General features: G+C 36.7%; 5 protein-coding genes across 10 annotated transcripts; 1 reads left to right on the forward strand and 4 right to left on the reverse strand.

The window, feature by feature from the left end:
* Window positions 1-4,858: 4,858 nt before the first annotated feature.
* On the reverse strand, window positions 4,859-7,557 carry LOC120087901 (golgin subfamily A member 6-like protein 7). The gene is made up of 5 exons (XM_039044910.1): window positions 6,514-7,557; window positions 6,010-6,276; window positions 5,736-5,927; window positions 5,422-5,640; window positions 4,859-5,295 (listed from the first exon to the last, which is right to left on the reverse strand). Exons 1-5 carry the CDS (start codon window positions 6,937-6,939, stop codon window positions 5,011-5,013), a joined length of 1,389 nt encoding a protein of 462 aa, XP_038900838.1. The 5' UTR covers window positions 6,940-7,557; the 3' UTR covers window positions 4,859-5,010.
* An 8,444-nt stretch (window positions 7,558-16,001) lies between these two features.
* On the forward strand, window positions 16,002-16,568 carry LOC120088398 (photosystem II 5 kDa protein, chloroplastic). Its single transcript, XM_039045665.1, has one exon. It carries the CDS (start codon window positions 16,094-16,096, stop codon window positions 16,412-16,414), a length of 321 nt encoding a protein of 106 aa, XP_038901593.1. The 5' UTR covers window positions 16,002-16,093; the 3' UTR covers window positions 16,415-16,568.
* A 610-nt stretch (window positions 16,569-17,178) lies between these two features.
* Window positions 17,179-21,302, reverse strand: LOC120088394 (calcium-dependent protein kinase 8-like). Of its 2 annotated transcripts, XM_039045656.1 has the most exons (9): window positions 20,587-21,302; window positions 19,682-20,227; window positions 19,377-19,500; window positions 19,080-19,223; window positions 18,701-18,853; window positions 18,490-18,605; window positions 18,239-18,406; window positions 17,706-17,936; window positions 17,395-17,541 (listed from the first exon to the last, which is right to left on the reverse strand). In XM_039045656.1, the coding sequence occupies exons 2-9, from the start codon at window positions 20,192-20,194 to the stop codon at window positions 17,395-17,397; spliced, it is 1,596 nt and encodes a 531-aa protein (XP_038901584.1). In that variant the 5' UTR covers window positions 20,195-20,227; window positions 20,587-21,302. The 2 variants fall into 2 exon arrangements, with proteins under 2 accessions (XP_038901585.1, XP_038901584.1); XM_039045657.1 differs by lacking the exon at window positions 20,587-21,302 and having other exon boundaries at window positions 17,179-17,541; window positions 19,682-20,194.
* Window positions 21,303-21,583: 281 nt separating this feature from the next.
* Window positions 21,584-22,484, reverse strand: LOC120088397. Its single transcript, XM_039045664.1, has 2 exons — window positions 22,069-22,484; window positions 21,584-21,925 (listed from the first exon to the last, which is right to left on the reverse strand). Exons 1-2 carry the CDS (start codon window positions 22,358-22,360, stop codon window positions 21,663-21,665), a joined length of 555 nt encoding a protein of 184 aa, XP_038901592.1. The 5' UTR covers window positions 22,361-22,484; the 3' UTR covers window positions 21,584-21,662.
* Window positions 22,485-23,007: 523 nt separating this feature from the next.
* LOC120088395 (nuclear transcription factor Y subunit A-1-like) lies at window positions 23,008-28,178 on the reverse strand. Of its 5 annotated transcripts, none has more exons than XM_039045662.1 (6): window positions 27,984-28,178; window positions 26,026-26,283; window positions 25,756-25,853; window positions 25,492-25,560; window positions 24,823-24,987; window positions 23,008-23,810 (listed from the first exon to the last, which is right to left on the reverse strand). In XM_039045662.1, exons 2-6 carry the CDS (start codon window positions 26,276-26,278, stop codon window positions 23,388-23,390), a joined length of 1,008 nt encoding a protein of 335 aa, XP_038901590.1. In that variant the 5' UTR covers window positions 26,279-26,283; window positions 27,984-28,178; the 3' UTR covers window positions 23,008-23,387. The 5 variants fall into 5 exon arrangements, with proteins under 5 accessions (XP_038901590.1, XP_038901587.1, XP_038901586.1 ...); XM_039045659.1 differs by having other exon boundaries at window positions 25,741-25,853; window positions 26,026-26,280; window positions 27,984-28,176; XM_039045658.1 differs by having other exon boundaries at window positions 25,741-25,853; window positions 27,984-28,176.
* Window positions 28,179-72,089: the final 43,911 nt, after the last annotated feature.

The raw sequence follows: 72,089 nt of genomic DNA on the forward strand, positions 1-72,089 counted from the left end.
TGGAAAATGGACTTCAAGACTACCTTTCTGAATGGTAATCTTAAAGAGACCATTTATATAGTGTAGCCCAAGGGATTCATAGCCCAAGGTCAAGAGCAAAAGTTTGCAAACTGAATCGATCCATTTATGGGCTGAAACAGGCGTTTCAATCTTGGAACATTTGGTTTGATACTGCGATCAAATCGTACAGCTTTGACCAAAACTTTGATGAGTCTTGTGTCTACAAGAAAATCATCAACAGTTCAGTAGTTTTCTTAGTGTTGTATGTAGACGATATCCTACTCATTGAGAATGATGTAGGACTACTAACTGCAGTTAAGAACTGGCTAGCGACTCAAATTCAAATGAAAGATTTAGGAGAGGCTCAGTTTGTTCTTGGTATTCAAATATTTCGTGATCAGAAGAACAAAGTGATAGTGCTATCTCAGGCATCATACATTGACAAGATGTTGCTAAGTACTCGATGCAGAACTCCAAAACGGGCCTACTACCTTTCAGGCATGGAGTTACATTGTCTAAGAGAATTTGTCCTAAGATGTTTCAAGAGGTTGAGAAGATGAGACGGGTCCCATATGCATTTGTCGTTGGCAGTTTGAGGTACGTGATGCTCTGTACTAGACCAGATATCTCCTATGCTGTGGAGATAGTCAATAGGTATCAATCTAATCCAGGACAGGGTCACTAAACTGCAGTCAAAAACATCCTAAAGTATCTTCGGAGAACAGGGACTACATGCTCGTGTATGGAACTAAGGATTTGATCCTTACTAAATACACGGACTCTAACTTTCAGACTGATAAAGATTCTCGAAAATCTACTTCAAGGTCAGTGTTTACTCTTAATGGAGGAGTTGTAGCGTTGCGAAGCACTAAGCAGGGGTGCATCACCGACTCCACAATGGAGGCCGAGTATATAGCAGGTTGTGAAGCTGCAAAGGAAGCCGTTTGGCTCAGGAAGTTCCTAATTGATCTGGAAGTTGTTCCAGACATGTCTAGGCCCATCACCCTCTATTGTGACAATAATGGTGCTGTGGCAAACTCCAGGGAGCCCAAGAGTCACAAGCACGGCAAACATATAGAGTGGAAGTATCATCTCATCCGCGAGATAGTGCATCGAGGGGACGTGATAGTCACGAAGATTGCTTCAAAGCATAACGTTGCTGACCCATTTATGAAGGATCTCACGGCTATAGTTTTTTAGGGTCACCTTCAAAGCATGGGTCTACGGGACCACCCACGGCTGGACTAAGGCAAGTCAGAGATTTTTGTACTAGGTTTTAGTGCCCTAGTTTATTATTTTGTACTAGTTGTATTGTACACCCCACTCGCTTTAGGACAAGTGGAAGATTGTTGGGGATGATTCCCTAAACTCTCATTGGGTCCTGTAATTTGTAAATACTATATTGAACAAACGTTTGTGATGTAATAATATATGATATTTTCTTCACTGTTGTCTATGAAAATAGGATGTTTTATTTCTTTTACCACAAACCAATAAACTAAGATCCCTGGTTGGCGTTGTAACTTAAGCATGTATGTGGAGATAACCAAAATGGTCTGTAAAATATGGATATAGGAGGGAAACCTTATCCTGGTGACACTACGGATGCGGCCCGCTTTGTAAAAGAGTTACAAGTGTTGTGACTTGCTACAGATGGTCTGATCCTGATCATTTATCTGGAGACATGCAAACGAGAGCTTCCTATATAAAGGAGTTTGTATAAGACCGAACCACGAAGTGTTATAGTCTCGTATAACATCGTTCATGATAGAGACTTCACTTCATTAGGATGACCATAGGTAACATGATCTCAATCCTGAGTGAGTTAGGAACTTCTATCTTTGAGGGCAGTTCTTTAATTTTCATGGATGCGAGTGGCCAGATTGCCGACTCAAACCTACCCACTTTTGGGGATTCGTACTGATCTGGAGCTAGGAACTCAGCTAACATATAAATGGAATTTAGGATTCACTTCCTTTTCCCTGAAGCAGTGCTAGGTGCAGTAGATAGATTACTCCCTTAAGGGTTGATTCCCGGTTGAACGATGTGGTGCCAAACACACCTTCTCATGGTCTTGAGAGATGTCACACTAAATAGTAGGATCTATGTTTGTATGTTCATTAGAAGGGATCAGTGGTTACTTAAAAAGAGCTTAGATGTTTAACTACAAAGGAAAAACGGTAAATTGGATTAGATCTACACCTAAACGAGCTTCTCTGTAAGAGGGTTATCGTACTGTTGATTGGTTATATCCGATGGATACAAATATATCTGTGGTGAGAAGAGTGCAAGCTGCCGGTGTTTAGTGGAGTATCTGATGGTTAACGGATGGTGGATCTCGTGGCTAAAAGTTTAAGTCAACTATTCACATACCGTTGGAGCTTCAAGCCACAAGTCCATAAAGTCCCCTTGGTAGCTCAATGGATTCAAGTTGAGAATCATTTTTTGGGTCAGTTTGAAATGTTCAAATTGACAAGAGGAAGTTTGATTATATATGATATGATTAAACTGATCAATTATATATGATATAGTTAACATGATGTATGAGATACATTAATTGGAAGAAAAGGATATAAATATGATTTATATCTAGTGGAGGAGAAAAAGACTATGGTTTAAAATGTTGCATATGATGTGATATTAAAATTATAGGTTATAAATATAATAACTAAATATAATATGATAAGTTAGTTATTATATTTATTTATAATTAAACAATTATGAGATAATTTTTGGTGGTTTTCTCCATAACCGTACGTGAAAGTGGTCAGTTTTCATAACTGAAGGATAAAATGAAAATAGTTTTCATTTTGCAAAAATATCGAACAACAGTTTTAGATTTGTACACTGCTCATCGTATAGTTAACTAGAGCTACATGATAGCTTAAGTTTTGCCAAAACGATTGTGTACACGCACAGTCGACCTAAACGATCGTATAGCTTTTACTAAACAATCGCACGCAAGAGCGAGATTATCTAAACAATTGTCTAAACGATCATACCCGATTACCTAAACGATCGTGTACCTTTTTCTAAACGATCAAGCATCCGTCTATACGATAAACACAAAATCTCTCCCACTTGCTTGGTCGTTAAATACGACCATGTTTCCTCCTTTCCTCTACCAAATCCAACAGAGCCCACATCTCATGGATTCTCACTCCGAGAATACCAAGGTCACTAAGTGGTGGTGTCCTCCTTGCTGCTTGTTCGTGTAGAAGACCGTTCGGTGGTGAGCGACATCGAGATTTGATAGACGATTGGCTTGGCGTTGCAGCGACAGCGAGAGGTGTTATTTCTTGACGAGACCGAGAGAAAGACAGAAGAAATATTCTTCAAAGGTGAGTCTTTCGGTTCTTTGTATTTAAGTTTTCAAAGCATGCCATAATTTATTCTTAAGTGCATAACTTGTATGTATGTTTGTGAATACTTGTATTTCTGTCACAACGAATTTGGAACAATCTTGCTTTTGCTCATAGGTTCTCTTTGATAAGAGTTCTTTCAATACGAATGCGTTGAATCATTGCATTTGTATCAATTACTAAGTGGGTCATATTCATAGTGTTATCAGGATAAGGTACCCAACCTTTCCATATACTATAAACCCTTTAGGTTGTATCTTAAACATTGATCCCCAGATTTCTCCACATACAATTCCAGACCCATACATTAGTCTAGGATGTTAGTTTATTAGATTAGGGTCATTTAGGCAAGATAAATACAAGATAAGCAATAATAATTTGTTGTAATAAACATTAATAACGCTTTATTAATGATCGGTCCAATGTTATATTTACTATTTACGAGTTTTAGGGCATCAAACACAACACTTATGTCTATAATTGTGTTCTTTCAGGGACACTACTTATGAAATCGAGCCTTCGGGTTTGCTCCTTATGCTTATGTCTATGCTTATGCCTACGATGCATAATGTGCACTTGCGTGTCGATAGGAAGGCTAACCAATTCACCTAGTAGGTCCAATAGTAGGTCGCTTACTGGGTATATTTATATACTCATTCTTTTCTCTTCATGTTTTTCAGGTAAAGGTGAAGATAGATCGGCGAATGGCAAGAGGGATTAGTGACCCGATCACTAGGACATGACAATGCTTCCACACTCAGGTTAGAAGTCTAGCACTTAAAACTTGTTGTTAAATTGTTTATTCATTCGTTAATTTATTGGTTTACTCAATTTGTTCTAAATTAGAGTCAAGTGTGCCTCAACCAAAAAATTATTTATTTATTTATTTCATGTTTTAAAGCAAGTTTTTTCTTTTTTCCTTTTTCTTTTTTCTTTTTTTTTTCTTTTCTTTTCTTTTTTTTTTTGTTGGACACACTATAGAAGCAAGCTATCTCTTTCTATTTTTTGAATTTCAGCCTAAGTAGCAGGTTTATCTTATTTTTTATGTTAAGATATTTTGGTCATATTCCAAAAAAAAATGGAAATACTAAACTACGTCTATCCTTAGTAGAACTAATGTTTAAAATACCGAAATCTTAATTTCACGAAAAGTTTGATAGAAAAATTAATTAATTTTCGACTTCGATGGATATTTAAGAAAAATTATTAGAATAAAAATTCAAAAAACAAATTTAAATTAATAAATAAATATTTTATTATTTTAAAAAAGTTAATTTATCCATCATTAGTGATATTCAGGTTGCTTAATTATTATGTTATATGAACCTTTTTAAGATATAATAAAAATATTAATTCACATTCCAATCCATATTGAACTCCTAAAATGTAAAAATATAGATGAAAATATGAAATTTGAACAAATAGGAAATATTGGAAATAAGAGTAGAGGAGGATATATAAGTTGAAGTATGCTGAAATTGGACTAATATGGATACTTTTGTTATTTGCGCCATTTATAAATCCCGACTTTAGCTTAAAATAATAGTTCTCCTTAAGAAAAGGCTCATCAAGATATATGTACAAATTCGGAAAAAGGAAACAAACAAATGCATCAAAAAATAAGAACTAAGGGATAAGGACGTCTAATTCAATTATGATGACGGTTACCGATATCTCGAAAAGGTAATCGCTGACATTTCTCCATCGTTTTGATTTGCGAATGAATTTTTTGTTGTTGTTCTTGACCTTGTTGTTCATCAATGGAGATCTCTCTCCTCCTGCTTCGAACATCCCTTGCATGGAGGAGCAGGTTATGATTCTTCTCCTTCACTCGGCAAATCAACACATGCTTCTCCATTTCATCAGGTGGCGAACCTTGTCCTTTCTTCTTCAATCTCTCTATCGCCATCGCCTTCTCTTTCCATTCTTCAACCTACCGCCACAATCGCAATTTTTAATCCAATCGTCAGTTCATCACAGATGCTAAGGTAATTGAGTTTTTTTTTCTTGAGTATTTTGAAATTGAATTTTGAATATTAGGTTTAGAGATTGTTCTTACAGAGGATTGAAGAGATTGGATTTGTGATTCGGATTTTAGGGCTTGATCTTTCCAGAACTCACGAGAAACCTGTAACTCTTCCATTTCTTCCCTTACTTGATTCAACATCTCCTGCATTTGCGACCATTGATCTTTTTCAGCTTTAACTTGCTCCGTGATTCTTCGAATAATCGCCTTGCAATGCCCTGAGCATTGATTCTGTTCTTGTGCTGTTGAGTCCTGAACGATTAAAGAACACATAATCCTCATGTTACAGAGATTTTAATTCTATTCAAATTAGGTTAATCACGATCACTCGAGAAGAGAAATCTTACCAGATTCTGTAGGTGTTTCGGCATGGAAGAATCCGGATGTTCAGTTCTGATCTTAGAGGATGCGGCGGAGCAAGTGACGGAGCTGGTGGCTGAAGTGGAAAGCATGGACCTACATTCCTCCCTCATTCTCTCTAACAATGTTCCCTTCGACAGATCCTCCATTTTTCTCCTCAAAACCTCCACCTGAACATTCTTCAAGGTTTTAAGAAACAGTTAATTAGATACCATGAACAATTAGGATCAGAAAACAGATATTTCAACAGACCATTCTTACATTGAATTTGCCACTTGATATGAAGCTTTCCTGATCTCTACAATCCCCCTTCGTCTCTGTAACTATCAGTTCATCAGAGTCCTCTCCAATTTTCTCAAGCTTTCTCTGTAGCAATGACGCTTGCTTGTCAAAATTATTACACTTCCTAAATTCAATTAGTTTATTTCTTGATCCCCTGCGCAATCTCTCGAGTTTCTGAGCCAATTCGTTGATCTCATCCTCTAATACCATCTTCATATCCTTGCCCTCGTATATCTTGTTTCTCCCCTGCATCAAATTTGGTTTTTAGAATACGAATCCCGTACCAATCTTTCTCATAAACCCCGAAACCCAACTCAAAAGTTACTGCCCAAAATTTATTTTCTCAGCAACCAATCATAAGAAGTGTTGTTATTCTTATTGAGGATTGAGTTCTTTGATTTTGAAATTTTAAGTTCCTTTCTTGTTGGAAGGAAAAACAGAGAACAGAAATTGAAGGGAAAAAAGAGGATGGACAATACTCACAGAAACAAGAGCTTGAACAGCCGATTTCAGAGTTCTTTCCATTCGACTCTTCATCTTCTCCAATTTCTTGTTGGTAATCTCTCTTTCCATCCTCAACAAGTTACATTCCGCCCTCAACATCTCCGCCTGAAACCGCCACTTCTCCTCCGCCGCTGCTCTTCCGCGGTAACCGCCGCTCTCTCTCTCACGATCCATCAAAACAACCGGAAAATCCTCCTTCAAAAATTCCCGTTCCTGATCAAACAACGCCTCAAGCTTCCCTCTCCCACCGAAACCGGAAGTGGGTTTTGCAGGTAGACTCTTGGACGCCCGCCGCCGCGTCCTTGGCCTCCTCGGAAAGTGGAGAATCCTCGGAGTCGGCGGCGCCGGTTGTGGGTACTGCCATTTAGGCCTTCTAGTAGCCGTCACTGTCGCCAATGATGACATTGGAATCAAAATGAAATGAAAATGAACCTAAAAACCAAAAGCCCCCTTTGGTTTTCCCACTGGGTTTTGAAAACGAAAACCAGAGAGAGAAAGAAGAAGAAGAAGAAGAAGAAGAAGAAGAAGAAACAGACAGAGAGAAAGCTGGAGAAATGAAGGGGGAAAATCAAATTGGGAGAGAAGCTAAGCTAGGCGTGCAACCTCGTGAAGTGTAAGAGTACAGAGATTTCAAATGAAAGCTGTTTTGTGAATTGTAATGTGTGTTTCTTTTTTTTGCATGAGCCTAATTTATTTCCTTGGAGGATGAGAAGTGGAGTTTTTTTTAACTCAGCAGCCTATTTTGCCTATGAATGCATGAAAGCTAATCTTCTGTTTATGTCAGAGTACATCGTCGTATTTTATGACCATCGTGTTAAGACTACAACATAAGATACGGGAGTACACTCTGAAATAAGCAAAATGTTAGATTTCATGTGTTTGTGGGCTACGATCGTAGATGTAGTAATACACTCTTACACAATTAGATTCCGTACATTTGTGAGGAGCGGATCATCAATCGTAAAGCCACTTGTAAAAATGTCATTCGTACACAAATCTCAGGAGGCCTTGATTTTTTTTTATTTTTTATTTTTAATTAAGGGAGGATCTGAGATGAGGAAGGAAGGAATCGGATTTTGGGTAAAATGTTTGCAAAAACAAATACCTACCACTAATAAACAATGAAGTCAGCACAAACCACAACACTTGCATCAATTTAAACATAAACAAACAATAATATGTGGTTTTATTTAAATTAATTTAATGCACAACGGTCAAATCCCATCTAATTAATTAATAGTTTAATTTCACTTCCCTTGCTTTATTTTAGTTCTTCAAGTCCCAACATGCCACTTTAATGTAGTTATGTTTCAATTCCTATAATTTACTCGAGAAGCTAATCTTCAACTTAATGGTTACTTTTTATTATTTAGCATTTAAATAGAACTTAAAACATATTTAAAAACTTAGCATCTAACTTACTGTTTGTGCATTTGTTTATATAGATAATTATTAATCAAATGCTTAAGTTTAAGTTTCTAAACATTGTGCTATATGTGCATAGTTCTAGATGCCTATTTCTTTTATTGAGTGAGAGGTTTGAATCTTCACTCTATATTATTTTGGGGACAGTTACAAATATAGTAGTTAGACCCAAAATATTAGCAAATATAGGACAATGCAAATGAATTCACAAATATAACAAAATTTAGATCAAAGTTTTAGAGTCTATTTGTGATATATCACATCGCTAAGAGTCTACTAACGATAGAAACTATCATAATAGATATTGCTATAATTGCAATTCTTTAAAGTATTGTTATACACTAATTATTAACCTTAAAAGTGTTATCCATTGTAATACCCTAATATTTTTTTTATGTAAATAGATTTTATAGTAGCTACGCTCAAGTTGGCCTGTTTGAAAAAGATTTCAACTCATCCAACTTGATTTGCTATAACTTGAAATATTTGTATATGAAAACATTTATAAATCAAATAAATAAACAAAATATATTTTTCACATAAAATCTGATTTATTAAAGAAAAAATAATTCTAAGAATGCAATAGTTTTCCCCCCCTTTTTAGTACAAAGTAGAGTAACTAAATAAGTATTTGAATGTTTAAACAAATAAAATAGGTTTTAAAAAAAATGAAAAAAAATAAAATAGAGTTTTGAAAAGAAAAGGAAGACATTGTAAATATTTAAATGTTAATGAAAGGGAAAGAACAGACACAACAGTCACAGTTAACAAGGTGTTTGTTTGTCAGCCAAAAATTCATATAATTATATATGATTGGTGGTGGATATTTACCAATAAAAATATTGGTACGTGCCGTTTAAGGGTATTCTTTGTTGGAGCTTTGGACTTTCTCTTCTTTAAAAAAAAAATATTGTTTTAATTCTTCATTTTAATTTAAATTGCTTTTTTATGGGGTTTAAACTCTTCCACTGACAAAGTGAACAAATTACAATATTTTCATTCTTCTTGACAGAGTGTTAAAGACATTATTAGATTTGATTTGCATGAAAAATTTAGAATTAGACACTTGATTATTTCATTTCATTTCATTATACTTAAATCGTATTTTGTCCCTATTCTATTTTAATTTTTTTTTTTGTCAAACTCCTTTTTTTTTTATTGTGACATTATTATTATGTTGAGTTTTATATATATATGTGTGTGTGTTTTCTTTTTATTTTTATAAAATTGTAAGTGGCTTGATTTGATATTGGACTGAGACTTACAATTTGGTCACGCAATTTCATGAATTTTTACCGTTGTAAAATGTACCATGCATATTGTTATTATTTGAAAAACTAGTATACTACAAACTCTGTTAATTTAATTTACATCCAAATCTCAACTCCCTTTGGCAGGACATTTCTTGGCTTGCCCCAAGACCAAGTTGTTATTTGAGAAATGGGCTAAAACTTTGTTTATGTGACTTTTAAACTATGTTGTTTGTTAATTCAAAAGATTCGGGGCACAAGACCATATATATCTTATTATATTATGATATTGGTTTGATATTGTTCTTTTGGAGCATAAATAATAGAATAATACACATATATTTAGTGTAGAAAGTAATTACATAATCTAAATCAAATTCAATTTCAAATCCAAGGTTAAACACGATGAGAAATGTTTAAACTTATGCCATATTGGACTTTTTTCATCTTTTTCAAGTTATGATCACATCTTTTTTAAATTACATATTAATTTTTCCTTTGGAGTTAAATTTCTCTGTTATTGAGCTCCATTCAAAATAAATAATGAAAATAGTTAATGTCTCTTTTGATAACTATTTGAATTTTTTATTTTAGTTTTTGAAAATTAAGCCTTTAAATTTCTCTTGCACCTCTTTAATTTTAGGTTTTGAAAATTAAATTTTTTGTCTCCAAATTTTAAAAATAGGTGTGTTTGGCTCATGAGTTGTTAAATATACCTTTTTAGTCCCAAAAATTCTTAGAATAGATATATTTGGTCAATGAGTTTTTAAATTTTACTATTTTAGTCTACCAATTTTAAAGAATATATTTAAAAAGCTTTTGAAGTAATTCTTTTATTATTTTAAATAATTATATGACCTTTTGAATTAAAAAAAATAAGTTATTTTAGAGAGAAAAGATAATAATTTAAATTATTTCTCTAATTTAAAATCATTAAAAAAAATATATTGTGGATCTCCTAAACCTATATTTATTTTAGGAACTAAAAAATATATTTTAAAAACCTAAGGACTAATAAATATATATAATATATATATAATATATATTATATATTTAAAAACTCGAAGACTAAGAAGATATATTTTAAAAACTCAAGAATCAAATACACATATTTCTCAAATTTTAGGAATCAAGGTTGCGTTTTCCTCATGAGAAACGTAATAAATCAATGGTAATATGAAAAGCGAGCTCTATTTGATTACGTTTGGTGTTATTTACTCGTGTTCGTACTCGTATTAACGTCTTGGACTACTTCCAAATTTGTAATAAAAAACTGCAAACTGATTGATACGTGGATGATGCTCAATCCAATTGCGTTTGAAAATTATTCTGATATCGTCAATGTTATCATTATTGTTACTATTAGAGCATGAAAATTATGAATTAATCATATTTACATTTGATCCTAGACGGTAACTATAATAGTAAATATGACATATTTATAATTTTAAATAAATATGGTCATAAATAATCTAATTACATCTGTCATCATGACTCATTACGATTGATTTATTAATATAATTTTCATTATAAATTAATAGAAGTAGCCTATATATATTTGAAAAATTGAAAGAATAGTTGATGTAAAAGGGTGTGAAAATAAAAATAGTGGAGTGGCAGTATAATAGTATAGACTGTAGAGAGCGCATCAAACCAAACAAACTCACACGAATGATGTGACCGCTTTGTAAGTGCAATGCTATCCCTCTGACTTTCTTTATTGTCCACGTCATCCGCTATCCGCTCAAACTCTCACTCTCACTTCCCCACATTATTATTTTTATTCCCTTTCAAATATTATTTTGTTCGTTTATTTTCAAATTACAAAATTTATTCCCAAAGGATATCTCAAATTTTCTCGAATTTATAAAAATATTAAAATTAGATCTTCAAATTTATATAATTATAAAAATTTAAATAATTATATAATTTTAAGGGTTCAATTTTTATCATTTAAGAGTTCAATTTACTATTATAAATTTAAGAGTCCAATTTTAATATTTATATAAATTTCGGGATTCAATTTTTACAATTGAAAGTTGGAAGGTGTAATTACAACTATCCCTATATTTCTAGAGTGGTTTTTTTGCAAATTTTCCTGGTTTATTTAATTACTTTTAAATGTTTAATTTTAGTCTTTATATTTTTTAATAAATTTTAAATTTAATCTCTTATATTCAATTTTTTTATTGAAATTGATTAATTAATAATAATAATAATTTTCACTTAAGTAAGATAATATAATACTTGAATGTGTACAAAACTCGTAATAAATAATAAAAAAATTTTAAAAAAATAACTAGCAATATAACTAAATTCAAGTTTTATTGAAAGTATATTGATTAAAATCAAAGAACTTCCTAAATATAACGACCAAGATAGTATATTAACAATAAATATACAAATGATTTAGGAAAATTTTTAATTGATGTGATTTAGGAAAATTTTTAATTGATGCCTCTAAATCTTGGAGTTGTATAAATTAAAACTTTCAAATAAAAGTTATCCCAAATTAAATTATGAAATTTTGTATAGGCGTCAATTTATTGGTTTGGATGAATTTCACTTGAGACTTATATTTTATCAATTAAATCCAAAAATTTAATAAGTGAATCAATTTAGACTCTTAATTATTATTTAAAAAAAAATCATATTTGTATCAATTATAATAGTTTATTTTATTAATTTGATATTTTAAAAAAAATTACACACATGCAAGAATAGATGCATAGATAATTTCAAAAGATAATAGAATAAATATTCTAGATTGATTCGAATATAACTCTTACATTACACAATTTTTTTTCTTAACAAAGTCTAGAGAAAGTGTAATTTGATACATATATAAAAAGTAAATATTTAAATGGATATAATTATGAAAATTTTAATTGAAACATTTTAGGGCATGAATGGTTTTTTCCCCTTCACGAGTAATTTCACTATTTCTTTAATTTTGTCTTATCAACATACCCACACATATATTTTAAATTTTAATGCTCAACCAGTAGTTGCATAGTATTTGACTTGTTTGTCTCCATCTTAACAACCATTCAGCTCCCTTTCCAAAAAATAAAAAATAAAAAATAAATTAAGAAAGTAATAATAAATAGATTTATTAACTATTTTGTATTTAATTTTTTATTTTTAATATTAAACCTATTTTTCTCAATTTCTTATAATAATTTATCGCGAGTATATAAATAGAATGTAACCATACATGTCTCCAACTATATCTTCCAAATCGTCCACAATAACAATCCACCTTTCTCCGCATTTACATTGGTCCACAATAACCATACCCTATTAGTTAAGGTCTTTCGTAAAAGCACTATGGCCGGTGGTTCTGGTAATTGCCCTAGAGAAAGAGGGTCCAGACCAATGTAATGCAAAATTCCCAGAACCACTGTCCATAGTGCTTTTATGAAAGACCTTAACTAATAGGACTTTTTTTCTAGATGTTGAAGAGGTGAGGGCTAATACCTTTTTGATACCATAAACTAAATTCTAAAAATATAAACAAGTTTGTGATTTTTTTTTAAGTATCGATAAAAAGTAGATAACAAAATAAGAAATTTAGATATGAAAGTGGTCGGGGTAGAGCCACATGTGTGCCCCTGTTCAATTGGTTGGAATATTATATATATATGTAGTTTTATTCAATTTTTCACTTAGAGATTGTGTTGGCGGAGTGGTTGAATCGAGGAATCTGATTCCCCTGACAGGGAATTCCTGCCTCCGTCCTCGTCTTCAAATGGTGGGAGGTAAAGGTGAGAGTGGAATAAATACTCTACAGGGATGGAGACGGGAAATCCCTTTGATCTCGACCCTGTTGCCAATCCAATTACATATGGCATCTTCATAAAAAATTCTTGGCTCTGCCACTCGAAGTGGTGTTTATTCTAATGTAGTGGGAATAGAGGGTGGGATTAGAGCTAGTGATTGAGAGGAAGAACATGTGTTAGTTGACAAAAGTTGCAGGCTTTTGGGAAGGAGAGTAAATAAAAAAGGGGGAGCGAGCTCCATGGCCATGGGGGTTGAAGACAATGATGGAGAAGATGGAGTTGGGAGGGAGGCCACATCATTAAAAATAAATTATTATTATTACTATTATTATCATTATTACTATTTTGTCAAATCAGCTAGTTACCTTATCATTTAACGATCACATCATTTCCCCATTAGTCAACTAATGGTTCAAGAGGTATCGGGGACCATTTAGAATAATTTCTTAAACTTCAGGAACCAAAGTGTTCATTCTGGAAACTTCGAAGACCGAATAAACATCTACTTCAAACCTTGGGGATCAAAAGTATATTTTGCTCTAAAATTAACGAAAAATTCATCCACTACTTTCATACACTAGTAACATCTTGTCACTAAATTCGAGTAATCTTTCAGTGTTTATATTACGCTATATTTTTTTCTACCTACGTTAATGATATTTTCAGATAAAATAATTTTATTAAATGATCTTGAGATTCTTTCAAATGAGCAAAAATCAATATGAATAACTAGCAAATGATCTAAATGGATTTATTAACGAAAAACTTAGGGTTTAAATTGATAAAATTATTAGTTTGAAAATTTAATTGATACTAAAATTATATTTTTCTAATTTTTTTTAATGAAATAATTTCTCAAATAAAAAGGATAGGACAAAATGAATATTTACAAAATTAAATAAAATAAATAGAGGGGAACAGTGATGCATGAAATGTGGTTGGTTAATGAAGCGTAAGGCCCAAGTTAAGTGGCTCGGAAACCAAGGCCCAAAATTAACGGATTTTAGGCCCAACTGAATTTGGATTTCAGAATTTCAAATTTTGAAAATATTTGGATAAATTGGTAATTGCGAAAGCAGAACGACTCTCTGCTACACTCAGAACAGATAAACAGTCATACTGTCCAAGTACAATACCCTATTTATTTATTTATTAAAAAAGTATTCCAAATAGTAATTTAAATTATATAAAATACCTTTAAATTTTCTACTTTACTTGAAAAAATCTTGAACTTTCAAAACTTAAAAAATACCTTTAAATTTTAAAAAAATGTTAAAAAATATTCTTATTGTTAGTTTTGAATACAAATAGTTAGTGTTTTATTTAAAAATATCTACAACTTTTAAAAGTTTAAAAAACATACTTAAAAACTTATATACATGTCTATTGTTAGTATATGAAGACAAACCATCGATAGTCATTTCAAAAATAATTTTTAACTATCAAAAGTTGTATTAATATTCTTAATCTTATATATAAAAAAAATGCTCCTTTGGTAAGTATAATAATGAATTTATTTTAAGTGTTCTTGAGTTCGAAAAGAACCAATTTTAAAATAAATTATATAGATTTCTTTTTCTCATCTTTCATATAGATACTCTCATTTTCTTCCATTTGTCCAATTCTCACACCAATTTAACTTATAAAATGATAAATAGCTTAATATAAAAAAGGACATAATTGGTTATTAACAACACACACTCAATTACTAACGTACAACCTTGTTAAAACATCTAACTCTTAAGATCTCTTCGATTGCCGATGCCAAAATCCAGATAGAGAAAGACATTCACGTGACAACAACGATAAATTTGTAATTTAGGGAATGAGGTGACCTGTATGATGGAAAGATCTGCACACTGGTGTGGTATTTGACACATAGGCTTTGATGCTTAAGGTAGAAAGTGTATACGTGTAGCAAGTAGGGAGTTTGAGTATTAGAATGAACTTACTTCCTCTGAATTCATAATGATGTATTTATAGTGAAATTCTAATCCAGGATGTCCATATCAAAGTTTCTAAATCATATTAGGTAAACTCTTGAACCAAATGGGTGCACATTTAGCATGTCCCATTTATCAAATTTGGAGGCTCAGCCTTGACCTCATCCTTAGACAAAGTTGGGATCAAGGAGGTTGGTTGAGTCTTTTTACTCAAACTATCCTCTTTTCGAGACCAAAATAGACTGTAACATGCTCCATTCATCAAACGGGGAGGGTCGGCCTCAACCTCATCCTTGGCGGCCGAAACTGCTATCTTCTTAATTGGGCCCTAGGATGTAGTTTTCTCACCATTTTCTTGATCAGATAATTTGCAAACTCTATTATCTAGTCCAAATTCATCCACAACATTGGTGATTTCATTATATAAAGATTTAGTATACCATTTTATTTTAATTCTAGTACTTATACTTTTACTAAATTTTGAAATTAGTTCTTATTGTTAATTTGGTGTTAACTTTTATCAAATTTGGTAAAATAACAATAATAATTCTCACTCATGAAAAGGCACCATATAAATATATGTTCCAAAATTTATAAAGGAAGTGTTGATATAGATTTTTGAAAGAAAAAAAAAATCTTTTTGATCCTTAGGTTTTGGATCACCTTTCAATTTGGTTCTTAAGTTTTAAACAGTTACACTTTTAGTCATTAAATTTTGAATTTGATTTCAATTTAATCTTTAAATTTTAAAATATTATAAATTTATTCTTGAAATTAGAGTTTTGTTTTAATTTGATCACTACGTTTCAAGATTTATACTTTTAAGCACCATCTATTTTAGTAAATTCTTATGTTTAGCTTTATTAGCTAATTAAAAAGAATTATTCGAATTATAATTAATTAAGAAGTGATGTTGTGAATGTCATGTAAAGAAAAGTTGTAATGGCATAGAGATAAAGCAAGAACAAGTGGCAAGAAAGTAGTGGCTACAAAATCTATTGGGATAAGGAAGTGGATGATGCTTCAATGAAAGAATCAACATGAACCTTCAATCACTTGCCCACACTCCCAAACATAACTATATCCTCTTTCTTTCCCTCAACCACTCTCTCAACAACCAACAATCTCTCTTAACCCCAATTCCTCACATTTCCTAAAAATGGCATCCATGGCTATGACAGCCTCCTTCCTCCCTGCCACCGCTAACAAGCAACCCTCCACCGCCGCCCGCCGAGCACTCGTTGTCGCCAAAGCCTCCACCTCTAGCGATGCCTCCAATGTCAATTTGGAGATCAAGAATGTGAAGGTGGAAAACAGGCAAGGGCGGCGGGAGTTAGTAGCGGCCGCTGTCACGGTGGCAGCAGCAACCTTGGCGAAGGCAGCGATGGCCGATGAGCCGCCACGTGGCTCCCCTGAAGCCAAGCAGAAGTATGCTCCAATCTGTGTCACAATGCCCACTGCCCGTATTTGCCGCAAGTGATTTCAAGAGATGTTTTTCTCTGTTGTCTTTCTTTTTCTTCTTCTTGTCTATTAAACTCTTTCATTTGGTTTCAGACTTTGAAGTTTGATTGTAAAATCTGTAAAACAAAGCTATGAATTGCCATGAATCTCCCTCGTCATGACTTTTTCTTGTTTTTGCTTCCACAATCTCAAAGTTCATTTAAGTATTTTGTTTTTTCTTTTTACATTTTATCAATGTTGTTGATCACAATACCTCAACAAACACCACATTTGATAAGATCATAACTTCACTCTTGTTTGTACCAATATCTAGATCGAGACACTCACTCCTCTTGAAATCAGACACCCAAAACACGATCATTTCGTCTTTTCGATACGATAACATTGATGGGGTCCAGGACTTCACCAGATAACTTAACTTTAAACATATATAAGTTTAAAATTAAAAAGAAAAGTTCAACCAAACAAGTGAATCAACACGTATCTTTATCATTGTCTCACTTCAGAAATCCCTCTACACGAATGAATTCTTTTGTATACGTCATCCAGAAGCATTTCGATAACAAAGCGATGATTGCACAAAGGAGCATTATCTCTCTCTACAAGAATATGAATTTAAAAGTCATCATTAAGGGAGGTTGGCAAGAAAATCCCAGAAAGTGTTCTCTCTCTACTTCCACAAATGGAAGGCCAAAATGGTAAATTCTCATCAGCTCTACCTTGGCATTCAGCTTCTTCAAAAACACAAGCAAAGCTCTAAAAATACAGTTGGAAAGGTGTTCATTGTTCACAAACTTGAGACCTTGATCCTGATCCAATGGTTTCACTTGGAATAGATTTCAAATGATAATAATATTAATAATTATAGGCCATTGATCATAGCTCTTAACCATAAATGAATAGCCGAAAACCCAACATAAATATATTTGTATATTCCAAATTTTTGCATTCTTCAAACATCAGTTTGAATCATTTCATCTTTCAGATGGTTCATCTACCTTAACTTGTAAGTTTCAATGACCCTTCTCTGAACAACTTCAAGCTCAGACTGTTGAATCTTTCCCGTGAATATTGTCTTGACGCTTTTCTCCAATCAGTTCCTGCCTTCATCATGGCTGCAAACTCTTCATAGCTTATGCGCCCATCCTACAAAAGCAGAATAGAAGGGTTGGAAGAACTGGCCTATAAGTTTCCACATTTATATCAAATCAACATCTATGGCCAAGCAGGAAGTAGAATTATGAATCATTTCGAGGAATATCGAGTTAAACTGGACATGAGCTATATCTAAGCAGAAACACAATGCTGACCTTATCCGTGTCGACATCATGCATAATGGCACTGATGACATCCTCAATATTCGTTTCTTCATCGTCTAGCAGCACAGCTCGAAGCTCTTCAATCTCGATGAAACCACTCTGGTTCTGATCAAAGAATGCAAAAGCTTTATGCAGGTGCTCGTCATTTGCCATCCTTTTGAGGTGGATTGAAACTGCAACAAACTCTCCGTAGTTGAGAGTTCCATCATCCTGAACACCAGCCTGTAGAAAGCAAAATTTGAGTTGGTAATTGTGTCTAAAATTTTGATTACTACTTCACAAGACAAGCTGACAATTGCAAGTTTTCTTAAAATGGACTGGCTTTGAGTCAGTCAGACACCACAAATCCAAGTATCTAACTGTTCGTGCTTATTGCTTCCTTTTTTATTTTCTTTTTCGAGAACATTGGCCTCTATATCTACATTTATCGAAAAATCTAAATGAGTCCAAGAAAGAAGGTTGCAAATCCAAGGCACACACATTCGAGGATACAAAAGTACAACATAACAGATAATTGTACATACTGCTTCCATAAGTATCTGAAGATCTGTTTCTGGAATCTGTTGTCCAAGCTTTTGCAATCCACTTCTCAGCTCCTCGAGATTTATCTTCCCTCTCTTCTCAACGTCCATCATATCAAATGCCTCCTTTATGCCAGCTACTTCCTCCACCGACAAATGCTCAGCAATCACCTAAGGAAAATAATCAAATGAAGTGTCATCTATAGCTCAGGCAGTCTATTCTATAAAACACCTCAAATGACTTTTGTGATTACCCTTAGGGCTCGTTTCTTGAGCTTGTTCATCACAGAAAACTGCTTGAGTCTTGCTTTCACCGTCTCACCTAATGGAACATTCGGAGCCTTCTTAGCATTTTGTAACCATGGATGGTCTGCACAAAGTGATATTTCAGGTATTATGTGCAAATTCTAAACTATAAGAGCCAGATGTCAGAATGATGCACGTGAAAATCAGTAGACATGATACCTAGAACTTCCTGAGCAGTAAGGCGCCGCTTGGGATCAGGATTAAGCATTTTTCTTACAAGATCCTTTGCATTTTCAGAGACTCTTGGCCACGGGTCTCTCCTAAAATCAATAACCGAGCGAATAATTGCCTGTGCTACACCCTGTTCAGTTTCTACATGAAAATTGAAATGTAACTTATGAGGAGGAAATCTGAAAAAAGAACTACAAAAATTACACTTAGTGGGCTACTTGTGTGAGACTCTATCAACAAGAAATGAAAACTTATATTTTAACGAAATGATGTATAAGGATCCACTGTTCTTACAAGATATGACCAATACAGTTAAAAAAACAGTTTTAAAGACATGAACTGCCATGTAGGGAACAAAAATCCAAACCTGCCCAAAATGGTGGAATGCCACAGAGTAAAATATAGAGGATAACCCCAGCGCTCCAAACATCAACTTCTGGACCATAATTCCTTTTTAGGACCTCTGGGGCCATGTAATAAGGACTGCCTACTATTTCATTGAATTGTTCACCTAATCCAATAGAAACATTAATGCTTTGTAGGATTTTCTGAAGACATGAACAAATAGAAATGTGTGGCAAGTGTAACAAGACAATCAAAATAAAAATGCACAACAAAATGATAACATTATTCTCATATGTCAATTGAATACAAGCCGTAATACCTGGTTTAAAAGTGATAGACAGTCCAAAATCAATTGCTTTCAACGGGGATGATTCCTTCTTGTTTGCAAAAAGAAAATTCTCTGGTTTGAGATCACGATGCATCACTCCATGTTTATGACAAGCCTGTGACATGAAATGCATGTAAAAAAACAAGGTAACTCCTCAAGAACAAAAATGTCAAAATCATATGGCAAATACAATCAACATAAAAGTGCTAAAAGATTAAGACATGTTCCAACTAATCTGAAAATGCTAAAGATAAAACTATGTCATGTTTAAAAGTTAACCAACATTTTCTTTTCACCTGAACAACTTCAACAATTGTCCGCATAACAACAGCCGCTGCACGCTCTGTGTAATGCCCCCTTGCAACAATTCGGTCAAACAATTCCCCACCCTCGCACAGTTCCATCACAATGTGAACTGCCTGATCATCCTCATAAGTATCCTTCAGGGTAACAATATTCGGATGCTTGGGCAAATGCTTCATTATTTGAACCTCTCTTCGCACATCCTCAATATCAACAGCAGTCCTAAGTTTCTTCTTTGATATAGATTTACAAGCAAACTTTTCACCTGTATTTGTATCTGTGCATAAATATGTTACACCAAATTCACCTCGACCAAGCTCGCGACCAAGATCATAATGAGCCGAAATATCATGACCAGTTGGATCACTCAACACCTGAAGCTTATTATTACCAGAACCATTCACATTCTTCCCGCCATCTTTAGCAGAAAATGGTTTGGCCTTCTTCTTGTGTTTACCTTTAGGCTTAGCCGAAGGAGTGCCAGGAGTAGCACAACAATTACCCATGGGCAAGATCCAGAAATGTCAAAATGCTCCAACCTTTTGAGATATTTCAAAACCCATCAAGCAAATATATTAAGGGTCAGAAACATAGATACAAAATAGAAATTTATAAACAATGCTAAGATCCAGAGCTTTTTTTAATAAACAAAACCAACCCAGATGAGAATCTGAGATGTATAATCAATAGGATGATTCCCTCTAAACAAAATCCAAAAATTGCACAAGATATCACAATTTTTCAGAAAATAAAACAGGCACCTAATCCAAGGTATTCTAAACGAAAACAAAAAATTAACAGAGAGAAATATCCATTTCATGTTCATAACAATCCCACATACCCCAGAATTCTGTTTCCCCCATTAAGAGATTAAAACGCCATAAAAACAAAAACCCACCTGGGATTTTCAGTTGAAATTCAGGAATCACAACGACATTGGGAAGAATAGCCGGAGAAGTTAGCCGAGGGGAGAATTGAAAGGCTTTGAATCTGAAATCTGAAGGAGAAAGATGAATCTCAAGAATGTGAAAGGGGCATGGATTGATTGAGTTCCAGAATCTCTTTTCTTTCTCCTCCAAAAAAAAAAAAAAAAAATTCTTCCTCCCCTCTTGGATTCAACCAAGACGGAAGACAAACGAGACCCTCTTCCCCTCACCCCTTCCCTCTTTTTCAATCCACGAGGTCCATTTTTTATTTTCCCAATTTAATTTAAGAAATTATTACAATAATCATTGCATTTCAGAAAATAATATTTGTTGGATGTATGAGTCAAATAAATGACTCATTATCCAATACCATTCACAAAAAAAGTCAATTTAAAATCTTATTTTAGAGTGTATAATTCACGGTCTAATTTTAACCAACTTTATGACTGTCCTTGTAATTTAAGGTTAGTTTTTATTTTGCCAGTGGCTACTAATGAAATTACAATGATAGAAAATGATTACATTACAACAACTTAATCTGTTTAATTTAATGAAAATTGTTTAAGTTCAGTTCAATTATCAAAGTATCCTTTCAAGTTGAGTATGAAGAATGTACCTTCTCTATCAAAAAGGTGTGAAGAGAATTACAAATATTCCAAATTCGTACTTTTATTTATTTGAAAATCGTGTGTATTATAATTGGTATTTCAATTTTAAAAGTTCAATTTTTCTTGATAACATAAAAATTTAAATGATTTTTTTTTTTTGTTTTTTTGGGGAACATTACAGCCCCCAATAATAAGAAAGTACATACAGAAGAACATGCTTCCACAAGCTTTTGCCTAAAAATTTGAATCTTTAGTACGTGTATGTATATGTCAATCGAGTATAACTTAAGTTAATCGACAAGCTTTCTAATCTATGCTTTGTTCGGCGTACCATCAATATAATATACTGTAAACAAAGTGATTTTAATTACAATTTAGATAGCCATAGTTAAATTTCTGTAATATCTTCTTTTTATTATTATTATTATTATTATAAAGATTTAACTAAGAAGTGAGGGGGATATGAACACAGATGAAAGTGGAAGCTGCTGCAAAACTGGTGGCTCAGTAGATTCTTTCTCAAAGTCAGAACTGATTGAACTTGGTAATGGTCCATCAATGGAAGGTTTTATGACGGTATAAAACAGCACATTGTAGAAAATGGAGAAGATGAAGAGAACAACAGCTGAATTTGCTAAAACGGTCCCTGCAATCTCTGTCATTTCTCCTCTCATTTGACTTCTTGGAAGCTTCATATCTTGAACTGCAAAAGTTTTTCAAAACCAAAATTTTTTATCAACATAAGTAGAGATTTCTTCTACACACAACTAAGTTCAATCCAGTCGACCAAAGTTCCACAACTACAAATTTTAATCAGAATTAGGATTCAAAAGTTTGGGGGCTTACCTTTCTTCTTGGGAGAAGTGACTTGTTTCTTGGAGAAAGATTCAAGCTGCTGATCAAGCTCTTGAAGGGCCTGCCTGGCCTTATCTGGGTCAACCTCAAATTGTTGAGAATCTGTCTCTCTTGCACACAAAATGCAAAAACGAGACGCAGAATAATGCGATGGGTGAAAATTCCTTCTCCTCAAAACATCATCAGAGCATTTTTTGGTGGCTATCAAAGGCGGCCGCTGGTTTTGATTGAAGAGAGACTGAAGAGAAAGCATCTGGGAGCTGATAATTAACCACTGCCGCATGAAGTTGCCTTCAGGATAATGTTATGTAATCACCAAGAAGAAGCAGTGTGTTTGGCAACAAGTATTGGCACAATCTTATCCAGAATATGGCTGTCCTCACTGCCACCTGGGATAATAATATTCCTCCATATCAAACATCCAATAAGACAAGTAAACAGAAACATTGCTGCGTCCGAATATAAGGCAATTTAAAAAACAATTCTCTACAAATAAAATATCGGCAAAAGTATGTTTGAGAGAATAATTGTTGTTAAAGAAACTATTTTTCTATTATACTCCTCATTTCCACCAACATGGTCTTCGGCTTCCACGGAATCAAAAGAGCATTAAAAAAATAACTTGAGGATCACAAGGGAAAACAAAACAAGCCGCTGTGTTTGACTTTATTTCATTCACAGTTTTCGAAGTGAAATCAGTGTCCTTTCATTTCAAGAAGTGGGAATATACAGTTTCAAGGTTTAACCCCTTCACAACACAAATAAAGCCTAATGGAAGCTGCAATCAAATAAGAATCTGAAATGGTGTCCAAGTAATTTCATTTGGTTCAAACGACAGCTCAAATCAAATCAGAAACCTTGAATGAGCAACATCAAGTTTAGATCATTTTCCAGTATTCTCAGTGGATGCTGAAATCAGGATTCACACAGTAGAGCAAGAAATATATTTGGTACTGAGGAAACTTTGATGAAATTAGCAACCAAATTATGGATCAAAGTTCTAGACACACTCACGAGTACATGACAGTTATGCATTCGATTAAGCAAGGTGGTTTGGAAATTAAAAAGAGCACTGTTTGAAATCTATGGAGTCTGTTCTATACACAAGTTAAAAATGGGGGAGAGGTTGATGGAATGAAGCATCTAGAACTAGGGTCCAAATGGCCAACTTATATCATCCATCTCCTTTACGATTAAGAAACAAGCACCAGAACAAAGCCAAGAATGATTTGCCGCCTAGCAGAAAACTGCCAGGGAATGCAGCCCCAAAGATAACCTAGGGGCACCCCATATTTTTGCAACCAGGAGGTTCACTTGATGGCAAGACGCCTCTGTCCAGCCTGATTTTCTGAGATACTTCGCTGCTGTCCCGAGCAGTCTCCATCTTCACCTCTCTCACCAGACCGTAAACCGTATGAAGAAGCTTGGAAGCTACTGTAGTTGTGAAATTGGCTACCGTGGTTCACATAACTTCGAGCTTCATATGCCTCATGCAACTGGGTCCTTGCTTCTTGTTGTCCACTGGAAGAATTCCAGGTTTCAGCCAAGGCACAAGGCGCTGCTTCAGAACCAGATGAACCAGCAGAGTGCGATGAGATAGCTTGACCAGAAGCGGAGTCCTTGTCCTTCATTGTTGAACTCAAGGAATTAGCTTCATTTTTCTTGGCAAACCGTCCTCCACTACCCCTTGCCCGTCTCATGGCATGCTGGTGACGAGATTCATGAAGATATGGCTGGTAAAATAAAACATACTGAATATTAGATGAACTTCAGAATCATACATAACTGCAAATAAGCTATAGCAAAAGAATTGTTCAAATAGGGGGGAGGGGAGGGAAAAAAAGGGCGGAGTGTGAACAGTCATCACTCGGCAAACATTCACAACCAACAACCAACCCTATGACCATCCAACCCTCTATGACATTTGATTTTTCAAAACCATGACCAATCCACCCATCCATACATACATATATGTAACAGTATGCAGAAACTACTCTGAGTCAGCCAAGCCATCTTTGTCTCAATGACAATGAATTACCTATGAAGAATTAATGTAAATGAAGGCTCAGAAGACAAAATTTAAAACATAAATGCTTTGAACCCTGAATCAGTTGTGATTTTATATGGAGACAATTAATTATACTTTTACCTTCAGTTGACAACCTCTGGTCTTACATAACCATAATCACAATGCAACGTTACAACTTTTCTTTGAATCTTTTTATCAGTCTTGTAAGGTCTTGAAACAACGACTTGCCAATTCATATAGGCGTTTGATAATAACCATATTCATTTTAGCACTCAACAATCCTTATAGCAAGTTTAAGCTGAAATGTTAGGTTACTTCTCACGTGCACAGAATCTGATTATAAGAATAAAGCAAACCTTTTCAATGTGGGTATAGCTGGAATATAATAAATTTGGCAATAATGACATCCTAAGCATTCATGATATTCAGGGTAGAATAGGTACATAAATCAGGTTATATTCCTAGAAATATCACTGATGATAAGGAAATCTTATACCTATCTTTAAAAAGCCTACGTGAGTACATCCTCTCCACTGTCCAGCACAACAAAATAATTTCTTAGTTGCCCTTCACTCACATGTTTACGGTAATTAAACAATAGAAAACTACTCAGTAAAATACAATTAAAAAGGCATTTTTAGATTCCCAGCTACTTCAACATGTATGAGAGGCAAGATTTAGTACATGAAAGGTGATCATCTGAATAGCAGTTGTACCTTTCTAACTTTTATCAGTTTGTTTTCAACCTCTGCTTTAGCACGTGCTTGTCTTCGCCTTAGAATCCCTTGATATTGTTTGGCATTCACAAAAACAGGCTCTTGTGTCACCTCAAGGGGCAAAGCCATTCTAGCATGTGGCATCCCAAGAAAAGGAGGATAACCCTACCATAAGACGAACTTGTCAAGGGCACACTTCAATTTTTACGTATCAAGGAAAGGTTTCAATTCTTACGGATCAAGGAAAAGTGATAACATCCCACAATGATCTCAGACATCCTTGACATACGACCTCGTCATTGTGGCCAAGAAAAAAGAAAGAAATAATTCCAGGCCAAAATACCACAATTATCACACTACAACCTCTTCCAAGAAACTGAAATTCAGTTACTTCACTTGATATACTCATGTTATATTAATTCAAATAGTTTGAGAAAGTGAATCTGGACAAGGAACAACATTGAAGTTCCTGAATAATTGAAAAGGTAAAGCAAAAGAATAAAAGAATAAAAGTGAAAAAAGGGAAGGCAAAGAGCAAAATTACCCAGGGCTAATAATAATATATATACACCTAAAATGTTTGCGTATATGATGCAAAATCACAAGAAATATATACATATATATCTGTACATCTCATCACCTGATCTTCTATGATTTTAACCTACGTACCGGTTGATGCCCATAGGCAGCCATCACTCCAGCATAATAAGGATCCTGATATGGGTTTGATGCACATGCCTGAAAAAGATTTAACATAAATTAGTAGTCCCACGAATTCAAAAGAATATTAAATCTGACGTGTTGGGAAGGAAAAAAAAAAAAAAAAATGTTGTTCAATATTCAACCACTGGACTCCGTTACTCAGAAGGATGTCTCTAAAGTAAAAAAGAAATCAACCAGATTTGCAACTGAACTCACAATAGAGTGGCCTACAAGTTCAAGCTGAGGAGGTTGTGTGACACATCCACCATGCACTGTAGGCGCAGCAGAAACAGCAAGCTGACAGTTGTGCTGTACTTGCCCATAACTTGCTGGTGAATTTGACAATAACATGTTTGTTAACAATCAAATGGGGCTATATTGTCATTGTCCTCAAATGTACAATAATTCCAACTCATAACTAAAGAGGCTAAAAACAAGAAGTGCCTTTCTTTGAACTCTAACATGATTTAGCAAGCAAAAACGCCAAGTTGAGGGCCATACCATGTGAATCTTTTGTGGTGTCATCATCATCGTCTTCATTTAAATCATCATTTGACATTGACTGACCATCATTAGATTCTGAAGCACCATTAGTGCATTCCAGTGACGTTGAATTGGACAAATTTCCTCCTGCTGGCGGGGAGATATGATTGTACCCAATACTACGCCACCAAGGTTCAGTATAACCACTAGTCTGCTGCATATTTGGTGGTTCAGATTCTAGTTGATTCACGCTTTTAGACTTTGACTGCATACCTTCTTCACAAATGTATACGTTAGATAAAATACAAGGACAAAATCGACAGTAATACACAGACCATGCAGAACAAATGTTGGATAAACAGAGAAGGCATCAACCTATAATAAAAGCACTGAAAAGAAGGCATCAAAAGAAAAAGAAGAAAAATGAAGCATTGTTCATTTTGAAAACCTTGAAAATCATCCATGTCCGTTACACTTTTCTGAAGAGAAGGGAAAATAGTTTGGCTCCTTAGGTTTAAAATAACGCGCGTGAGAGAAGGAAATTAAAAAGAACATTCAACAGCCAGCTGAATCAATTTTCCTTACAGTCTTAAATTAAATGGTCTGAGATGAGGGCGCACACAATAATTTTCTGACAGATTTGAGGGTGGTTTAGTATTCACTATTCAGGAAGCAGGGAGAAAATATAGGGAAAGGCTAGGACATAATAACCAAGAAAAGCTTAACTCCAAGCAGAAGCCTCGACAATTAACTATGTTTTTTATTTCCTTCCAATTATGATTACATAATCTTTTCCCTGTGTATAATCCTTGTGCAGAGCATTGCTCATTTTTAGCTTCAATGAGGCTTATCACATCATTGGAAGTAAAATGGTCTACATCTTTAATTTCTTCAGGTCTTCCAAGCTGAGCTGGTTACTTATCCAGTTATCCATCAATTGAGTTCAAGATCAAAGACAGAAAACAAATCAGTTTCTATTTTGTGCTTGCAGAATTTTGGAATTGTAAATGCTTTATGGGCTCAGCTAAATCACCACTTGGAACTCCTAAAGTTTCAATTTTGAAGAGACAGAAGTGCAGCATAATCTTTAATTCAAAACGTAAACCAAATCCCGCGATGTCGAATGGAGCTCTATTTATTTCCATGCAAAATTTCAAAAACAACTTTCGTTATCTACTTCCACGTTGTATCTTATTTTGGTGCTCCATTTGTCTCCATGCTAGACTAGAAATTATCACAGGTGACCTTTTTCCATCACTCTTCCAACCGCAACTCAAGAAACATAAACAATGAAATGGGAATAAGTTGCAGGACAATATTGATGAATCCTCCTAAACGCTCCAGCCAAATATCAAATCATAGTTTAGTATCTTGCATTAAATAAGTTCACTTTGGCATCTAAGTTGAGCATACCAATGATCCACATGCAAGGGAAGAGGTGACTAATACCGTTCAATAGAAAACGTTCACTTCTACATTTGGCGACTGACGTTTCGACCTAAATTCAGCCATTAAGGATTGCACGAACCATAATCTCCACATGCAAGCAACAAACAGAACCCAATACCCAGAAAGTGGGATAGATTTCAATTAGAAGGAGCAAAACAGAATAGGACAGCACAGGTTCAATCTTAAAAAGCAAGAGCAAAAATCACCAGACTTGTGAGTTCTAAATTCCCATCAAGATCCCAATTCCACTCGATTCTCTAAACACAGAAACCCCACCAAGTGAAATTCTGCACTCTAGTGATTCAAAATCCCAAATTCTAGCCGCATGAAGCCAGAAACCCAAGCCATCACGATTCCATGCAAGGAGAACAATACCCGAACATAAACAAAACCCAAAAAAAGGGGAAGAGAAAGAACTGAATTGGGAAAACCCTAGAGTAACATTAGATAACACGAGCGAGAGATAGAGATAAGAAAAAAAAGGAAGCAGAATCTTGCAAAATCAAATTAGAGAGAGACGAACTCACTTGGATGGAAAATTCTGGAAATCCAAAGCCCTAGATTCAGGAAACACCCGCTGAGAATCTGGGAAAAAAGGAAAAACAGAAAGAGAAAGAGAAGAATTGAAGAGTCAATTCAGTTGTTGAGCGATTCTCATACTGAGAGAGCACAGTAATTGGAGAAAAGCAACGACCTTTTTGGTAACTCAAATTCAAGAGCTACGGCTACTGTTCCTTCACCCACTGCGGGACCCGATTTCAGTTCCAGCTACTCATCCACCGGCAACCTCTCCTTCCAGTTTCGGACTAAGAAATCCAAGTTTCGATGTCAATGATACTAGTCAACCGGCTAAAGCAGGTTCCCAGTTGACGTAGGTCGTGAGCTACTGAATCTCACGGGCGGGTGAGGTTATGCAAATTCGATTTTGAGGATAAAAGGCGGAAATTGGGATAATATATTTTGACCCACGTGACACGCACTTGACGAGCAAAGTCCGGGAAACGCTTGGCGCAAAAGTGGGGACCGCATCTTTAAAGTAGCGACAGCAGCGCATGCCACGTATCCCATGTCTTTTTAATGCAACTTTTCTTTCAAGACTTGTTACTGATATCTCAAATCTCTTATATCACCTTCAGGTAATTTTATCACTATAATGATAATCTCGATTTTTTTTCCTTACGATTATTGAATTCAAATAACAAATTGTTGAGAGTGGAGTTGCGAATATTTGACCTTTATAGATAAGATATTGATGTCTTAATATGGTAAATAATGTTTGGAATGCTTTTTATTTTCATCCCTTTTATTTTAGACTTTTTAAAATTTTCAATTTCCACTCACTAATTTTAATTTATTAGTTATGTGGATCATGATAATTAAATAAATGACAAAATGCACTAGTGATCTTTAAGATTTGGTGTTCATGTTTATTTAGTCCCTAAAGTTTTAAAACAGACACTTTTGTCTTCTAAGTTTGTAAAATGCTTTTAAATGGTCTCTAATTTAACTTTAAGTTAACAGAGTATTTATTAGACTGTTATGTGTTGACGTGGATGTTGATTGTACCAATTATGAGAAAGAAATTGTAGCTTTTAAAATATTTTTGAGTTGAGAATTTTCTCGGTCAAATTCACTCAATTGATAGAAGATTTTGTAGATGAAGACACTAACTTTACGGTCAATAGGAATAGATTGAATGAAGGTTTCAAAATTTCAGTGGAAAATAATCTTTTCTTTGCCAAGTTATTTTTGGAGCATACAATAGAAGGTCAGTTGAGGCAGACAACCCCTGCCGGCGATAGATGACTAGTTGCGACGATTATGGCATTCGACGGACCGCAAGGACAGGTTTACGAAAAGTTAATTTTGGAGTTTGTGAAAATGTAATATAGGGTACAAACCATTATTTTAACCTTTTTTAAGTTTTTCAAATTATTTTAATTTATTTTCCAATTAATTAAATGAAATTAACACATCATCGATACAATCAATATCCACGTCAATACATAATGATCTAATAAGCATTTTGTTAACTTAAAATTAAACATAGACATGAACCTTGAATTTCAGAAACCAAGAGTACATTTTGCCCTTAAATAAACTATAGCATTACTTTAAGGTTATAGTCTCTTTCTTGTCTATTGATCGTAAGAATTACTAAAATGATAAACCAATTAAAAGCATGAAAAATATTGGAAAATTTTAAAAGTATAGAGATAAACCTAACATAAAATAGAATATATAACTTAAATGCTTTACTAGGTTTAAAAAAATGATTTTGTTATTTCTTACTATAGTTTTCATTTGTTTTTTCAATAAGAAGATTTCATTTTTTTTATTTCCAAAAATAATAAATATGCATTTGAAAATTTTATGGATTAAAATTGTTATAGTTTAAAATAAAGTAGGAAGATTTGAACCTCGTATAAAATATATATTTTATATCTGTTGAAGTTATCTCGCTTTAATTATTTTATTTATATCATATGGTATGATTGAATATATTAAATCTCTTGCTTTTCCACTTTGCTACATTATGTGGCTTATGGGATTTTCAACTACCATAATGTATAACCTAAATTTATAAAATAATGTATACTTAAAATATTCAATAATGGTATAGATGGTGAGAGTGGGAAAAAAAATAATAATTGGTTGTACTAACTAGGATTATTGTAATTGGATGTATGAAACGTGGCATCATTTGAGTGGTTCAAGTTTATTGGGGTTCAGATAAGCATGCATTGATGTACCTAAAAATCATGATTGGGTTGCTCTAGCAAGTCTCCAAAGGCCTCAAGACAAGATCATGCCTAATTATTGGGAGTAGTCCAAAGGCCAACTTTGAATTATAATTAATTAATATTAATTTTACTTTTTTTTTTAATTATTAATCAAATCTCTAAGTTAATCTATATGCTCTAATTAAATCATATGGAATGTTGGTGTTATTTAGTTAAGTCAATAACATGTTGACTTCTCCTTAATGGAGTATTGTTTAGGGGAAAAAACAACCATTTGAATTTGATTATGTTAAGAAAATTGGAGTCCATGTTAAGACCCATTTTATGTGTTTTGCTTAACCCATAAGCAATTATTTCATTGGTCAATTTGAAGGTGAATAATAATGGGTGGAGGGTGGAAATTTTTTATAAAAAGCAAATAAGTAGAATCCTTTTTTTACAAGCAGTGCCTAGAGCTTCTAAAGCAAATAAAGAAGAAGAAAAAATGTTGTCGAATTGATTTCTTTGCGTTGTCTCACAGTGAGCGTTTTTCCTCCATTTGAGAGTTTTGTAAGCTTTGTAAGAATGATATGTGAGCAATTGTTTTGAGAGAAAAGTGAGAGGAATCATTCTTGAGCGTTGTAAACTCTTGTACTCTTTCTTCCGAACTATTTTAGTGGAACCTGTATCAGTAGCAAAGAACTAGACGTAGCCCACACTGGATGAACTAGTATAAACTGGGTGTCATCTCTCTTCCCTTAAACTTAATTTATTATCGTTCTTGTTGCTTGAAAGTTTAGGTTGGTTTATCTATTATTTTAAGTTATCGAGTTACAAATTGTTTATTCCGTATAATTTGGAACTCGAATTTAATATGGGATCGTTAGATAATTTATATTGTCTGAATTTGGTTGATTAATTTAGATTGATATATTATCATCCTCTATCAAGTGGTATCAGAGCTGATTGAACTGTAGAACGCTGTCAGAAAGAGATGAAAGATTGGTTATTTTTAATGGATCAAATTTTTTCTTTCTGGAAGTATGAGATATTAGATTACTTGCATTCCAAATAATTGGATTTGCCATTGGAAAGAAAACCTAATGACATGGGAGAAGCTGAATGGAAACAATTGGACAGAAAGGTGTTGGGGACTGTTTGCCCGACTTTGACAAAAAATGTGCAAAGTAGTGTAGCGAAGGAGACGGCCACAGAAGGACTGATAATGACTCTATCTAACATGTATGAAAATCCTTCAATAAACAACAAGGTGTATCTTGCAACCAAATTCTTTAATTTGAAAATGGCGGTAGGTACATATGTCACTACTCATTTAAATAAATTTGATTTATTGATAAACAAATTGACTGTTGTTGAATTATAATTTTTTAATGAAGTAAATGCAATATTGTTGTTGAGATCATTGGCTGATAGTTGGAAAACCATGAAAGCCGCACTTTTTAATTAATGTGATAAAGAGAAATTGTAGTTTTCACAGGTTAGAGATTCTGCACTCGTAGAAGAGATTTGCATAAAGGAAGTAGGTGTTGCTTCTACTTCTAGTTCAACATTGAATGTAGATAGAAGAATGAGTAACAACAAAAGTCGTGGCAACTGAGAAAATAATAATAATAATAATAGAAGCAAGTCCAAAAACAACATATTTGAATGTGGGAACTGTGATAAAACTGAACACTTGAAAAAGAATTGCAATAATCTAAAACAGAGTGGGGAGAATGAAGTTGGTGCAAATATTACAATAGATGAAATTTAGAATGCTCTGACTTTGGTAGTTGAGAGCACTCATGATACATGGGTGCTGGATTCAGGTGCGTCATTTTTACCACTGGTCAATGTCGTATTCTGGAAAATTATGTCACAAGAAATCATGGAAAGGTGTATCTTGTTGATGGAGAACCTTTGAACATCATTGGGATCGGTGTCGTGAATATAAAATTGGAAAATGGTTTGGTTTGGAAATTTTGCAAAGTACATCATGTTCAAAATATGATGAAAAACCTGATTTCTATAGGGTAGTTAAACAATGAAGGATGTGACGTGTTCTTTGGCAAAGGAAACTGGAAGGTTACAAAAGGTGCTATAGTAATCGCTCGAGGAAGCAAGTTATGAACTCTTTATGGCGACAACGGTGACAGGAATATGGTGGTCGTTGTTGATAGTTCGAGTCAGACTGATTTGTGGCACAACAGACTGGGGCATATGAGAAAAAGGTATGAAAATTCTTCATTTTGAAGGGAAGTTACAGGGACTAAAAGCAGTTAAACACGAGTTATGTGAAAGTTGTGTATTTAGGAAGCATAAACGTGTTAGTTTCTCAAAAATAGGAGCAACGCAAAAATCAACAAAGTTTGAGTTAGTTCACGCAGATGTGTGGGGGCCTTCTGAAGTATCTTCTCTTGGCAGTTCCAGATATTATGTGACCTTCATTGATTACTCAAGTAGAAAGGTATGAACTTATTTTCTCAAACATAATTCTAAAGTTTTTTCTATTTTCAAAACATGGAAGTCTATGGTTGAGAATAGACAAGTCTAAAGGTTAAAAACTTGAAGTCAGACAACGACGGTGAATATATTGATGGAGAATTCAAGAGGTATTATGCCGACAATGGAATTGTGATTGTAAAGACCATTCCAGGGACACCATAGTAGAATGATGTGGCTGAAAGAATGAACAGGACACTAAATAAACGTGTCAGAAGCATGAGATTACATGCAGAATTGCCTAAATAATTCTGGACAGAGGCAATCAATACGACGATCTATCTGATCAATAGGAGTTTGACCATATCTCTAGACTTGAAATTGCCTGAAGAATTTTGGAACGGTAAATAGGTAAACCTTTCTCATCTAAAGGTTTTTTGTTGTAAGCCTTACATTCACATTCATGCTGCAGACAGAAGTAAGTTAGATGTCAAATCCAAGAAATGTTATTTCATTGGATATGATGGTGCTGATATGGGGTATAAGTTTTAGGATGACCAAAACAGGAAAATACTCAGAAGTAGGAATGTGATCTTCAATGAGGAAATTTTGTACAAGCAAACAACAACAATTGATTTTGAAAAATCAAAAAGAGAAGACTCAGTATATAAGTCTTCCTGCGATTGAGACTAGATCGACAGAAAGTGAAGATAGGGTACAGTTACTCCTGAAGAACCAGTACAAGAGTTTGAGGAACTAGTTCTAGAACCTGAGCAACCAGTTGTGGTACCTAACGAACCAGTTGTTGAGCCTGATGAAGCTCAGAGAACACCACCTATAGCAGTTAGGAGGTCTAGTAGGACTATTAGACCACCACAGAGGTATTCTCCTTCTTTAATTATACATTATTGACTGACAGAGATGAACTTGAATGTTATACTGAAGCGGTTCAACTAGAAGATTCTGTCAAGCGGGAGTTGGCCATGAAAGACGAGATAGATTCTCTTATGGCGAATCAGACATGGCAACTGACTGAGTTACTAAGAGGTAAGAAAGCTTTGCAGAATGAATAGGTTTACAGAATGAAGCAAGAACCCGATGGTAGCAAAAGATACAAAGCAAGGCTTGTAGCTGGCTTTCAATATAAGGAAGGTATTGACTTTAATGAGATATTTTCTCTTGTAGTTAAAATAACTACTATTAGAATTGTATTATCGATAATGGCATAAGAGAATCTCTTCCTGGAACAAGTGAATGTAAAGACAACATTTCTTCATGGTGATTTGGAGGAAGAAATTTACATGGTACAACCACAGGGAGTCATATTATAGGGGCAGAAAAAAATGGTTGGCAAACTTCAGAGAAGCCTGTATGGTCTCAAACAGGCTCCCAGATAGTGATATAAGAAGTTTGATAGTTTTACAAGCAACAGTGGATATCAGAGGTGTCAGGTAAATCATTGTTGCTACATAAGATCTCAAGGTAACTCTTACATTACTTTACTGCTATATATTGATGATATATTGATAACAGTTGCAGACAATAGGAAATTCTGAAGATAAAAGTTGAGTTATCTAAAGAATTTGATATGAAATATTTGGGAGCTGCTAAACGAATCTTGGGGTTGAAGATCGAGAGAAATGATGGTACATTAACACTGTCATAAGAAGAATATGTGAAAAAGCTGTTGAATCGATTTCACATGGAAAATACAAAAACTGTGAGTACTCCTTTAGCTTGTCATTTTAAATTATCTAATGAGCACTCACCCACTACTGAGTAGGAAAGAGGTCACATGGCTAGAGTACCATATGCTTCAATTATAGGCAACTTGATACATGCCTTGGTTTACACAAGACCCAGACATTGCACATGCAGTGGGAGCTGTTAGTAGATACATGAGCAATCCAAGGCAGTAGCACTAGGAAGCTGTAAAGTGGATTTTCATATATCTAAGAAGGACAACTGATTATGCTCTGCATTTTGAGAAGTTAGATTTTAAACTGCAAAGTTATGTTGATGCAGATATGGCATGTGAGACAGATGGCAGAAAAAGTACTATCAGGCATGTTTTTACTTTGAGTAATACTTCTATTAGTTGGATTTCTAGATTGCAGAAGATATTAGCTCTTTCTACAATAAAAGTTAAGTATGCTGCAATCACTGAGGCAAGTAAGGAGATGATATGGCTTCAGTCTTTTTAGAAGAACTTGGCTTGAAATTAGGAAAGTAGACATTGCATTGTGACAGTCAGAGTGTTATTCATTTAGCAAAGAATCTAGTGCTTCATTCAATAACAAAAGACATACAGGTGAAGTACCATTTTATTCAATAAGTTTTGGAAGATGGAGCATTGGTACTTGAAAAGATTACAGGAAGTAAGAATCCAGTAGATATGTTTACTAAATCCGTTCCTGATGACAAACTGAAGTTGTGTGCCTTTAGTTGGACTTCTACACAAGTAGAAAGGGAAGTCGTTGTTGGGTTTTATGCCCCAAAACTCGTAGATAGTAAATGTTATTCAACCGTCAGTTATTAATTAACCGTCATCAATAATGAGTTATGGATGTTAATTCAATAAATATTATTGCTTGTATTCTTGTCTATTTTGTCTTAATAACCTTAAATCCAATAAACTAACATCCAAAGTTGTCTTATGAGTCTTGAATTGTATGTGGAGACATACATAGATCAATGTTCAAGATACAACCAAAAGAGTCTATGGTATAGGGATAAGACCGGGTATCTTATCCTGGTAACACTATGGATATGACTCACTTTATATTTGATACAAACATAATGATCCAACACGTCCATGTAGGTGACACGTGAGTGTGGGTATCATATGCAATGAGTTCGCATAAGATTGGACCGCAAAACAGTAACCTCTAGATGTAACACCGTTGACTAGTCGGGTTTCTATTTCAATAGGATGACTTAGGCGACTTAGTCTTAATCCTGAGTATATTATGAACTTCAGTTCACAAGGAATTGTCTTATGATTTGTATGGGTGAGAGGTGGCCAGATTACCGACCCAATATGCCTATCATTTTGGGGATAAGACCGAGTAGGGAGCTGGCAACATAATAATACAAGATGAAATTCACTCCTTCCCGCATTAAGAGTAAGTAGATGAGTGTTCCTTTAAGTGGTGTCTCTGGGACTTGAACAAAGGGCTCTACCCTCTTATTGGCCCGAGAGAGGTTTCTGTTTATTGGTTGAACCATAAACAAGTTGTTCATTAGAGGAGCACTGGTACTTAAGGAGTCAGAGGTAACTCAAGGGTAAAACAACAATTTGACCCAGTTGGAGTTACGAACACTCGTAAAGGACTAACTTGCTAGTATTGGTCTATATCCGTGGATGCAGAAATGTATATGTAGTGAGAATAGTGCAGTTGTGGGTCTTTAGTAGAGTGTACCCACAATTAACGAATATTGATTAATTTGGTTAATGAGTTTAGCCAGTTTAATCTCGTATCATTGGAGCTTCTGATCTACAGGTTCATCAGGTCCCCTCGTTAGCTCACTAGAGGATATTTAAGAGGGATAATTTGAATTGTTCAAATTAATTTGAAGAAATTATATATTAATGTGATTAATATATAATTACGGATATGATATATAATTAAATTGGAAAGTGATATTTGAATAAGATTCAAATTAATTAATTCAAATGAGTTAGATTACAAATAATTAATTAATAGAGAGATTTTACACATATGCATGGGATGTATATAATAATTAAATATATACATTAAATTGGGTTTAATGTATAAATATTTATTTAATTATTGTACAAATTAAAATTAAATATTTGTTATTTAATTGAACTAATTAATTAAATAAGTGTTATTTATTTAAATGGACTAATTATTTAAATAAATATTATTTAATTAATTATAAAAAAGGAAAATATTAGGAAAAGGGCTTGACCCCTTCTTTATATAAAGACCTCTTTATGGCCCTTTGGAAGGCACACATTCCCATCAAAGAGAAAGACTGACAATACACAACACCCTAGTGTTATTGTGCAAATTTTTCTCTAAGAGAATCCTCTCAATTCTCCAAAACCCTTTTCTTCTCTCTCTCCCAATAATTGGATACCACCTATCCCTCTATTAGAATCCCAGAGAATAACGAGGTTACTCTCATGGCAGTGTTCGAGATTGTTCAAGAAATTATTCGTGATCAAGATCATTGGAGATCCATTCGTTGGAACTAAGAGAGGAATGCTCGTGGCACTTGGAAATCTACTTTACATGCTACTTTACATGTTTATATTCTATTTTAATTCAATGATTATATTTATACAAAAAATTGGATTGCAGGATGCAAGGCATTCTACGCTTCTCCTGCAGGATTCGATCCCTTCAATTGGTATCAGAGGCAATTTCTTGCATCTTCGTTCTTCGTATTTTTTGAAACAAAATTGTTTAGAGGTGAGTTTTTATATTTTGCATTATGAATGTTTGAATGTTGGTTTGCATAATTGGATGTTTTTCAATTTTGGCACTAGATTACTTTTTAATTTGATTAAATTGTAAGGGCTCGTTGTATTTTTTAGGCAATTTATTTCTTGCTTCGAGTCTGTAAGTCCATGTCGATCGATAGAGCAATGATTGTTGAAGAGATCGGGAAGAAACGGAAGTGTTCAGGACAAGTTCGGAGTAGAAATCGTGCAGAACGGGAGTGTTTTGCCGATCAACATTGTGACGCTGCTATCACAACGTTGCCACGTTGAAAAGCAGAAGCATTGAGTTGTGGTTGCAGCATTGCAACGGTCCAAGTTTGGATGGAGCATAGGCGGCGCGCACGGGACGACTTCGGTTGCTGCTTTACCCTATTTTTCCTTTTGTATTTTAATTAATTAATTAATAAATTAATTTAAACTGTAAAAATTGACCGATTTTGGCAACCTAATGTAAAATTAATTGATTAAATTAATATAACTATTATATTAATTTAATCAATTAATATTACATTAGGGTGCCAAATCAGTCCAATTTTTGCTGTTTAATTTAATTATGCATTGAATGTATGTTTTAAATTTTTTTTGAATTCATATTTCATATTGTATGTCATATAGATTAAAAAATATCCACCTTAGGATAAACATGTACATGCATCATAATTAAATATAAATATTTATATTTTATAGATGCATGATTGAATTAGCATGCTAGTATTATGTTAGTGATGTATGATTAACCTAAGCATGTCTATGCATCATACTATATATTAAAATTGTTCTAATAAATAGTGGAATGATGTATGTGAATGCTTGAAGTTTTTATGGATTTAATAATTCATTGATTTATAAAGAGTTATAGTATTAATGAAATAGATTGAAATCTATAATCTAGATTGCATGCAAACATAGGTCTAAATTATTTTAAATTGTTTTAAATTGACTTATGTTATTTTTAATGGGATTAGGAATAGGTTAATCTTTTTAATTTGTTTTAATAGGATTAAAATGAATTTCAATAAAAGATTAAATTTATAAAATAATTGCCCATAAGGGACCTTTGTCTAAGGAAGGTTCTGTCTAGGAGGAGGTATTTAAGCTGACGGAAACGGAACGACTCCACTTGGAAACCGACCTGGAAGGTGAATTGGGCAAATATTTTATAAGAATGCAATAAATGATTGGTTTTATTAAAAGAGTTTAATAAATGAAATCAAGTATTGTTAAATTATTCAATATAAATGTTATATTGAGCAAATTTAAAGGACTTAGATAAATTCATTAGCCGGGTTTTAATTAAGTATAATAAAATCCCAATGAATATTTTAGTAGGAAGAAGTTAATATATATGATATATCAAAATTTCAGCTCTCATGTCCCCAAGAGTTCACATCGTGAGATTCATGCTTGGCTTTGTGTCGCCCTGGGTGCAGCTTTCCTTCGGAAAGTATTTGCAGGGTCAATAATAAGGTGAATGGGGAAAGTATCATAGTAAGTGGGAGAGGGACATATGTCAATGTATCCTACGGTCTCCTCCATTAGGTTACATCATGAGGTTCCTATGGTATGCCTGCGTGTCGTCCTAGAGCGACCATCCCTTTGGAGGGCCTGATCATAGGGGTCGAAATAACGCAAACTCCAGCAATGGATATGGTTTTTTAGGTTAATCTTCAACATTTTTCTTTCCCTTTGGTAGCTTGTTGAAGTGTACCTCTAGGATCTGAAAATGGGAGGGTGAAACGCATCCAAAAAGTATGTTTTCTGGGCTTAGAATTTAGTTAGTTTTATGCTTAGTTTGAAATCTTTAATGCTTTTACTGTTTGATTGTAGGAAATCGAGCAATTGAATGAGAACAAACAATTTTGGAAGATTAATGACCAAAATACTCCCAAGAAGGTCAACGTTGAATAGGGCATTGATCAATGGAGAAAAAGGAAAGAAATTCGAAAATCGGAGGCAGAAAAACATTGAACGAATGTTGCAACGCTGCCTCGTGATGCTACAAGGCAAAGAACTCATGGAAACAGGCCAGCGTTGCAACGTTGCTTGCAGCATTGCGATGCTACAATTAGTAATGTTGAAATTACCGTCAGTGTTGCAATGCTACATTGGAGTGTTGCAAGCATTGCAACGCTGCAACTACTGTTTATATAAGCAGTTTTTGGTCGATTTGATTCGAGGAGAGGCCAATGGAGGCACTTTTGGGGCTATTTTGAGTGCGTAAAGCAATATTTCGGTGAGGCCTCCTTGGGGAGTGTAATTTTGGACAGAGGTGGCATCTCGAAGCTTCAAAGGATTGAAGATTTGAAGAGATTGTCGGGTTGCGATTCCGGATTCGAGGATAAGAGTCAAGAACATGGCCTGCAATTTCTTCCCTCTTTTATTTTATGTTCCTTTGTGTTTGGAAACCTCATGAATGGTCTATGTTTGTGTTGTAACCATGAGTGACTGATTTTTATTTCTTGGGTGTTGATCTAGTTTTATGGATTGTGAAAACTAAATTAATTGCTTATTGGATTGAATTTATGCATAATTATTTTAGCAAGTTTTTTCTTAATGCTTTTGATTAACTGATCACTAATTGAATGTTCTTTACTTAATGTCTGTCTCGAGAGAGAAGGTGTTGAGTTGGATCTAACATGTTAAACTGTTAATCGAGCATGCACAAGAGTGATAGGAGATTAATAGAGATTGTTGACGGAGGAATTTAATGGTGTGGCTAGTCAAGCGATAGAAGATATTCGGGTTGATGGTTAGTCATTATAAAGGATTGAGCTCGAGAGAGGATACCTGGATAAAAGACTCCTAGATCTATAATTTGCATGAATCAATATAAGGTCAAAATAATTAATTTGGTTAATTCGTTTAACAAAATCATACCCTAAAACATGTCTTTGTCTAGTTTCACCCAGTTTTATCTTTTCTTGCTTTTTAGGATTAGACTAGTTAGGTTTTCATCACAATCCGGTCCCCTAAATAAAATTAAAAGAATATCTAAATAGCTGAAATAGTCAAACTAATTCCTCAAAGGATGATACTCTATCTCTTGACCGTTTTATCATATTATAATTTGACGTGTGTGCTTGCGCTAACACGGAGGGTCACACTTACGGGATGAATTAAATTAGTTAATGAATACTTGACCGAAACAATGGTAACTAAAAACAATAGGAATAAGAGTTATTCTGGTATTAGTGATTGACTGAGACTGTCTCAATTCAGAGGAGGAGTAGCTGATCACCTTTATGTGGCTGTTGATGGAACACGAGACATACGCAGTGGAAAAATGACCTAATTACACTCTAATTGTTTTTAATTAAAAGAAATTAGCATGCAATCTGAAGGAAAAAACAGTAAATTAAAATTACCTTTGAAGCTCCCGAAAACCACTTTTCCTCGCTGAATCTTGACTCGAACTCTTTCGGACCACCACTAGAGTTGACCTACTATCCTTTGGACTTAGAACCGGGTTGTGGGACCCGATGGATTAAGAAAATCGAGAGAGAGAAAGAGATGAAAAATAAGAATGAATTTGGGTTTGGGTTTTTTATTTTTCCAGCCCAATTTTGAAAATAATTTTGGAAAAATGGCAAAAAGTCTTTCATCCGTAATTGAAAGCCCAATTTATAGAAAAAAGTCATGCAACAATTGCATGAAACAAATCTATAAAAACCCAACACCTAGAATTCATTATCTAAGTGGGCTTAATGTCTCCACTATAAGCCAACATCTAGCCTACTATTTTGTTAGTGGAATTATCCAACAAAAGATTGGATTTTCCCACTAACTTTAGTCAAAGGGCAAAATAGTCATTTGGTCAAAGTCAAACTTTGACCAAAAAGTCAACATTTTGACTTTTTATGATTTTTCCGTGTTGACTAATTTTGACCTCTCGAGCATGAATCCGAATTCATTTTCTCGAAATTCAAATCACATTTGAATATAAGGTCGGTCAAAGTTTGACTTTTCAAAGTCAAAAGTCAACTCTTTGACTTTTTACATCTTTGACCATTTCCATTATTTCCAAGCTTATCAATGAACGTATTCATATTCTTGATATTTAAATCACATTTAAATATTAAAGTTGTATCTCTAAATTGAAAAACCGACCACTATATCACATACACTTGTCGGTTTCTCTCTCTTCACCTAATTCGAACAATTCGAATTATTCTATCACACTGTTCTAAGTTTATTCCATATGAGCTAGTAGGGGAACTAATAGACCTATAGATCATGGGCTCCAACGATCCGAGATTAGCTAGCTAAACTCTTTAGATGGAGCTAATCAAACAATATACTTAACTAACGGGTCATTCCACTATAGTCCCATAGTTGCACTCCCCTCACTATAAATATATTTGTGTCCATTTGATATAACCATGATTAGTAAGCTAATCCTTCACAGGTTTCTCGTAATCTCAGTTGGATCATAAAAATCGTTTTACCCTGAGACTACATCTTGTTCCTTAAATTCCACTGATTCTTTAATGAACAATTGGTTTAAGGTACAACCTATAAATTGAACTCCTCTCGGGCCAAGGAGAGGGTGGAACCCCTTGTTCAAGACCTAGATTCAGTACTAAAGGGAACAACCTATCTACTATCCCTATAACGGGTAGGAGTAAATTCCATCTTGCACCCTATGTTCCCAGCTATCGACCTGATCTTACCCTTAAAATGGGAGGCTTATTGGGCCAGCGATGATGAGTTGCCCTCACCTATGCATATCTAAGGATAATTCCAAGTGAACAGGAGTTCATAGTTAGCTCAGGATTAAGATTAAGTTACCTCGGTCATTAATTAACGAAATAGTCTGTTTTATACATAAAACGACATTTAGAACGTAAAAAGTGACTATTTCATGGTTCAATCTTATGCAAACTCATTGCATAGGATGCCCCCACTCACATTTCTCTATATGAACGATTCAGGATCACATCATTTGTACTAACTACAAAGTGGGCCGCATCCATAGTGTCCCCAAAATAAGGCGCCCAATCTTATTCATATACTATAGACCATTTTGATTATATATTTGAACTTGATCCACATTTATGTCACTACATAAAGTTCAAACTACATTAAATAGCCTCAGGACCTTAGTTTATTGGATTCAAGATTACAATTTCAATAAAAATTTTATCGAAAAACAAAATAGAATATGTTTATTAATTTACAAACTACGAGTTTTAGGACATAAAATCCAACAGCTGTTGCTCTAAACCTCTGAAGTATCGTTGCAAAAACTAAAATCAATAGTTTAATTAGGATTCTATAGTTACATGTGTTTTTGCAAAATTTATTGGATAATTAATTAATGGGTTATGGCAAAGATAATTAATAAGGTCAATTGATTGTTATATGTTTAAACATATCTTCCACAATCATATCTTTGTTTAAAAATGAGAAATTAACCGGTGAAAACTATGCAATGTGAAAATCTAACCTGAATACAATTCTTGTTGTTGATAATCTATGATTTGTTTTGACGAAGGAATGTCCTACAGTCCCTACTCGAAATGCATCACAAGTGTTGAAGGATGCTTATGATCGTTGGACAAAGGCCAATGACAAGGCCCAAGTCTACATCTTGGCAAGTCTGTCTAACATTCTTACTAAGAAACATGAGGCCATGATGACTGCATGTCAGATCATGGAGTTCCTTTAGAAGATGTTTGGACAACCGTCCGCTCAGATCTAGCACGAGGCTCTCGAGTACATTTACAACGTGTGCATGAAAGCAAGCCAATCAGTGAGACAACATGCTCTCGGCCTGATGGTTCATTTCAATGTCACCAAAATGAACGGTGCGGTCATAGACGAGCGAAGGAAATCAAACACGAGGATTTCCATGAGCAACGGAAGGGATCATTCCAAATTCCATTCGAATTGAACACAATCAATCATAATCATAAAACGAAGACTAACAGGTCATGCACAACTAGAAATTTCAGCATGCTAAATGATAACTTGTAAAAATACAAGTTATCTTTGCTCTTAAGTTAGAACAATTAGGGTTTTTAATGATAAATTCTCCTTATTTTTAATAGAAACGCATGTATTTACTTAAACAATAGCAATTTCATGTAAAAAGAAGTTTATCACTAAAAATCGCGGCGCTAACACACTACTTTGCAGGATTTCAACGCAAGAACTGACAATAATGCATTAGACAAGTGCCGCAAGAAAACGCACTAACGCATGAGCCATGCGTCGGAGGAAATTCAACGCATAGAAGATTCGTTGCTCCGGGCTGATTGTTTCACATATCCACTTGCAAGCATGGGCATCTGCAACAGGCGGCGTCTGAAAAGCTTCCAGAGATCAGGCGGCCAACCAGGACATAGAGTTTAATGCTGACCAGGGCATGGACTTAAATGCAGCCCATCCTCCAAGTGGACGAGACCAACGCCTATAAATACTTAAGACCCTCTAGAATTAAGAGTGTAGACAATTAGAAGCTCCATACTCTCTATAAATTTGTACACTTAGTTTTAGTTGTTACAAGTTGAGCCGAGGTGTAAGACGATCGAAGGAGCTGAGAACCACCACCATCGTCGGCCAGGGAGTGGAGAAAGTTATTCTTGAGAAAGATACTCTGTCCTCAGCTCTTTAAAGTGATTGTTCACAACAAGATTGAGCCAAAGAACTACAAGAGATTGTATTCTTTGGCTTGACTCATTTTCTCTCTTAATATCATTTCCATTTCATTGTGATTGAATATAGTTCTTTGTAAGTACTCATTGATCCTTTATAAAATTCATATATTTGATCATCACTTTTGCTATTGTTTATCTTCTGTTTATGTTGAAAGCATTAGTACTTCATGCATAATTCTGTTCCAATGCCTAAACCAACTTGACAACTTGGCGAAAGCTTCTTACTTAGTTGTTCGAAAGAATAGCTAAGCCGCATTAAGTAGAACGCCTAGTACAGCTAGAGATAGACTTACTGGTGTTTCTTGCATTCTAAGTTAGACGCATGCACCCTAGAGATAGGCTTGTATGTTATTCGCATTGAGAAGTGTTGAATGATGTTTAACGCATGAACAGAAGGATAAGCAACCCAACCCATTTCATCCACATTACATCAGTTGTGTGCAATTATTTTTAACCGGCGCGTCCACCTACTTAAATTCCATTTTCACATGATCCTTCATTTTCCACTCAACTCTTTTTTATTGTCTTGCACAGGCATAGCATGTTAGTGTAAATAATACATCTTTCACATTTATTTAGGAAAAACCTCCTACTGCATGTACAACGCTTATTCTGTGTTAGTGAAACTGAATCCCTGTGATCGACCCTGGACTTGCCAGGAACCTAGATTAAATTTATACTTGGGTTTAATCTAGGAAAACTTGAACGTTATTATAAGGAGTTGTGTGCCTTCTATGCATAATACTAACGCCCCAACGCGTTACATTCATTTAAACGCATCAAGGCAGGACGCAACACTTAGACTTTACTCTTCCAATCTGTTTTACTTTATACACTCCTAAAGCATCTCACGATAGCAAGTGAACAAGTTTTTGGCACCGTTGCCAGGGACTCAGCAACAAGAACTAACCAGAAATTCCATTTGTATTTGTTGTAGAGACACTTCAATTAAGGGAAGTATTACAAGCTACGTCTAGGCTTGTGAACGTGTATGAACAGGGAGAACACTCCTGAGTTCAGATACGACCCCGAGATTGAATGGACCTTCCGGTGTAGGAATCGATCCAACCGTCGTCGAAGGTTGAGGCAACAGTTACTCAGACAGTAAGAAAGGGAAAGAGCAATGGCAGAAGAACAACAAAATTAGCAACTGGCTCATGCTGCACAAAACCCAATCTTGATGGCAAACAACAACACGCGTCCTATGAGAGAATACGCGTCCTTTGTGCTATATGATTTCTCTCCAGGAATCATATATCCGACACCTGATGGAACCAGGTTTGAAATGAAATCTGTTATGCTCCAAATGCTCTAGACTGCTGGGCAATTTGGAGGTAGCCGTGGCAAAGATTCTCATGCCCATATGAAGCGTTTCCTGGAAACGTGCAATTCCTTTGTGATTCCTGGAATCACACCAGAGGCAATCAGGCTCTCCTTGTTTCTCTATTCTTTGCGAGATGACGCAAAGCAATGGGTGAGTTCATTAGAGCCTGGGAAAATCACCACATGGGAAAAGTTGGTGGAAAAGTTTATGCAGAAATACTTCCCACCTACCACCAACGCGAGGAGGCGTCGGGAAATCATGAACTTTGAACAGGAAGACACTGAGACCTTGAGCGCTGCATGGGAGTGTTTCAAGGGCTTGGTCAACTGGAATCCCTCTTTTTTCCGATCCAGTTCCTCCACCACCGTGAACCCCAGTTAGATTCAGGCATGATACACTTTTTAGTTATTGGGAGAACGTCACAGATGGTAGCAGACGCAGCAACAGTCGGAGAACTAATGGATAAATCCTATACTGAAGCTAAAGAAATATTAGACCGCATTGCCAAACATAACATGGAGTAGGTAGATGACACATACGATGGAAGAAATGACAGGAGAAGAAGATCTCAGAACATTAACTCTGTTGATGCCAACGCAATAGCCACGCTCTCCGCTCAAGTGGCTACCATGACTAACTTTCTACAGAATATAACGCTAGGTAATGCACCAAACCAGCAAAAGGTGAACCAAGTGGAGGCGTTTGGGCAACCCATGGTAACCTGTATGGGATGCGGAGATTTTCACTCATATGCTAAGTGTCCTCAAAACTTTCAGTCAGTATGTTTCATCAAGAATAACCCATTTTCTAATACTTATAACCTTGAATGGAAAAACCATCTGAATTTTTCTTGGACAGCAGGAAATCAACAAGAGCACCACCCAGGCACGAGCCATCAGCAAAGGAATGGACCGCCGCCTATCTTTCAACAAACGCATCAATAGCATCAACAACTCTTCAATAGAGATGGCCACGCATCGAGTTCTGGAACTCCACTGGAAAACCTATTGAAGGAATACATAGCCCAGAATGATGCAATGCTGAAGAGCCAGGCATCATCAATCAGAAACCTGGAACTTCAGATGGGGCAGATTGCAAGCGAGTTGAAAAGCAGGCAGCCAGGCATTCTACCTAGCAATACAGAGACATCTGGGAATAATAACGGGAAAGAGCAATTTCATGCAGTGACGTTGCAAAGTGGAAGAGCCCTTGCAGAAAGAAAGATGAATCCAAGAAACAATAGTCCTTTGAAAGAACGCATTACATGTTCAACGGATCAGGAAGAGAGAATGCCAAAAAATACAAGCCATTCGGAAGCCAGCATGTCTAACGTGGGAAAGCAGGAGGTGCCTCTGAACGCACCATTCCCCAGGTGTCTGATGAAGAAGAATGATGAACATCAGTTCATGCGCTTTCTCGAGCTCCTAAAGCAGCTGCACATTAACATCCCACTCATAGAAGCTTTAGAGTAGATGCCAACATACGTGAAGTTTTTTAAGGACATTTGGACGAAAAAGAGAAAAGTCAGTGAGAAAGAAGTAATAGCACTAACGCAGGAATGCAATGCGTTAGTAAGCAATAAGTTACCACAGAAGCAGAAGAACCAGGGAGCTTCACAGTTCCTTGTTCAATTAGAGGATTAGATGTGGGTCATGCGTTGTGCGACCTAGAAGTGACCATCAATCTCATGCCCCTTTCAGTTTTTAAGAAATTGAGGATTGGCGAGGCACAACCTACTTCTGTCACCCTTCAACTTCGTTATTTTAGTGAAGGTTGACAATCTCATATTCCCAACAGACTTCGTTATTTTAGATTATGAAGCAGATAGGGAGGTTCCAATCATCCTTGGACGCTCTCTCTTGGCTACTGGGAAAGTTCTGATTGATGTGCATAAGGATGAGCTAACCATGCGCGTGGATAATGAAGAGGTGAAATTTAATGTGCTCAACGCATTAAAATTCCCAGACAGTGATGATTGTCAGCTAAACAATATTGAATTGACTGAAGAAGAGACTCGAGTATGTGAAGTTCTCGCGTTGGAGGGAACCCTAAAGGAATCCGAGCCGCCAAGTCTGAGTGAGCGGCAGACAAAACCAATGCGTCCTTCACTCAAACAACCAGCTGAACTCAAATTAAAACAGTTATCCGGACATTTGAAATACGCTTTTCTTGGAACTAATAATACATCCCCTGTTATCATTTCCGCTAATCTCACAAAGCCCAATGAAGATTCACTTTTGCAGATGTTGAAGAAACATAAATGCGCAATAGGGTGGACGCTTGCAGATATTCGTGGAATAAGTCCATCCTATTGTATGCAAAAAATTAGGCTGAAGGAAGGGAAGATAGGACAATCGAGCCTCAAAGAAGGCTTAACCCCATTATGAAAAAAGTGGTCAAAAAGGAGATTCTGAAATGGTTGGACGCGGGAGTTATTTATCCGATATCTGACAGCAGGTGGGTTAGTCCAGTTCAATGCATTCCTAAGAAAGGGGGAACGACTGTGATAGTAAACAGCAACAATGAACTCATTCCTTCAAGAACTGTCACAGGCTGGCGAGTTTGTATGGATTATCGGAAACTCAACGTAGCAACTAAAAAGGACCACTTTCCTCTTCCTTTCATCGATCAGATGCTAGACTTGCAGGTAAAGAGTTTTATTGTTTTTTTTATGGTTATTCTAGTTACAACCAGATTTTAATAGATCTGGAAGATCAAGAGAAGACCACGTTCACTTTTCCCTTTGGCACTTTCGCATTCAGACGCATGCCCTTTGGGCTATGCAACACACCAGGGACATTTCAACACTGTATGATGTCCATTTTCTCTGACTTCCTGGAGAACCGTGGAAGTCTTCATGGATGACTTTTCAGTCTTTGGAGACTCATTCTAGTCATGCCTAGATAACTTAGAAGCCGTCCTCGCTCGGTGCGAGGAAATAAACTTAGTACTGAATTGGGAAAAATGTCACTTCATGGTGACAAAAGGAATTGTTTTGGGGCATAAAGGAATTGTTTTGGGGCATAAAGTATCCAAGGCTGGCTTGGAAGTAGATGGAGCCAAGATTGATGTAATAGCAAAACTTCCACCACCGGCGAATGTCAAAACACTAAGAAGTTTTTCTATTACACTAAGAAGTTCTACTACTACAGGAATTTGACATTGACATCTAAGATAGAAAGGGAACAAAAATTCAGGTGGCTGACCACCTGTCCAGGCTTGAAAATCAAGAAATGGAAGTCCAATAAAACAACATCAAGGACACATTCCTTGATGAGAGCCTGTTTAGAATTGAAGGCAGGGAACCTTGGTATGCTGATATAGTTAATTACTTGACTACCAAGCAGTTCCCTGAAAACTTCAATTCCCAGTAGAAGAAACGGCTAGTCCATGACAGTAAGTTTTATTTCTGGGACGAACTGTTTCTATACAAACAAGGCCCAGACACTATACTACATCGATGCATCCTAGAGGATGAGACACAACGCATCCTGGCTGAGTGTCATAATTATCCTTATGGTGGGCATTTTGGTAGGCAAAAGACCACGGTGAAAGTCCTTCAATGCGGTTACTTTTGGCCCTCCCTTTTTAAGGATGCACGAGAGTTTGTTTAAAATTGCGACCCCTGCCAACGCACAAGGAATATTTCTTCAAGGGATGCAATGCTCTCGGATAATATTCTTGAAGTGGAGTTGTTTGATGTCTGGGGCATAGCTTTTATGGGCCCATTCCTTCTGTTTTGTGGTCAACAATATATCCTATTGGCTGTAGTCTATGTTTCTAAGTGGGTAGGGGCAGTAGCATGTGCCAGAAACGACGCGTCTACTGTATCTAAATTTCTTATCAAGAATATTTTCACATGCTATGGAATGCTGAGAGCTCTGATAAGCGATGAAAGTACGCATTTTATCAATCGCATCATTTCAAAATTACTTGCAAAATATAATGTCAAGCACAAGATTGCTACCGCCTATCACCCTCAGACAAACAGTCAGGCAGAAATCTCAAATCGAGAAATCAAATCAATTCTGGAAAAAGTCGTCAGCACAACACGGAAAGATTAGGCACAGAGGCTGGATGAAGCACTCTAGGCCTACAGGACTGCATATAAAATGCCTATAGGTATGTCTCCTTACTCACTTGTATTTGGTAAAATATGTCATCTTCCTGTAGAGTTGAAGCATAAGGCATTTTGGGCAGTAAAGAAGTTGAACATGAATCTAGATGCGGCGGGCATTCAACGCAAGCCTTAGCTCAACAAGCTTGAAGAATGGCGAATGAACGCATATGAAAACAACAAGATCTACAAGGAAAAGACAAAGCGTTGGCACGACCAACACATCAGCAAGAAGGTAGTTGTTATTGGTCAGAAAGTTTTATTGTTCAACTCACGCTTGCGTCTGTTTCCAGGGAAATTGAAATCTAGATGGTTTGGGCCCTTCATAATTAAAACGATCTTTCCCTACAGTACTGTGGAATTAATGTGAGAAGATGGCACTGATGCATTCAAAGTAAACGGCCAAAGGGTTAAGTCGTACTTTGAAGACGAAGTGGAACACCAAAAGTCATCTTTTGTGCTACGCGAGACAAGTTGAAGCTCGTGTCGAGTTATCTCTGTGGTTATAACGCCATATCTTCCAGGGACGCCTCTCTCAACTTTATTCTTTTGCATTCTGTATTTTAAGTTATGTTTGAATTTTTTAGTTTAGTTATTTGAAGGTTTTAAGTTGATTGTTTTGCCTTTACAAAATTTGGAAATTTGATTGTTTTTCTTTTAGAAAAGTTGTGTATAATTAAAACTGAAACATTGGACGCGTTAGACACAAGTCTAACACAGGGGGCAGTGAAGGAACGCGTCTTGAAAAAACAAAACACTCGAGTGTTTTGGCTAAACGAGGCGACCCTTCCACTTTGCATTAATTACAGACGTCAGGCGCCGCCTGACATCAGCCACGATCACTCTCTCCCCTTACAAAAACCTCACTTGAACCAAACCGTTTCTTCTTCTCCTTCACTGTGCCTATGAACCTCCATTTCTTCAGAAACCCTAGAACCTCAGATCCATCAAACCTCCATTTTCCTCTCTCGCTCAGCATCTCTGGTGAACAATGTCGTCCGACTCAGATTCTTAGAACCAAAGCTACAGCCTAGGCAATGATTCGTCGAAAAGTTGCTTCTCCTCCTCTTCATTTTCGAGTTCACCACCACCTAACCCTAGGAAATCAACCTCCGTCCCTACCCAATCGAAAGCCTCTTACGGCGGCGTTACCTCTGCTCAGCGTCTGGCCGTCCCTACACCTTCTTCCACCGCCATGAAAGCTTTGGCCAAGAGCTCCAAGAAACCTGCAAACCCTCTGGCCAAAACTGTTTTACTTTATACACTTCTAAAGCATTTCACAATAGCAAACGAACACTAAACGATGATACAAGGAATAGAGGATGCATACCTTTGAAGAACCATTCTTCACGACTCCCTCGATCAGTCTACAAGTGTCCAAAAATAGCACACTCGAACGCAACGACCGGTACAACCAATGAACACAACGAACGACCAACAACTCATCAAACCCAATGGAGTCTAACTTGATCCACGAACTGAGTGAGGACACCACCACAATGGTTACCTTGGTATTCTCAATGTGAGAATCCCGAAGTTATGGGCTCTGTATGATCTTGTCTTGAGGAAGAGATTGGAAGTCTACGATCGAGTAGACGATCAAGCAAGTGGGAAATAAAACACTATCTACATATAGACGATGTGCTCGATCGTTTAGTAAACGAATCCTATCACATAAAATTTTACTACTCGATCGTATAGCAACGATCAAAAGGTCAACAATCGTATTGTCAACTCTTAAACGATCGTTTAGTCTCTTAATAGCTATCGTTTAGTGAAACTTCTTCACTTGATAGCTTATTCGTGAGTCCTTTTTTAATGAGGCAACTCTCTCAAATTAGGAAAATAATTTTCCTTTTATCTCACAGTTACCATAAAACCACCTATAACCTCCCACTCAATCGGTTATTAGAGAAAAAGAATTAATTATCAAATAATTAATATATTATAAATAAATATGATAACCAACTTACCATATTATATTTATAACCTATAGTTTTAATATTTCATCTCATGAAACATACAATATCCTAACTCTATATTGGTACTTAATGTAAATCATATTTACATTAATTCCTCCACTTGATTGTATCTCATACATCACACCAATTATATCATATATAATTGAATTTCCTCTTGTAAATATACTCTAAATTAACACCAAAATATATTCTAAACTTGAATTCATTGAGCTACCAAGGGGACCTTATGGAACTTATAGCTTGAAGTTCCAACGATACGTGAATAATTGACTAAATTCTTTAGTCACGGGATCCACCATCCGTTAACTCACAGGCCTCCACTAAAGACCGACAACTGCACTCGTTTCACTACATATATTTTTGTGTTCATATCAACAATCAATAGTGTGATAACCCTTCACAGATCCTCGTAAGTACAGCTGGGCCAATGTACCATTTTTCCCCTGTAGTTACATCTAACTTCTTAAGTACCACCGATTCCTCTAATGAACAATAAGCTATAGTTCTACTATGATTAACTCCTCTCTTCCAAAGAGAGGGCGTGGCCACTAGTTCAAGACCTGGAATCAGCCCTTAAGGGAGCAATCTATCTACTTACCCCTTCAAAGAGTGAATTTCGTCTTGTGTAACTGAGTTCTCAGCTCCCCAATTAAACAAATCCCAAAAGGGTAGGCTTGTTGAATTGCAATTCTGGCCACTCTCACCCATACTAATCAAAAGACCGCCCTCAAAGCAGGAGTTCTTAAAACACTCAGGATTAAGGTCATGTCACCTATGGTCATTTAAATGAGATGTAAGTCTCAATTATCAACGACGTTATATAAAGAGACAAATCATCTCGTGGTCTGGTCTTATACAAACTCTTTGTATAGGATACCCCCGCTCGCATGTCTCCACATGAATGGTCAGAATGAGATCATCTGTAGTAGTTTACAATACTTGTAAACCTCTACAAAGCAGGTCGTATCCGTAGTGTCACAAGGATAAGGTATCCCTACTTTATCCTTATACTACAGACCTTTTAGGCTATTACTTAAGGCATGATCTACTTGTATATCTCATATACATGCTTAAGTTTACATACAATAATCACGGATCTTTTTTTATTGGATATGAGTAAATGCAAATAAAATAACTTTTATTTTATTAATAACAATGTGTACAATGTTTACAAACTACGAGATTCCTGGAGAATTAAGACACCAATCCCAACAACGAGTAGAGTCAGATGTCCTTTATTTTGGAATCTCTTCCGAAGAGTTTTCTTCAATTCTGCAGCAATGCGGTAATGAACAAAATACAGTACAATCTCACTACCCTTCTGGACGAGTTCAAACTTTTCAATTCCTCATGAAAGGTAAGGGGCCAAAAGAAGAAGAGGAAAATGTTTCCCATTCCAAAAAGTTCCATAAGGGTTCATCCTTTGGAACTAAGTCTGTTCCTTCAACTTCTGGTATTAAAAGGATCTAGAAAAAGAAATGAGGCAATGGGAAGGCTCCCTCTACTAGCAAAGATAAGGGCAAAGCTAAGGCTGACAAGGGCAAATGCTTTCATTATAATGTGGATGGTCACTCGAAACGCAATTACCCCAAGTACCTTGCTGAGAAGAAGAAGAAGAAGGAAGGAAGGTAAATATGATTTACTAGTCTTGGAAACTTGTTTAGTAGAAAATGACCATAACCCCTAGATACTTGATTCAGGAGCCACATGTTTGTTTTTCTTTACATGGAATTAGTTCATTCCAGCAGCTTAAAGAGAGTGAAATGACACTCAAGGTTGAAATAGGAGACGCCATTTCAACTCGTGGAATGGGAGTTGCTAAGTTATCTTTTGGAAATAAATTTTTGCTTTTAGAAAACTTATACATTATTCCCAAGATGAAGATGAATCTTGATTCTATTTCTTGTTTAATTGAACAATCATACTCAATTTCTTTTAATTCAAATGAAACGTTCATTATGAAAAATGGTGTGATTATTTGTTAAGCTAAACTAGAAGACAACTTATATGTGTCAAGACCAAATGAATCAAAAGCACTTTTAAATCATGAGATGTTTAAAACTGCTAATACTCAAACTAAAAGGTGAAGAATTTCTGCAAGTAACAATTATACATACCTTTCGAATATGAGATTAAGCCACATAAATCTCGATAGGATCGGGAGATTGGTAAAGAATTTACTTCTAAGCAAGTCAGAAGATGCTTCATTACCTCTATGTGAATCCTGTTTCGAGGGAAAAATGACTAAAATATCTTTTAGTGGAAAAGGTTACAGAGCCAAAAAGTATTTATAGCTCATACATTTGGATCTTTTATTGTTCGATGAATGTAAAGGCTAGAGGAGGGTACGAGTACTTCATCTCTTTTATAGATGATTATTCGAGGTATGGTTGCTTATATCTAATGGAACATAAGTTTGAAGTTTTTGAAAAGTTCAAAGAGCATAAGGTTGAAGTTGAAAACCTATTAATTAAAACAATTAAAACACTTTGATCTGATCAGGGTGGAGAGTACATGGATTTAGAATTTCAGAACTATTTGATAGAACATGGAATTCAATCCCAACTCTCAGCACCTGGTAAACTTCAGCAGAACGGTGTATCAGAAAGGAGAAATATAACCTTATTAGATATTGTTCGTTCTATGATGAGCTATGCTCAATTGCCTAACCTATTTTAGGGGTATGTAGTAGAGACTGCAGTTCACATCTTGAACAATGTTCTTTAGAAGAGTATTTTTGAAACACCTTTCGAGTCGTGGAGGGGGCGTAAACCGAATTTACGTTACTTCAAAATCTAGGGTTGTCCTGCACATGTGTTGGTGACAAATTCTAAGAAGTTGGAACCTCGTTCAAGGTTGTGCCAATTTGTTGGTTACCCTAAGGAGACAAGAGGTGGTCTCTTTTATGACCCTCGTGAAAATAAAGTGTTTGTATGAACAAACACTATATTTTTAGAGGAAGATCACATGAGAGATCATAAACCACTTAGCAAAGTAGTATTAAGTGAAGCTATTGAAGAATAACAAGGGTTGTAATGAAGTTGGTCTTTCATCAAGAGTTAATGAAGGAGCCAGCACTACAGGCCAGTCTTGTCCTTCTCAATCGTTGAGAGTACCTCAACACAGTGGGAGGGTTGTGATACAACCTGACAGTTACTTAGGTTTAGCTGAAACTCAGGTTTTCATACCAGATGATGGTGTTGAGGATTCATTGTCCTATAAACAGGCGATGAATGACGTAGATAATGACCAATGGGTCAAAGCCATGGACCTTGAAATGGAGTCCATGTACTCCAATTAAGTATAAGAGCTTGTAGATTTACCTGAAGGGGTCAAACCCATAGGGTGTAAATGGATCTAAACAAAAGAAAGAGAGATGTAGCTGGAAAGGTACAAACCTTTAAAACTAGACTTGTAGTAAAGGGTTATACCCAAAAGGAAGGGGTTGACTATGAGGAAACTTTTCCCCCTGTTGTCATGCTTAAGTCATAAGAATGCTCTTGTACATAGCCACATATTATGACTATGAGATATGGCAAATGGATATCAAGGATGCGATCACAAACAATGTGGGCGACAGAGTAAATTTGGGGATTGTATCTTTCCTTGACTTTGTTTATTCCAAATTTTGCACTCTCGCATCTCGTTTTTAACTTTGATAATTTTATTATCGCATCCTCTTTAATCGACGCAATCATTAAATATTGATTACTTTAGTAAGTCACCGCATTGTTTTTCTATGCCAATTAAGATTTCAATGATGAAACGCATGCCTCTATTTCTCATCGCATGTACTAGAATCAACTTAATTTTAGGACAGTCAATTCGAAATATTTCTAGAAGTTAGTGGTCCACCAGTTTTCTTTCAAACTGACTTTTACGAAACCTCCTAAGAGCATCACATGAATTCTTTCAGTCTTTCAGCAATGAGGACATTGTTGTGTTTAAATTTGGGGGTACGGTATTTATTTTCAACCTTGCTACTTTTAGACATCTAAAAAAAAAATCATAACGTTGCGATCAGATCCTACTCGTAGTTGGATGTTCACATGAAACCCGTGGAGGTAAGCCAAAACGAAGGTAGGAATCATGATCAACGAAGCCAAAACTCCGCTGCTAAATGGGCATGAGTTTAGACTAAGAAAGAGCGCCTTGCTCGTAGTTGGATGCTGGCATGACACCCGTTGGGGCAAGCCAAAACGAAGGCTAGGCACTCGGATCAGCGCAAGGTCATAGAAAGAATATCTAAACTACGCAAGGATAAAAATCATTCGAAAACACCACAGTTGAAAAAAAAAAGAGTTTTTTTTTTTTAAATAAATCATGCAATGCCCTGGAAACAAGTAAAGTCCTTTTGAAGGTTAAACCTGCGGTCCCTAAATTTTAGAAATATTTTAAGAAAAGAACAGGATAGGAATTATGGAGATTTTGGTTCATGAGATTTGAATAAGGCACCTCGAGAAATCTAGAAAAGAAAAAGGCGGTTGACTCTTTAGAGAAAATCTTTAGTTTATGTTTGAGGACAAGCATAGTTTTAAATTTGGGGATGTGATAACGAGCAGAAATGCACGTTATTACAATGCAAAGATATAAAACAATGTAGGATTGCGATGGTAAAAATATGTAATCGTGTCCAAAAGCATTAAGTTGAGAACATCGCAATCGCATGCGCCAATTTCATTAAAGCAACTAATTTACGTATTTTGTGCAGGAAAATGCATTGATGCAAGGCAGAATTGCGATCCAAAGAATTCAGCGTCCGAGCGCATTAGAAGATTGCGACCGCAAAGCTATACGATCGTATGCGTTCACAAAGATCTGCTCAAGAAGGTGGCCGCATAGAGATAGTTCATCAAGGTGAAAGCTTAATAAATCATGATGGGACAGAAAGCTGATGATAGTCGAATCCAAATTTAGTTGACAAGCCATTATCGACACACTGTAACAAGTACACTCAACTTTTTAGTGACCATTAATCGGCGCATCAAACAGAGAATTAATGACATCCCATCATTGCAATCAATAGAGAAAAAAAAAAGCTTCTTCACCTTGATCTCTATAAATACCGAAAGCCACCAACGATAAACAAGCTTAGCCATATAGAGAGTTTGCCATATAGAAGATAGTTAGCCGTTGTTCATAGTTTTCTTACACTTAGAAGGCGGAGGCGAGTGAAGAGAAGAGAACGCCGAGAGATCACTCCTGGAAAGCTCGGAAGACTACTGGGAGGTGCTGCAAACGGAGAGAGGGCCGACTCTTGCAGAAACAAGAATATTCTTTTGGACAGAGTAGAGAAAAACACAGTGTAAAAGCCTTGAGAAGTAAGACATTTCTACCAGGCTCACTATCCCTACTTTCCATTGTCATTTTGTATTCTGATTCTATTTATAAAATGGAATGTGCATCTCTACATCTGTTCACTCTCTTTACATGACGCATGAGTAACTAAATTTCCGAATGGGTTTAGAAACATTTAGCTAACATGACCTGAGATCTTCACTTTATGTGATCATCTTGTATTATATATGCGTCATTCGTCCTTTAGAGATGCTGGGGAAGGTGGTCTAAGGATAAAATCTGGGCTTGGGAAAGTCATATTAGAATCTAGGCTCCGTAGAGTCAGATTAAAACCGCATAAGCAAGAGATAGAAACTTAGGAATAAGTTGTGTTTGCTATTAACGCATCGCATGCAGCCTAGAGATAGGATATGATAGTATGCGGTCACCTTGTGTATTTGTGCATCATTTATCATCACGTAGATAAGAATAGAGACTTAGGAATAAGTCCTATCGACATCATCGTATACATCGCATGCGTCCTAGAAATAGGAACTATGGCATTTGCATTGGAAGATGATTTGCTATTGTATGTGTGTAGCATGATCGCATAGCTTGAACGCAATCTTAGGAAGTGTTAGTTAAATCCCTTCTCAACCTGTTCCCCGCATACTCATTGTAACTTTCGTTATTATCAACTCTTTCCTCAATTCTGTTGCATAGGATTTATATTTTAAACAAACATACCAACCAACTTATTGTTTTGATTGTTACCGCAAGTGAATCAAAATTTACCGTCGCATACTGTCTCTATAGTCCTTGTGTTCGACCCTGGGCTTATCAAGTAATCTCATAGGATTTATACTGGGATTTTACTAAGAAAACTTGCATGTGTAATGCATACACCACCATCGCAATATACCTCATTATTTCATCATATTCACAATGCATCAAGTTTTTGGCATCGTTGTCGGGGACTATGGCAGTATATATTGTGCTAACGGTAACTTTTTGATTTTCTTTGCAGCTTTCCATCTTTGTGCACTGCCTTTCCTTTCTTTTGCAAGGGAAGAAGCAGGCGTCGTATGAGCGAAGGACAAGTTCCTGAGCCCAATTACGACCTAGAGATTGAAAGAACTTTCCGAAGAAGAAGAAGAGCACCTAACGCAAATAATATCATGGCGAACCCCATTCTCTTGCCGAACGATTGCAATAGGCCCATCTGGGACTATGCGTCACACAACCTTTACGATTTCTCACTAGGAATCATGAGGCTAGCCTTGGACGGATCGAGGTTTGAAATGAAGTTGGTGATGTTGCAAATGATTCAAACTGCTGGACAATTTGGTGGTAGGCATGGCAAGGATCTGCACCCCCACCTCCGAAGTTTTATTGAAATCTGCAATATGTTTGTGTTCCCAAACATCTCCGTTGAGGAGGTTCGACTAACGCTGTTCTCATTTTTGCTGTGTGACCAAGCATAGAAATGGGCTTATTCTCTCGAACTAGGGGATATTACATCGTGGGAACAGGTAGTTGAAAAGTTCATGAAGAAGTACTTCCCTCCAACAGAGAATGCAAGAAGGAGGAAGTTGATTACTAATTTTGAACAAGATATTGACGAATCGCTCAGTGACGTCTGGGCAAGGTATAAAAGACTGGTGCGAGATTGTCCGCACAATGGCTTACCAGATTGTCTCCAAATGGAAATTTTCTACCACGAATTGAACCCTGCATCGCATACGACTGCCAATGCGGCAGCAGCTAGAGGTCTGCTTGACAAGACTTATGACGAGGCTAAGAATATACTTGATCACATTTCAAAGAATCATGAAGACTGAAGAGAAAGCAATCAACGACTGAGAATTAAAGACAATGACGCGAGCTATGGGACCATCACATCCCTACAAAACCAAATGAATGTGATGATGAATTTAATACAAGGAATCATAATTAGCAGCCCAGGAACACATAGGGGGCAGGTCAATGCAATCGATCAAACGAGCGCAAGTTGTGCCACTTACGAAGAAGGCCATCCATTAGAAGAGTGTCCGAGGAACCCACAGTTTATTTATTTTGTGAAGAATAATCCTTTCTCCAATACTTACAACTCTGGTTGGAGAAACGACCCTAACTTTGCATGGAAAAATCAACAACAAAATTTTCAACTGATGGCACAAAAAGAAGAGCCGCAAGGATTTTTCCCGCGAACAAACGATTAACCACAAAATCAAGCTAGTAGTTCGCAGGCATCGCAATATTCATCTCTGGAGAGCTTACTGAAGAAATATATTGAGAAGAATGAAACAGTACTCCAGAATCAAGCAACGTCTATCCACAATCTTGAAATTCTGATAGGACAGATTGCGGGCAAGCTCAAAAGTAGACCACAAGGGGCATTGTCGAGTTCTACAGAACTCCCACGTAATCCAGGTAGTACGGGAAAGGAGCAATGTCAAGTTGTGACTTTGCGAAGTGGAAAGACAATGGCGGGAGAGAAAAAGGAGCCGAGTAGGATTGCTCCAATTGCAATGGAACAACAGACCCCGTTGACTCAAGAAGAACCAAAAGAACAAGAGACGATGGAACCAGAAATTGTGCCCACCTCTAAACCGATAGAGCAGGGAACCATGAAAATACAGCTGCCACCATTCCCCAGAGACTTAAGAAGAAGAAAAATGATGAAATGCAGTATCAACGCTTCATGGACATTCTGAAACAATTGCATATCAACATCCCTTTCACTGAAGGGATTGAACAAATGCCAAAGGATGTGAAGTTTCTGAAGGACATGGTGACGAAGAAAAGAAGCACAGGTAAGTTCGCAACGGTGGCATTAACGCAAAGTTCAAAAACCATTATTCCACTGAAAATGCACGACCTCGGAAGTTTCACAATACCCTGCTCAATTGGAGGGATATATATTGGTCAAGCGCTTTGTGATCTCGGGGCCAGTATCAAGTTAATGCCCCTTTCAATCTTTAAGCAGCTGAATGTGGGGCAGCTGGCACCCACGACAGTGACTCTCCAACTAGCTGGCAAGTCCTTTGTTCATCTAGAAGAGAAGGTGAAAGATGTCCTGGTCTTGATTGGCAAATTTATGTTACCGACAGACTTCATCATCCTTGATTATGAAGCAGACAAGGATGTACCCATCATTATGGAACGACCATTTTTATCCACTGGTCGCGCTCAGATTGACGTGTACAAGGGAGAGATCATACTGAGCATGAACGGAAAGAAGATCAGGTTTGATATTATCAGAGCCATGAAGAATCCGGAAGAAGAAGACCTCAATGATTCCGACAATGAACCCAGTTTGTATGAAGAAGAAAAGTTTGAAGATGAAGATGAAAGAGAGAATGTGATCGCATCCATAGTAATCTGTAATGCGATCGTACAAACAACAACTAAAGAAGAAAAACTGACGATGAATAAAGAGAGAAAAGCACATAAACCATCCTTGGAACAACCACCCATAGTAAAACTGAAAACCTTGCCAAACCACCTGAAGTATGCTTATTTGGGGCAAAATGCAACTCTACCAGTAATAATTTCCTCTGCACTTCAAGAAGATCAAGAGAATGCGCTGCTGAGCATCCAAAAAAAGTACATAAGAGCAATAGGCTGAACGCTAGTAGACATTAGAGGAATCAGCCCCACATATTGCATGCACAGGATACGTCTCAAGGAGAATAAAAAAGGATCGATCGAACATCAACGCAGACTAAACCCTACGACGAAGGAGGTCGTGAAAAAGAAGATAATCAAATGGTTAGACGCAGGGATTATCTATCCAATCATCAATAACACGTAGGTTAGCCCCATGCAATATGTGCCAAAGAAATGAGGGATGACGGTAGTCTCAAATGCAAATAATAAACTAATACTAATAAGGAACGTCACTGGTTGGTGGATCAACATGGACTACCGCAAACTGAATGCGGCGACGAAGAAGGATCATTTCCCCTTGCCTTTCATTGACCAGATGCTAGACCTGTCTCTTATACACATCTAGATGTGTATAAGAGACAGGCATGGACTACCGCAAACTGAATGCGGCGACGAAGAAGGATCATTTCCCCTTGCCTTTCATTGACCAGATGCTAGACTGCCTAGTAGGAAATGATTAATTTGCTTTTTGGATGGATATGCAGGCTACAACCAAATCTTGATTGCTTCTGAAGATCAAGAGAAAACCACATTCACCTGCCCCTATGGAACATTTGCGTTTCGACGCATGCCGTTCGGCCCATGCAATGCACCGAGCACATTCTAGAGGTGTGATGGCCATCTTTTCTGAGTATTTTGAAGATTCTGTAGAAATTTTCATGGACGACTTCTCGGTGTATGGGCAAACATACGAAGTTTGTCTCAATAATCTAGAAAAGATACTGAGGAGATGTGGAGAGACGAACCTTGTGCTGAACTGGGAGAAGTGCCACTTCATGGTGAAGGAAAGTATTGTGCTCGGGCACAAAGCCTCCATGGATGGGCTGGAGGTGGACAAGGCAAAGATTAAGGCGATTGAAAAGCTCCCACCTCCAGCAAAAGTGATGGCTGTCAGGAGCTTCTTAGGACATGCAAGCTTTTATCGACGTTTTGTGAAAGACTTTTCGAAGAATGCGTTGTTGGAGGCAGAAAGAACGTTTGACTTTGATAAACAATGCCTAAACGCATTCAAGATACTGAAGAATGCATTAATAACCGCACCTGTGTTGATCGCACCAGACTGGACACAACCCTTTGAACTAATGTGCGACGTAAGCGGTTATGCAATGGGGGCAGTTCTAGCACAAAAGAAGAAAATAATGCTACACCCCATCGCATATGCGAGTAGAACCTTGAACCCTGCCCAAACAAATTACACTACCACAGAAAAAGAATTGCTTGTGGTGATCTTTGCGTTGGAGAAATTCAGAGCTTACTTGTTGGGATCCAAAGTGATCGTTCACACTGACCACTCGAAAATCAAGTATTTAATGACAAAGAAAGATGCAAAGCCGAGGTTGATTCGATGGGTTCTCCTCCTTCAAGAATTCAACATGGAAATCATTGATCGCAAGGGGACGAAGAACCAGGTTGCAGACCATTTATCAAGACTAGAAAATTCGGAAGTCGACCGCAACCAGTTGGAGGTGAACGCAACTTTCCTAGATGAGCAACTATTTAAAATTGAAGAGTTACCATGGTATGTAGACATGGTCAATTTTCTGGTTTGTAAACAATTTCCTGAGAACTACACAACCCACCAAAAGAGGCGGCTCACACATGAATGTAAATCATATTATTAGGACGAGCCAAATCTTTATAAGAGGGGATCATACAATATTTTGCGCCTATACGTACTAGACGCTGCTCAAAAGCGCATATTATCACAATGCCATGACTCGCCATATGGTCAACACTTTGGAGGCCAATGCACAACATCAAATGTGTTACAAAGTGGATATTTTTAGCCAACTTTATTCAGGGACGCAAGAGGCTATGCAATGAAATGCGACCGGTGTCAACGCACGGGTAACATTTCATGGAAGAATGTGATGCCCATGAATATCATCTTAGAATTGGAACTATTCGACGTCTGGGGCATAGACTTCATGGGACCATTTCCACCATCAAATGGTCACAAATACATTCTATTGGCCGTCGACTACTTTTCCAAATGGGTAGAAGTGGTATCGTGCGCCGCAAGTGATGCGGCAATAGTCTCCAAGTTCTTGAGGAAGAATATTTTCACTCGTTTTGGCACTCTACGTGCCATAATAATTGATGAAGGCTCTCATTTTGTTAATAACATCATCAACAAATTTCTGCTCAAGTATAATATCCTCCATAAGGTAGCCACTGCATACCATCCACAAACAAATGGTCAAGTTGAAGTGTCCAATAGGGAAATTAAGTTGATATTAGAGAAGGTGGTGAAGCCTTCACACAAAGATTGGGCAATGAAGCTGGACGATACCTTGTGGGCATATAGGACCGCCTATAAGACACCTATAGGCATGTCCTCGTATGCGCTGGTGTTTGGAAAGGCATGCCACTTACCGCTTGAGTTGGAGCATAAAGCAATGTGGGTAGTGAAAAAGCTCAATTTTGATTTAAAGGCTGCAGTGGAGGCAAGGAAACTTCAGTTGGTCGAGCTTGATGAATGGAGAACTCAAGCATATGAGAATGCCAAAATTTACAAGGACCGCGCAAAACGTTGGCACGACAAACAACTATTTGAGAAGAATCTCCAAGTCGAACAAAAGGTCTTGTTATACAATTCGCGGCTACGACTTTTTCCCAGTAAATTAAAGTCACGCTGGTCCGGACCCTTTATATTCAAAGAAGTATTCCCGCATGGTGCGGTCAAATTGACTAATGAAGAAAGGACCCGCACATTCAAGGTCAACGGGCAAAGAATCAAGATGTATCACGGAGGTGACTTTCATCGGGAAAATACGTCCGTGAACCTGAGGAATTCTGAATGAAGAAAAATTGAGCAGTCCCTGTGTTGTTATGCGACAGAAACTCATCAGGGACACACTTCTTTTGGAGTATCCTTTTTCTATCTTTGATTCATGAACTCACTCTATCTTTTTATATCCTTTATCATTTCTATATCCTTTTTCCTCCTTATTTGCATCTCTAAAAAAAAAAGAAAAAAAGAAAAATTTTGTTAACTCTGTCTTTTATATTTTTTACCCTCTCGATGTTTTTACGATCGTGGTGAATAATTGCAGGGAGCTACACGATAACCGAAAGACGCGACTAGTTCAGTCAGCCACCGTAATCCAAGAAATCTCGCAGCAAAGAAGGATGTAATCACAAATAATGCGGGCGACAGAGCAAATTTGGGGGTTGTATCTTTCCTTGACTTTGTTTATTCCAAATTTTGCACTCTCGCATCTCATTTTTAACTTTGATAATTTTATCATCGCATCTTCTTTAGTCGACGCAATCATTAAATATTGATTACTTTAGTAAGTCACCACATTGTTTTTCTATGCCAATTAAGATTTCAGTGATGAAATGCATGTCTCTATTTCTCATCGCATATTCTAGAATCAACTTAATTTTAGGACAGTCAATTCACGAAATATTTCTAGAAGTTAGTGGTCCACCAACTTTCTTTCAAACTGACTTTTACGAAACCTCCTAAGAGCATCGCATGAATTCTTTCAGTATTTCAGCAGTGAGGACATTGCTGTGTTTAAATTTGGGGGTACGATATTTATTTTCAACCTTGCTACTTTTAGACATCTTTAAAAAAAAAGTCATAACGTTGTGATCAGATCCTACTCGTAGTTGGATGTCCGCATGACACCCATGGGGGCAAGCCAAAACGAAGGTAGGAATTGTGATCAACGCATGAATAAAATGATCGCAACTCCACTGTAAAATGGGCATGAGTTTAAACTGAGAAAGAGCGCCTTGCTCGTAGTTGGATGCTCGCATGACACTCGTGAGGGCAAGCCAAAACGAAGGCTAGGCACTCGGATCAGCGCAAGGTCATTGAAAGAATATCTAAACTACGCAAGGATAAAAATCATTCGAAAACACCCTAGTTGAAAAAAAAAAGAATTTTTTTTTTTTAAATAAATCATGCGATGCCCTGGAAACAAATAAAGTTCTTTTGAAGGCACCTTGAGAAATCTAGGAAGGAAAAAGGCGGCCGACTCTCTAGAGAAAATCTTTAGTTTATGCTTGAGGATAAGCATTGTTTTAAATTTGGGGGTGCGATAACGGACAGAAATGCACGTTATTATAACGCAAAGATATAAAACAATGTAGGATTGCGACGGTAAAAATATGTAAAATCGTCTCCAAAAGCATTGAGTTGAGAAAATTGCGATCGCATGCGCCAATTGCATTAAAGCAGCTAATTTACGTATTTTATGCAGGAAAATGCGTTGGCACAAGGCAGAATTGCGATCCAAGGAATTCAACGTCCGAGCACATTAGAAGATTGCGACTACAAAGCTATGCGTTCGTAAGTGTTCGCAAAGATCATCTTAAGAAGGTGGTCGCATAAAGACAGTACATCAAAGTGAAAGCTCAAGAGATCACTCCTGGGAAGCTCGGAAGACTATTGGGAGGCACTACAAACGGAGAGAGGGCCGACTCTTGTGGAAGCAAGAACATTCTTTTGAGCAGAGTAATGAAAAACACAATGTAAAAGCCTTAGGAAGCTAGACATTGCTACCAGGCTCACTATCTCTACTTTCCATTATCATTCTGTATTCTGATTCTATTTATAAAATGGAATGTGCATCTCTACATCTGTTCACTCTCTTTACATTACGCATGAGTAACTAAATTTTCGAATGGGTTGAGAAGCACTTTGCTAACATGACCTGAGATTTTCACTTTATGCGATCATCTTATATTATGTATGCATCATTCTTCCTTTAGAGATGCTCGAGAGGGTGGTCTAAGGATAGAATCTAGGCTTGGGAAAGTCATATTAGAATCTAGGCTCGGGAGAGTCAGATTAGAACCACATAAGCAAGAGATAGAAACTTAGGAATAAGTTATGTTTGCTATTAACGTATCACATGCACCTTAGAGATAAGATATGATAGTATGTGATCACCTTGTATATGTGTGCATCATTTATCATCATGTAGATAAAAATAGAGACTTAGGAATAAGTCCTATCGACATCATCGTATACGTCGCATGCATCCCAAAAATAGGAACTATGGCATTTGCATTGGAAGATGATTTGTTGTTGTTGTGTGTAGCATGATCGCATAGCTTGAACGCAATCTTAGGAAGTGTTAGCTAAATCCCTTCTTAACCCGTTCCCCGCATACTCATTGTAACTTTCGTTGTTATCAACTCTTTCCTCAATTCCGTCGTATATGATTTATATTTTAAACAAACATACCAACCAACTAATTGTTTTGATTGTTACCGCAAGGGAATCAGAATTTACCGTCACATACTGTCTCCATAATCCTTGTGTACTCTGGGCTTAGCAGGCAACCTAGTAGGATTTATACTGGGATTTTACTAGGAAAACTTGCTTGTGCAATGCATTCATCACCATCACAATATACATCATTATTTCATCATATTCACAAGTGTGATCAACCTAGACAAAAGTTGTTTATGAGCGGACTTTAAAAAGATGACTTAGACTAAAATCAGTAGTCGGTTTGTCTAGGTTAATGAACCCCTAGGTAGAACATTCAGTGGGAGGTACTTGGGGCATATGATGCTTCACTTAAACCTTTCATGTTTCTCCTATATAGTTCACACTGTGAGATCTACCCTCGGCCTCGGGGCACCTTTGGCGTGTCCCCCTGATGGATGATGTTTGGGTAGGTCAATATCGAGGTGGATGGAGAGAGTGTTCATAGTAAGTGGGAGCAGGAAGTGTGACAGCATATCCCTTGGTCTCCCTTGTTGGATTGAATAAAGTTACTGTGCATCGCCTCGAGGCATCCTGGGAGTGTCTGATCCCAGCGAAGGGACATCTGATCACCCCATCGGTGACGTTTGTCCTGCCTCACTGGGGCATCATTGCAAAATAGAAGTCTCACTGCCTCACTAATTGGTTAAACGCGGTTTAGAAAAATATAATAAATTTTTGTTTGTATTTTTAGCAACAAGTTTTCAAAATGGCCACAGCCACGTTAGCTTTGCTTAACGCCGAAAAATTAACTGGCGATAACTTTTCAATATGGAAACACATGATCACGACGATTTTTATCATCGAGGATCTCATGTTCGCCCTTACGAAGGTCTGTCCTTCTATTCCACCTCCCAATGTCGCAAATGTTTGGGAGGCATACGAGCGATGGACACGGGCGAATGAGAAGGGCCGAGCCTATATCTTGGCAAGTCTTTCTGAAATCTTAGCCAAGAAACATGAGCCCATAGTCTCAACGCGTGAGATCATGGAGTCCTTGCGGGGAATGTTTGGACAATCGTCTAAATAGCTTATGCATGAGGCTCTTAAGTATACATTCAACTCCAAAATGGAATAAGACACCTCTGTTCGTGAACATGTGCTTAACCTGATGGTCCATTTCAATGTTGAGGAGTTGAATGGGTCTACCATCGATGAGGGCAACTATGTTAGCATAATCCTACATTCTTTGCCAGAGAGCTTCCTACACTTTATTAGTAATGTGATTCTTAACAAAGTGAAATATAACCTTACAATTCTTCTCAATGAGTTGCAGATCTACCAATCTCTTTACTGAAAAGTAAGAAGAGGAAGAAGCGTGAGGAAAATTTTGTTTCATCTTCTAGGACGTTCTATAAAGGTTCGACCTCAGGAACGAAGTCTGCACCTTCTACTTCTTACTCTGCAAAGGGGAAGAAGAAGAAGAAAGGTGGTAAGGGAAAAGGGAAGGCGTTTGCTAACCCGTCGCATGTCGCCCCAAAAAGGTGTCCACCACCAGTTGAAAAGGGAAAGTGTTTGCACTGCAACCAAGATGGACACTGGAAGAGGAACTGTCCTCGCTGGCTGAAGGAAAAGAAGCTCGCCAAGGCAGATAAAGGTAAATATGATTTACTTGTACTTAAAACTTGTTTAGTGGAGAATGATGATTCTGTATGAATAATTGATTCGAGCGCTACTAATCATGTTTGTTCTTCATTTCAGGGGATTAGATCCTAGCGACAATTGGAGGCTGGTGAGATGACGATGCGAGTAGGCACCAAGCACGTCGTCTCAGCTGTGGCAGTGGGAGGGCTCCAATTAGCTTTACAGAATAGGTTTCTAGTTTTGAATGATGTATATATTGTTTCTGAACTTAAGAGGATCCCCATTTCTGTAAAGTGCTTGTTACAATGTAAATACACTGTTATTTTTAATATGGATAAAGCATATATTCATAAAGATGGTGTTACTATTTGTACAACTTATCTGGAAAGTAATTTATATGTGCTAAGGCCGTTAGCCATTAATTCCCTCCATAACACAAAATTGTTTAAAACTGTCGTAACCCAATCAAAACGTCGACGTATTTCTCCAAAAGAAAATGCCCATCTTTGGCATCTTCATTTAGGACACATCAATCTCAATAGGATTGAGAGATTGGTGAAGAATGGACTTCTAAGTGAGTTAGAAGAAACTTCTTTACCGATGTGTGAATCTTGCTTTGAGGATAAGATGACTAAACGACCTTTTACTGGAAAAGGTTATAGAGCCAAATAGCCTCTTGACTTAGTACATTCTGACCTTTGTGGTCCTATGAATGTACGAGCCCGAGGTGGCTATGAGTATTTTATCAGTTTTACTAATGGTTACTCTAGGTATGGGTATGTTTATATTATGCAACGGAAGTCTGAATCCTTTGAAAAGTTCAAAGAGTTCAAGGCTGAAAGTTGAAAAACGCATTGGATTAGACGAATTAAACACTTCGATCGGATCGAGGTGGAGAGTTTTTGGCCGGGATTCCCAGGACTTTTGGCTAGAACATGGAATCGTTTCCAACTCTCAACGTTGGGTACACCTCAGCAGAATGTTGTAGCGGAGAGGAGAAATAGAAAGCCTTTGTGTGGAACATGGGTTCGTCAATGATGAGTTTATGCTTCCTGTTCCGGACTCGTTTTGAGGTTTTGCGGTGGATACATATTCAACTATGTTCCCTTCAAGAGTGTTGCGAGAACACCTCTGGAGTTGTGGAACGGGCGTAAAGCTAGTTTACGTCACTTCGTATTTGGGGTTGCCTTGCACATGTGCTTGAGGCAAATTCTAAGAAGTTGGAATCATGGTCGAGGGTATGCCTCTTTGTAGGCTACCCCAAAGGTACACGAGGAGGCTATTTTTATGATCCATCAGAAAATAGGGTGTTTGTTTCCGCGAACGCTACTTTCCTAAAGGAAGATCATATAAGGGAGCACAGTCCATGAAGCAAAGTCGTGTTGCTTGAGCTTTCCAATGAAACTACTGAAACTTCAACAAGAGTTGTTGAAAAGCCTGGTACATCAGCAAGAGTTATTGATGGGAGTTCATCTAGTAGGTCGGTTCCACCTCAAGATTTGAGGAAACCTCGACGTAGTGGGAGGGTTGCGAACTCGCTCGTTCACTGTCTGGGTTTCATGAAAATCTTTGCTATGGTAGCAGATGGCGACGTTGAGGATCCGTTGTCTTATCAGAAGGCAATAGAGGATGTTGACCGAGATTAATGGGTCAAGGCTATGGATCTCGAGATGGAGTCGATGTACTTCAACTCAGTATGGATCTTGTAGATCAACCTAATGGGGTAAGACCTATAGGTTGTAAATGGATCTACAAGTGCAAATAAAGTGCTGATGGGAAGGTATAGACCTTTAAGGCTCGACTTGTGGCAAAGGATTATACCCAGGTAGAGGGAGTCACTTGTGAGGATACTTTCTCGCTTGTTGCCATGTTAAAGTCGATCCGTATCCTTCTGTCTATTGCAGCTTATTATAATTATGAGATCTGGAAAATGGACGTCAAAACGACCTTTCTGAATGGTAATCTTGAGGAGACCATTTATGTGGTGCAACCCGAGGGATTCATAGCCCAAGGTCAAGAGAAAAAGGTTTGCAAGCTGAATCGGTCCATTTACGGGCTAAAACAGGCGTTTAGATCTTGGAACATACGGTTTGATACTGCGATCAAGTCGTATAGCTTTGAACAGAACGTTGATGAATCTTGTGTTTAAAAAAAGATCATCAACTCTTCAGTAGTTTTCTTAGTGTTTTATGTAGACGATATACTATTCATTGGGAATGATGTAGGTTTACTAACTGCAGTTAAGAACTGGCTAGCGATCCAATTCTTAATGAAAGATTTGGGAGAGGCTCAGTTTGTCCTAGGTATACAAATCTTTCGGGATCGTAAGAACAAAGTGCTAGCACTGTCTCAGGCATTGTACATTGACAAGATGTTGCTCAAGTACTTGATGCAGGACTCTAAGAAGGGCCTATTGCCATTCAGACATGGAGTCACTTTGTCTAAGGACATGTGTCCTAAGACTCCTCAAGAAGTTGAGGAGATGAGACGGGTCCCATATGCGTCTGCGGTTGGCAGTTTGATGTACGCGATGCTCTGTACTCGTCCAGACATCTCCTACGCTATGGGTATAGTCAATAGGTATCAGTCTAACCCAGGCCAGGGTCACTGGACCGCAGTGAAGAACATCAAGTATCTTTAGAGAACGAGGGACTACATGCTCGTGTATGGATCAAGGGATTTGATCTTGATTGGATACACGAATTTCAACTTTCAGACTGATAAGGACTCTTGCAAGTCCACGTCATGGTCAGTCTTTACTCTTAACGGAGTAGCTGTAGTATGGCGAAGCACTAAGCATGGGTGCATCATCGACTCCACTATGGAGGCAGAGTAACATCGTTATATAACACCGTTCATGACAAAGACTTCACTTCACTAGGATGACCATAGTGAAGGATCTCATACCAAGAGTTCCATGAGCGGGTTTAGATCGCCTCGATTTCACAGTGACCAAAACACAAACAATATACATTAAACACATACAGTTATGCATATAAACCTCATTATCGGCATGCTCAGAATACAATAAAAATCATGGAAAGGGTTCATACCAGATAAAGACACTCTTCGAACGTTTGAACCCTAAGCAGTGGAAACCTCCAATGGATCTACCAGCACCCGGCGAGTAGGTCGACTGCAACAGTACGATCAGAACGTACATGAACACTGTAGTGGGGATGACACAGAAACTGGGGTATCCTCGCGTCAAAAACCCAAAGAGTGGGCTTTGGTGAGTTTGGTAGAGGGCGGAGGCGAACGCGTCGTATAGACGATAAGCAAGTGGGAGATGAAACTCTGCTATTGTATAGCGGAAATGCTTATCGTATAGTAGAGCTACACGATCATGTATGAAAGGCTGAACGATCGTTTAGGAAAAACGTATACGATTGTTTAGAGAAAACGTGATGCAGACGATTATTTAGACAGACGAGCTTCTATCGTATAGGCTCTCGCGATTGCTTTCACGGATTCTTTTGGGCACGGACGATAATGTGAATGCACGATTGTGAAAAATGAAAATGATTTTCATTTTTAATCCGCCGGTTACCATAACCTATACAACCCACTTCCCACGTCCGAACGTGGATAAATTCGTTAATTATAAAATAATTAATCAATTAATGTAATTAATAAATATAATCATATTATATTTATATCCTATAGTTTAATATCATATATCTACTATAGTATTTTCTCCTCTACTTGATATAAATCATATTTATATCTAATTTCCTCCAAAATAATGTATCTCATACATTTAGCCAATTATATCATATATAATTAACCAGTCTAGTTATATCATATATAATTTAACTTCCTCTTGTCAATTTGAACATTTCAAATTAACCAAACAGTGGTTCTCGACTTTATCCAAGCTACCCAGGTGACCTAATGGACCTGTGACTCGAAGCTCCAACGGCATGTGAATAGCTGACTAAACTCTTTAACCACGAGATCCATCATCCATTAACTGTCAATGGTTCCACTAAAGACCAACAGCTGAACTCTTCTTACCACAAATATATTTCTGTGTCCATTGGATATAACCAACCATGAGTACGATGACCCCTCACAGATGCTCGTTAGTATAGCTAGGCCAATTTACCGTTTTGTCTCTGTAGTTACATCTCACTCCTTAAGTACCACTGATTCCTTTAATGAACAATACAACATAGTCCAACTATGTGTGAACACCTCTCGGGCCAAGAGAAAGTGTGGTGCCACATCGTTCAAGCCTCGGAATCAGCCCTTAAGGAAGTCATCTCTTTACTTACCCCTGCCTCAGGGAAGGAGTGAATTCCATCTTGTGTAGCTAAGTTCCCAGCTCCCAAATTAGACGAATCCCCAAAATGGTAGGTTTGAATCGGCGACCTGGCCACTCGCACCCATACAAATCAAAGGATCGCCCTCAATGGCAGAAGTTCCCAACTCACTCAGGATTGAGGTCATGTTACCTATGGTCATCCTAGTGAAGTAAAGTCTCTGTCATGAATGGTGTTATATAACGAGACATTAACCTTTCGTGGTCAGGTCTTATACAAACTCTTTGTATAGTATGCCCCCGCTCGCATGTCCCCAACACGAATGATCAGGATCAGACCATCCGTGACAAGTTACAACACTTGTGACCATTCCACAAAGCGGGTCGCGTCCGTAGCGTTACCAGGATAAGGTTTCCCTCTTTTATCCATTTACTACAGACCATTTTGGTTATCACTCAAAACATGATCCACTTGTATGTCACCACACACATGCTTGAGTCACATACAGATAACCAGGGATGTCAATGTTTATTGGTTTGTGGTAAAGAAAATAAAACAATTAGTCGAGTAAAACAACAAGATGTGAAGTAAATATCATATATTAACAACACAAGTATTCATACATATTGTTTACAAACTACAGGACACGAGACTTTAAGGCATCAACCCTAACACATAGGTAACATGACCTCAATCCTGAGTGAGTTAGGAACTCCTGCCATTGAGGGCAATCCTTTTATTTGTATGGGTGCGGTGGCCAGGTCACCGATTTAAACTTACCATTTTGGGGATTCGTCTGATTTGGGAGTTGGGAACTCAGCTACACAAGATGGAATTCACTCCTTCCCCAAAGCAGGGGCAAGTAGATAGATAGCTCCCTT

The sequence above is a fragment of the Benincasa hispida genome, chromosome 10 (genome assembly GCF_009727055.1).
Source record: "Benincasa hispida cultivar B227 chromosome 10, ASM972705v1, whole genome shotgun sequence".
In the NCBI taxonomy this organism is placed as follows: Eukaryota; Viridiplantae; Streptophyta; class Magnoliopsida; order Cucurbitales; family Cucurbitaceae; genus Benincasa; species Benincasa hispida.

Excerpts from the sequence above, each read along its gene's own strand:
- LOC120087901 (XM_039044910.1), bottom strand. The coding sequence starts at position 6,939 with ATGTCATCATTGGCGACAGTGACGGCTACTAGAAGGCCTAAATGGCAG. Across the intron at positions 5,641-5,735 it reads CGAAACACCTACAGAATCTG|GACTCAACAGCACAAGAACA; the intron begins GTAAGATTTCTC and ends TTAATCGTTCAG. Across the intron at positions 5,296-5,421 it reads TCCAATCTCTTCAATCCTCT|GTTGAAGAATGGAAAGAGAA; the intron begins GTAAGAACAATC and ends TTGTGGCGGTAG.
- LOC120088398 (XM_039045665.1), top strand. The coding sequence starts at position 16,094 with ATGGCATCCATGGCTATGACAGCCTCCTTCCTCCCTGCCACCGCTAAC.
- LOC120088394 (XM_039045657.1), bottom strand. The coding sequence starts at position 20,194 with ATGGGTAATTGTTGTGCTACTCCTGGCACTCCTTCGGCTAAGCCTAAA. Across the intron at positions 19,501-19,681 it reads CAATTGTTGAAGTTGTTCAG|GCTTGTCATAAACATGGAGT; the intron begins GTGAAAAGAAAA and ends TTCATGTCACAG. Across the intron at positions 18,854-19,079 it reads CATTCCACCATTTTGGGCAG|AAACTGAACAGGGTGTAGCA; the intron begins GTTTGGATTTTT and ends ATTTTCATGTAG.
- LOC120088397 (XM_039045664.1), bottom strand. The coding sequence starts at position 22,360 with ATGCGGCAGTGGTTAATTATCAGCTCCCAGATGCTTTCTCTTCAGTCT. Across the intron at positions 21,926-22,068 it reads CACTTCTCCCAAGAAGAAAG|TTCAAGATATGAAGCTTCCA; the intron begins GTAAGCCCCCAA and ends AAACTTTTGCAG.
- LOC120088395 (XM_039045659.1), bottom strand. The coding sequence starts at position 26,278 with ATGCAGTCAAAGTCTAAAAGCGTGAATCAACTAGAATCTGAACCACCA. Across the intron at positions 25,854-26,025 it reads CACCACAAAAGATTCACATG|CAAGTTATGGGCAAGTACAG; the intron begins GTATGGCCCTCA and ends CAAATTCACCAG. Across the intron at positions 23,811-24,822 it reads AACTGATAAAAGTTAGAAAG|CCATATCTTCATGAATCTCG; the intron begins GTACAACTGCTA and ends TTATTTTACCAG.